Source organism: Ammodytes marinus (genome assembly GCF_949987685.1).
Source record: "Ammodytes marinus genome assembly, chromosome: 13".
NCBI lineage: Eukaryota > Metazoa > Chordata > Actinopteri > Uranoscopiformes > Ammodytidae > Ammodytes > Ammodytes marinus.
The window spans coordinates 11203558-11264505 of NC_137217.1; the positions used below are offsets into that span (position 1 = coordinate 11203558).

At 40.8% G+C, this 60948-nt stretch overlaps 2 protein-coding genes across 2 annotated transcripts in view; one reads left to right on the plus strand and one right to left on the minus strand.

Moving 5' to 3' along the window:
• The window catches only part of washc5 (WASH complex subunit 5), a 13957-nt gene extending 13900 nt beyond the window's left edge, over positions 1–57 (minus strand). The window contains exon 1 of the mRNA XM_080040007.1: positions 26–57. The gene's annotated coding sequence lies outside the window, so the exon portion shown is untranslated. The remainder of the gene's footprint in view (positions 1–25) is intronic.
• Positions 58–8077: 8020 nt separating this feature from the next.
• LOC307260130 (exostosin-1b-like) lies at positions 8078–60568 on the plus strand. The gene is made up of 11 exons (XM_080040273.1): positions 8078–9923; positions 48042–48135; positions 51052–51159; positions 51681–51800; positions 53988–54120; positions 54728–54846; positions 55341–55436; positions 56315–56404; positions 56514–56674; positions 56838–57009; positions 57980–60568. Exons 1-11 carry the CDS (start codon positions 8971–8973, stop codon positions 58163–58165), a joined length of 2232 nt encoding a protein of 743 aa, XP_079896399.1. The 5' UTR covers positions 8078–8970; the 3' UTR covers positions 58166–60568.
• The last annotated feature ends 380 nt before the right edge of the window (positions 60569–60948 follow it).

The window sequence follows — 60948 nt, forward strand, 5'->3', positions numbered from 1 at the left end:
CAAGACAAGTAGAAGAAATGCTTGCCTCTTCGAGTCTTCTCTCCTGTTTACTTCCTCATGACCAATCACATGACTTTACCGCTGCTGGGTATGTTTGATTCTGTTCATTCGGGTCGCCGGAGAAGAGGAGCGGTGTGATGACTGGTGCTTTTCCCCACAACCACCACAAAATTTAAATTGCGAGCCTGTATACAAGACAAGGCAGTATTCTTATTTCATTAAAATATATATAGGCCTATGTGTATATTAATACCGTATTTTACAATAGCTACAAGGCTAATTTGAAATAATAATGATTAGATTTAGATAAAGCAATCACATCTTCTAGAGAAATTGTGCACATGGACAAATGTATTGACTTCATGTGGAAATAATATCGTACATATTTTGAAATAGCAAAAATAGTCCCACATTAGGCAATATTAGCCTATTGAGTAGCCTAACCACAAGGGTCAGCTGCGTGTACACCTTCACGGTGCATTCTCGTCCTGTAACTCAGTTAGGCCTATGTGAGCATGTGTCTCTAGATGGCGACAGAGATCCACTAGTATACCCACTATGTATCTGTCTCTCTCACTGCTGCTCTGTCGGAGGCAATGCGAGTGAATGCAGATTTCTGGCTCCACGGGGATGCAGTGATTTGCAGGGATCGAGTAGCGTGAATAAGCCTGAACTGAAATTAAACCAACCAATTCTGGCAAAACTTCAACGATAATTCCTCAGGGGAGAGATGTAGTCTAACCGAGTCTAACATCCTATAGATAAAGCCTAGTCAACGAATGTCCTTCAAGCATACATATATTGTCTTGGAGACCATTGAAGGGACTTCTGTCACTTTGAACAGCAGACTACTCAATAGCCCATCCATCCTCTAAAAAGAAAACTTAAAAAGAGAAATAATGAGCCCTGCTTTGAAATAGTGGAGTCTACCGCCCACTGTGCATGACATGGCTGAAAAAGAAGCTGACAAGCTGCATGACCAACATGTGGTCAACATGGGTGAATAAGCATAAGCCCTCATGCTTCCTTCAAGTTCTGATTGAATAGGACTTTTACTGCCAATAAGTCTAACAGGCTGGCAGGCACTTCCTCTAGGCAGTGTGAGCCGGAGGTTAATAACAGTCATACGGGGAAGACTGTTTGTTTGACCTGTCACCTCTCTGTGTGTGCCGCAGTGAGGCCTCATCTCAATCCTAAACCGGTTGTAGTAGATTGTCTGTCCACATCATTCAACGTGTCATGGTGGAACTAGAGTAAATCCTTTGACGCAAGACTGCTGCATTGTTTTAATTGCCTTTTATCTTCACTGTAGGCCTATGCAAAGGATTCTCACTCTGCCCCAGGGCATTCATTAGTGCTAAGTGGTGATTGACAGGGAACCATGGGAGACATAGGGCCTGACATATGGCAAGGTGAATGCCGTTTAACGCTCTCTGAATAAAGCACCAGGTCACTGGAGCACCATTACTTCACTGCATTTTATAGTGGGGGAGACAAGGGAAAAAGACAGACAGGTGCAATTTAGATTCATAGCTCGCCTCCTCATTGACCCGGCTGTCCGCAAAAACTACAAACCTTGTCCCCGCGGCCGCTGGATTTATTACCCGTTTACCATCACACCAAGGTCACATTCTCTGCAGCACCTGAGGTCGACTGTATGGGCTTCCTGGGAAGCATCATGAAAGGCTTTCACTAATGAGGTCTGTTACTACACACCCGCTTTATTAACCTTCTGCCGCCTTAAGGGTGCTCTCTTCTTGTTATTGTTAATTGGTCTTTGTAGGATCTCATTTGAGATTAGCTTTTTATTGTTAAATACTAGATTGTCTGTTATGAATCAAATGCATGCTGTGCAGATAAAGGACACCATATTATAGACACAGGACAGCATCCCAATGTAATCCCGCCGAGCACCATTCCAAACACTTCTTGTGTACTCATTTAGCCGTGGACTGGAGAGTGACCAAATGACCCTGCTGTCTCTGTCCACTAAGAGCATTGACAGATTCTCACTTCTCATTCCAGGAGTTGGCAGGCCGCCGTTGACTGTTGGGTCAGGTAATTATCATTTGTCAGTGGAACCCTTGAGTTAGATGACAAATGATGATTGCCTCTTACTCTCTGAGCTACTATATGTGCTAACGAACACTGTAAATCAAGGAATTTGGGCAAAGTTTTTAAGAAAGAATGACTCAGGCTTTGCAAAAGTTGGTCTGCAAGGGCGTCCATGTGTATGTATGAGTATGTTTGTGTGTGTGTGTGTGTGTGTGTGTGTGTGTGTGTGTGTGTGTGTGTGTGTGTGTGTGTGTGTGTGTGTGTGTGTGTGTGTGTGTGTGTGTGTGTGTGTGTGTGTGTGTTTGTGTGTGTGTGTGTGTGTGTGTGTGTGTGTGTGTGTGTGTGTGTGTGTGTGTCTTGGTTGGCTGAAGGCACTGATGTGTGCGTCTGTCCCCCTAGGCCCCGAGTGCCCTTTATTAGCAGCGAGTTGACTCTATCCAGCTTGGATAGTGATTAAACCTTTTCATGGCGGGAACTTTCACACCGCTGTGAACTGTGTGAGGTGATTAAAGGCTGCTCAATTTGTAGTCCAGTCCCACTGCTATTCTCCCTCATTGATCTTTTGCAGGCCCTTGAAGTGAGAGCTCCACGCAGCAGGCTTCTCTCATTTGAAAGAGACAGGATACTGCTCTTTCTGTTTCCCCTCTCTCATGCCAGCAAATATGTCACCGAAATGCATCAAATCTAGTTACAGTTGACCATGTACGGCTGCTTTTTAATCACCTTTAGGTCATAACTATGTTGTGTTTCTTTTGATATGGGAACTTACAGTGTCCATGTCCACATATCAAGCAAAATTATATTCAATTTGATCGATTCAACTTTATTTCAGACACACTGGTCCATATCAGTATAATTATATAAAAAATATAACAACCATATTGCTTCCAATTTGCCATCTTTTTTTAAAGGTAATCGTTCGGCATTTTCTATCCTTGTATTGACAGTGTGGAGAGACATAGATGAAATGGGGCAGAGAGGGGGGTGACATGCATGTTTGAATTGAACCGGGTCTGCTGCGACAAGGACTCAGCCTCTACACCACAAGCGTGAATTTATACTAGAGTTGCCTAGAAATTTCACTCAGCATGGCTAAAAGAACGCATCGAAAGGAACTAAGTGAATTGATCAGTGCTATTTGATTCAATTTAAAGGGCTTTGAGGGTTTCCAAAAAAATGTATGTTGCCAAGGCATCCAAACTGAACAGTACACAATAATAGTGATATCAGGTTGTGGATCTGCCCTGTGGGTATTTATAAGTTTGAATCTTTGTCAAATCACAGAGTTTAATCAGTGTGTTTTACTTCATTGGTTGAATTACATTTTAGGAGAACGTGCACCTCTGTCTCAACCACACCTGACGAACAATGACCACAATTTCTGTTCTCTTCGGGTTGCCTTGATTTTCTACGTCTTCCTGATGTATGGCCAGTTTATGGTCACTGAGACTTGAATGCAGCTTGCCCCTGAGCACTATCATTACTTCTGTTTGCGATGTGTACACATTGAGCTTATTGCATCTCTGACCATCCTGGGGGAGGGATTGATCCTGCAACCTTTTAAAGTGTTTCTGGGGATATAACTTTCCCCAATACAAATTGAGAGTTTGAGGATGAAATGTGTTGTACGGTAGTCAAGTCGATTTTATTTATATTGCCCAGTATCATAAATTAAAATTAGCCTCAGGGGGCTTATGAGTATAATGTTCAGATTTTAAAACCCACGTGATTTGTGATTTGGCTCTGTATACATTAGACTGACTTGACTTGACTCCAAGAATGTTTCCACTTATAATTTCCCCTCAGATTTCACAGCTAAAACATAAATGGAACACTTTCAAAGAGACAAGAAAAGGCCAGGAGAAGGGTTCGTACATCATCTAGCAAGATGCCAAAATACTCCCCTAAAAGGAGTTTTGAGGCTGCCAAGAGGGTTCAGGAAAAATAGCGCCGGCTGACTGTGGTAGTGCTCTAATAGCACATATGATCAAGGAGCAGATGTTTCCTTTATTGCAAGTCATCACTGCTGTCATACGTATTAGCATACAAATGGCTTCTAGGTCTATGGAGACCTTAAAGTTATTGCATGTGTAATGGAACCTGATCTCTGCTCTGTGATTGAGATATTCCAACACACACACTCACACACACACGCAGACACACACACACACACACACACACACACACACACACACACACACACACACACACACACACTGCTTTGCACTTAAGGGGGTGAGTGTTTTGTGTGCAAGAAGCTGCCTACACATACACACAGTGTTTTTTTCTCCGTTAACATTCAGTCACAGTCATTTTATCGAGTGAATAACATCAGCATAACGGAAATAAATAGTAAATACGAAAATAGTGGTTATTGTCGCATTTATTATGGTGATTATGCATGAGACTTTCTGACACTATGAATAACAAAATAGTAGTTTTTCTCTCCATGTAACAACAATATCAAATTGATGTCTCTGTCCCTTCCAGGTGGGATCCTTAAACTCCACTATTACAAGGATGAGTATAAATGCAAACGCAAATATTCAACATTTTAACAAAACTACTGGGTGCCATATGCAAAAGGAATGAATGATTATTCCCCTTGACTTTCTAGCCAAAGAGTTATTTGCACCCTGTTCATTGCGAAGAAAGAATTCTAGTCTTTTAAAGAACATGGTATTTCACTTTGAATTCTAACAGAGTCTTGGGAGCATTTTTGCTGCTGTCACTCAGATATATGCAGGTCCTTATGACTGTACCACTTCACAGAAATGATTGCTGGGAACAGGAGGAGATTGACAAAATCCAATGGCATCATCCTTTCCATTCTTCGACTCTCGTTCAAAATGCAGGGCTTATTTTAAAACAATAGGTTTAGTGGAAAAAACACTTTTCGAGTGTCTGATGATATTTGGTACTACTCTGTAAAAAACATGTTTTTACTGTTTTAAGCTGGTTAGCTTGGTACAGAAACTGGAAAAGGTGGGAAACAACTAGCCTGGCGCTGTTCCTAAATAACCAAATGTGCTCACCAGCACCTCAAAAGCTCCCCAATTAACACATTAGATATAGTTAGTTTAATCCAAACTAAAACCGAGTGTTAAAACAACAAGTTACAGTTTTACACGGACTAAGCTCATCAGCTAAGCTAAGCTTCGCAGCTGCTGGCTGTAGATTCACATTTAATGGACAGGCATGCGCATGTTATTAATCTTCTCATCTAACTTTCAGCAAGGCAGCAAAATAAGAATATCTCCCAAAATATGAAAATATGCCTTTATTAAAAACTATTTGGGGGGATAATAGACATGTGACTGGAAAAACTAGACAAATATACAACTTGTTCCCACAATAGAGGAGGCACCAGATATACACAGTATATCATGTAGCCCTTCACTTTAATCTTTGAGGCTGATCCTGCTGGCCCTCTCTGCATCAAGGCATTGTCACTTCCATTTGTCACATGAACCCTTCATTTCAATGTTCATCCTGTTATGCTCAGATGTGATTTGTGTATTTCAGCATCGACACAGATGGATGAGGGGCCTCACCAAGGCTGTCAGTCTCAGTCAGGGGGGGGACATTAAATTACCACATCCAAGGCTGTGCTCTACATGAAAGAGTCACATGCATTACTACACAGCGTTTACACACACACAAAAAACTGCCCTCGTGTGCGCCTACATGTGCGTAGTCATCACGTAGATTGTATGTTAGTCAAGCATATGTCTGCATGGCTCTTGTGCACACATTCAGATGTTTATGCTAATATGTGAGCGGACTTTTTAATAAGAAATCTGCATTGCATTGCAGTTGTTCACGAGTGAATTCATGACCTAGAACTGTTCTCAGAAGGAAATAATAAATCTCCATTTGACTGTTTAGTTGCTTGGCCGGCTGGCTGGCTGGCTGGGAAAACTATGCTGACCTGGGTGCATCCAAATTAGATATTGGCATGGTTGCATGTATTACACAGTGGGAGTGCTGCTCAGGCTCAGTCACCCCGCTGCTCTTAATCTGGCCAGTGCCTACTCCAGCAAACACAATGCAACAGCAGGGAGACAGCATCTCCACATTCTCATTAAGCAGCAGATAATGGCTGGACAAAAGCAGAACCCCATGTTTTTTTCCCTCTGGAATCAAATTGTCTGCATTCTTTATTGATTCGTCCTTACTCTGTCATCAAATGAGCACAGCAATTAAAAATGCCGGACTGTAAAGTGTTGGCTGTCACCATTACACATGGGTAGACCACTTTAAAGAGCTGGAAATAAAATTGAGCGGCATATGAACAAGGCACATCTGATTTTTGTAGTGGCAAAAGCTGAGGAACATCCATCCATCCATTCACATCAGTCACCGGCACGCCCCCCCCCCCATTCCCCTCTACCCCCTCATAAATTTGAAGGGATGAAAGAGAGAAGAGATGGAAAGAATGCTGGCAGATGGGATGATAGAGAGAGTACGGGAGGGAGAAGGCAGGAGAGGGATGGGATGAGACAGAGAGAGAGGAGAGGAGAGACAAAGAGAGAGGGAGGAGGTAGAGAATGAGGAGGTGGCCATCATATCCCTCCCTGTCTTTGATCAGTGGTCCATGGGGAACCGAGGCATTGCAGATAGCTGGTCCACGGCTCCTGAGGAACGCAGCTTCACATTCCTCCTTGCCTTTTTTCCCCGCTTCTGCAAAATCACTTCTAGTCTTTCAGAGCACAGCAGCTGTGAAAACACATCCTGGCTTACTACTACAGTACATGCCAGAAAAGACCTGGCTAATGTACTGTAGTGCCATTGTCCCGCTGGTGCTTTTCCTGACCGGGCCAACTCTATTCTATTACTATTACCCAATGTTTGCTGTTGGTCTATCTATGCTTATAGGCTGAGAATGATTAATTTCTCTTGTTATGTAACCCTCCAAATGAAAGGGTCAGAGGTCATGTTTGCCTACAGTGCAGCACTAGTATGATGGCTCAGGGATCCAGCGTTTTGCTCAAGGGCACTTCTGTAGCAGGACAAATGCATTCATCCAAGGCAGATCAATGAAGCATCAGAAGGTCTTAAAATCCAACGCCAGATCTTGCAGAAATCCACCTCTTTGGTCTTTCAATAGTCAGACATTGACAAACTTTCACCTGCAGAACCACATGTTAATTCAGGGACGGGACGGAAAAATTATCTTTGAAGGATGTTCTCCATCCAACATACATTTCATCATCTTGTGAAAAGGACTACCGTGGAAAATTAGCATGCTGGCTAACACTGGTACGTTTACAGAAATGATAATTAATGTGCAATGTCCTTTAAATAAATAAATAAATGAAAATATGAGCTATACAAATTGTGTTCATGCAGAATCATTATGCATACCACTTTTGTCTGTAGACTCTGACTATAAACCCGTATAGGCCTACCTATACTCTATGAAAAACAGTCTAATATTAATAAGAAGTGTAGCCTACTAGTCTGTCTGTCCTACTGAACAGCATATCCTGAAATTACTTTATTATTCATTGTTCGATTTTTATATAGGCTATGTCAGAGTTTACCCTTGACCTTTAGGCTGAACAACAGTTAAGTAGCCTAAAGTTAACTTATAAGCAAACATGCACAAGAAGTTAACATTTGACATCTCCAAACTCCATCTGCTCTGATCTGAAGATCCAGAACAGCTACAGAAGTGTTATTATGTATTTTAGTGAACTAACATGTTACACTTTCAAAGCTTAGTTTATAGCCTACATCTAATATGATGGCTCCCCACTGAGACTGAAAAAATAAATAAAAAATAATTTCCTTTTACAACCTAATTTAATTCAATAGGCAAACAAATCTCAGCTCGTTATCATACATGGTAAATCAGTGCAGGGAGTGTTTTTGCTTCTTCACTGGAGGCGAATAGGTGCATTGGAAGCCCCGCCCGCCTCGGATGTGACGCGGACCAATCGTAACGCACCGTACGCCGTGGAACAGCGTCACATCATCATTAGCAGCCGTGGCGGTGGGACTGCCGTGCCGTGCCGCTCTGCTTGGCTCGCAGTCTCCACAGCACCTCTTCTTGTTCTGTGTGAGAGCCACCTGAACACTTCACACGACTGGAGACCCTTTACGAAGAAATAAGCCAGTCGGTGTTGTTGGAAGAGCAAAAGATAAGTTTGGCGAATGAATGGACCTGTTTTGAAGAGGGAGGAGAGAGGCTGCCCGTCTGTCTTTACTTCCAACCAGCGGTAAAGCTACTTTGATGCAGCCGCTTAGCTAACAAGCTAACTGGGAATGTTTTCAGAAACTAGCCACTCTTTTAGCTCGCTAGCTAGCTAAATTGGAAACAGAGATTCGCTATACATGTTTAGTAAACGGTTATAATGCTCCTTTTATCTGTCGACACAATAAGTGAACAAACTGTGGCAACGTCTTAAATTGTAGTATGTTGAATGTTGTAGGGCTACACTAGTGCTCGCCTGGGTGCTAAAGTGGGGACAATAGTTAACTGTCCAGGCAACAAGTCTAGCAAACTGCTGCCTTAATGTTACGCTCAAGTTTCTTCTGCTAAGTTGTTTATCGTGGCCGTCTGGTTCTTACAGCAAAGTAAATGTAATGTACAAAGGAAAGTGGGATGACACTTTAACATTAGAGCCCCATTTTTTAAGTGAGCACTCCGTTGTGTAGGGGAAGCTGATGTCAGTTAGTCGATACTATTGACGAGGAGGCGAGGTGGATGAACATTATAAGTCGCCCACATGCTTTGGCTCAGTTCCCGGACTTGTGAAAGGCATCTGAAGCAGAAGGTGGGAGACGTGAGCGCACAGCCCTTGCAGCCCGGGGGAAGATGGCGGAGGGTTCCCGCAGGAGGTGGTGAGACCAAAACTTGGAGACTTGTTGGATTTATCGCCAGACATCTTATCCCAGATCGTAGGACACATGCAGGCCAAAAAACGGTACTTAACTCTGTTCTCCGCCGGCGCGTGTCTCATTCTGCTGTTTTGTTTTGGGGGGATACAAGTCCCGCTATCCAGGCGGTCCCCCAGCCGGCGTGATGACCGCAGCCTCACAGGTTATCACCCCGGGGCGCGGTGGCGTCGCTTCCCGGGGTCCCTGCAGCCTTTCAGCTCATGGGAGCAAGGCCACAGCGAAGATCACAATGAACACATATCTCCTAGGCAGAAGAGGGACGCCAACACCGGCGTTTACAATGGAAAACGCTGCAGAATGGACTCCTGCTTTGATTTCTCCCTTTGTGAGAGGAATGGATTTAAAGTGTATGTCTACCCCCAACAGAAAGGGGAGAAGATGTCGGAGAGCTATCAGAACATCTTGTCCTCCATTGAAGCGTCCAGGTTCTACACACCTGACCCAGGACAGGCGTGTCTGTTTGTCCTGAGTTTGGACACGCTGGACCGGGACCAGCTTTCACCCCAGTATGTGCACAACTTGAGGGCTAAAATCCAGGGCCTTCCTCTGTGGAATGGGGGCAAAAACCACATCATCTTCAACTTATACTCTGGCACGTGGCCGGACTACACAGAAGACCTCGCCTTTGACATCGGCCACGCCATGTTGGCCAAGGCCAGCATCAGCACAGAGAACTTCAGGCCCCACTTTGATGTTTCCATCCCTCTTTTCTCTAAAGAACACCCACGGACAGGAGGGGAAAGGGGCTACCTGAAACATAACACTATTCCCCCTTACAGGAAGTATATGCTTGTCTTTAAGGGGAAGAGGTACCTAACTGGAATAGGTTCAGACACTAGGAACGCTTTATATCATGTTCATAACTCGGAGGACGTGGTCCTCCTCACCACCTGTAAGCATGGGAAGGACTGGCAGAAGCACAAGGATGCGCGCTGTGACAAAGACAATGCAGAGTATGACAAGTAAGTGCTAGTCCATCATGTATTCACTTTACAGTAAGAGGCTGTCTAGGTCCTTTCAATTCACAACCCCACAGTTATTACAGTTTCCTCTCTTGTCTTTTCTTCTTGTCCCAGTGTTTATCAATCATTCTGAACGGATATAGATGACGAGTTTGGTAATGAACGTTTTGAACGCACATTTTCTTCTTAGTTTGAACATTAGATTTTCAAAATGAGCCCTGACTGGAACCATGGTACATTCAATTTGTAGGGCTCTGTTGAGGTACTTCAGGTTTCATAACCTGCATTGTTGCCATGCTCTTGGTAAATTGTTTCCTTACTGTTTTTGATCAGGCACTGACGTATATAAAGAAAAACAATGACACATTTCATGCATGAGATCTTGCCAGTGCCATGACCGTGAAGATGTCATATATGTCATGCACGCAATTTCTTATTTTACTTACCAGAAAGGAAAGCAATATGATGAGCGTCTCTCTCAATGCTGCCTCAATCCTATTTTTTCCTGATTTAATCTCTTTTCATTTCTAACTATGGCACTGGACTGCCTTTTGAAATTGTTCTGATATCCTATGACCTTATTTACCAACCAACATCACGAGGCATGGATAAGTAGATTTGCTTCAATGTCAGCCACAAGAGTCACTGTATTATTGTAAATTCAATTGATATCCCCATCTGTCTACACAGCCTGCTATTCAGCAGTGGATAAAGCTTGCTCGAGACATTTCCACCTTTCTGCCTTTCATTGCTTTATGAATCCTGATCCTCTCGGACTGAAATTGTCAATACAATACAAAAAATGGGCACACTTAGTTAGCTTCCAGTTATAACGTTGCACACAGTTAACAATTATACAAGCAAATGTGTGCCTCAACTCTAGCCAGCTGAAAAGTTATAACATATGCAGTAATACCATCTCTTATAGTCTGCGTCACTGCAGATATTATACAGTTCCATTGCAAAATATAGCTCTCTGGGATTATCATCACCCAGTTGTAGAGCCATAATGTTTTCTGTGCCCAAATCTGATGAGCAAACTGGCGTCTGTCTCCCTGGGATTCATTTGGTGTGTCCCCAGACTGTGCTGTGTTGTTACTGGTGACTGTATGGCTCTGGGTGTTTGACTGTGGCTCTTTGGAGTGGATTAGTGGGGACAAAGCGCTGGTGCCAGTAAGGGGAAGCCACTCTGGCCCCTGTTTGCTCAGTCATTTCCCAGACAAACCCAACTGCATCAGCCAGGAATGCCCCGGCCCCAACCTGCTGTCCTGCGTGACCCCTACAGTGTTTGGGCCTTGTTTTGATTGACCCCCAGGTCAACTCTTATCCTTGTTGTTCACTTTGGATAACCGAGGATTTCATAGTAACGGCTCTGCTATTAAAACGTTGAAAAAGGGATTACAGCGAGAATGAGCAAGAGGTGTTTTTCTTTCCATCCTCCAATCACAAACTGGTTCTGTTTTCATATCCTGATGTGTAATTTGTTTGCTTAGCATTTATCCCTGGAGGATTCTGCTTGTGTCTGCCTGTGTAGGTAGGTATCGGCTTATGAGCTTCTTTCGTTGGCTCAGCAGAATAACATTCTCCGTATCACTCTTAAGAAGACATGAGCTATCTGCTCTCTCTCTCTCTCTCTCTCTCTCTCTCTCTGTCCCTTTCTGCCAGCTCACTGCTTACTGCCAAGTGCTGCCAGGGAGTGATTTCACACAGTGAGATGGGTGGTATCCCAGCCATAACCCAAAGGAAAAATTAATCCTCCTGTCATTAAGTAGCACTGGGGGAGAAACAGGCTTTGGGTATATCTCTGTAGCTCTCGCCAGCTTAGCTTCATTGCATGGATACAGTATGTTTAGTGGTTCTCCGTCAATACATCCTCAGTAAGCCACATCACTATCAGTCAACAGGCTTTGCCTTGATCCCCAGTCCACTGCAGAATGCCTGTTCAGTTGAAATACAATTAATTTACTTATCCCAACCTTACCTTTTCCTTGTTCTGCTAAAGCCCTAACATTTGACAAAGGTCATGTCAATTAAACTAAATTATAGTTTCATAGTTATTGTTTGATAGGATACAATTGTTCCTCTACCTTACTGTCCTCCTTTCTTTTTAATGTGACTTTATCATATGAACTACCGACCAGTCGGATCACAATACAAACTCTAAAGTCATTATCGACTTGTGATCTGTTGAATCTAAATACCAGCAGTCTTGACTTTTAAATGCATTTCGACCTTCACCATTTTACCTGATAGTTTCATACAGATAGGACAAAGCCTATTGTTGTAGTAAACAAAAACTAAACTAGTGTTTACGTTTACGTCAAAGCCTGAATTTATATCTCACAACAGACACATTTTCCAGGGTTTGTGTACACGAGTCTAAATGAAAAGTGCATATCTGAGCCAGTTATGCATTTTTCATGAGAAGTCTGTTTGGACTGGAACTGGTAAAATATCTTGCAGTGTGTACAGTGATGTTACAGAACACAGTTTGATGCTATTGGGACTATTGCAGTGTACTGTCTTTTTAATGTGCATGTGTTTGTGCAGTTATAGCCACACAACTTTGTTTTCATGTCTGTTGTTACAGGCTGAAACAAATGCTCTCCAGCAAAGCAGAAGGATATTATGCATTGAATCTGGCATTTTAATATATCCCCTGGCACAACTGCCTAAGTGCAATAGTGATGGCAATGATACGTGGATTATTAATAAAATGTTATCCCTTCAGATACTTTTTTTATGTTATGAAAGATAAAATGGTTAAAATATCTGACAGGACCGTATCCAGACTTTCTCTATACCAAGCCTGGCACCCAGCTGTAGGGGGCTCTCCAAGGGGGCAAAGATGTGGGTGGGACAGTTGTCAAGGAAACCAATTGCCATTGACATCAATTTTACATTTTCTAAGTGAAGTCTCTCCGACTGTGCTATAAACAACACAAGCTGCTTGTAGCATACTAAAAATTTGGAAAATGTTTAAAGGCAAGCTATTTAAAATGTGTACCTACTAGATTGATCATTGGTTTGGCAGACGGATGGACTTATATTAGACCTGGGTTGAGATATTAGCCAAGTGGAGTTAGCCTAGCCAAAGGGACTTGCCAATTTTTGGTAAACTATTTTAACAGCTTAACTTTCATGCTTATTCCAACCCATATAGTAACATTTCACTTACTGTACAAGCAGAGATCGTAAATAGTCTTCAGATTTTGACATGTATGATTGTGGAAGATTTGCGATGTTCTGTAGCCCTATGGGTCACTCGGACAGTACAGTCTGTGGTCTAACTGGGTGGAAGTAATAGTCTCTGTGCCTGGCTGTGGCCTTTTGTGAAACAAATCCCCCTTATCCTCTCCCACTGACAACAAGGAAGTTGTGACAGACTGAACGCAGCCTCTCACCATAATTACCATGTAAAAGCCATGTCATTTCTGTGTACAGGTTTAGCCTTCATCCTCCAGATGTTGGCTTGGAATGTTTATGGGCTTTTTGATGTAATGATGTGCACTGTGTGGCCTGTTTTGAAAGCAAAGTTCTGTGAAATCTGGAGGATGCATTGCATGACACGCATCTGTCTGATTATATTGCTTTGGTTGCTAAATAAATTCATTTGAGCTAGTACACTGTTGCTTTTGTAGTTTTTATATAACTCAGTAAATCTAAAATAAACATAACTAGTATCTACTATTTGTTACTTTACAACAGTAAAAAAAAGGATTGCTATATTTTCTGATTTGATAAATTGATTGGACACATATTGTAGACTCCCACATATATCTGCACATTACATAGATCAAGCAAGGGGGTATTAATGGATTATTGCATTATTTAAAGATTTTGCCTCCTTAAAGGTATTGGCAATGATGCCTCAATTACTCTTAGCTACAACAGTGAACTTTTTGCTTTCATTTTCACCACTTCTGTCCTTCAGACATTTGAACCAACCTGTAATACAGCCAAAGGAGAGAAGAAAAGATACAGCAGAGGCAGGTCAGATGAAATTTTAACCTCAAACTGAAAGCCCTCTCACAGCTTGTTTCCAATTAAGGGGCGCTGCCAAGCGAGAGAGTACAAGAGGGATGGAGAGAGAGATGAGGGGAGCGCTAGAGAAGCAGGAGAGTGAGTTGGAGGGAAATATAGGAAGAGAGAAAGTCCAGTGAGAGTCTGAAAAACTGAAAGGCAGAGGGAGAAAGTAAAACCATAAAAGAGGAGAAACGCATGCCAGCCTTCCAGCAGTGAGAGGTGTGTGCAGTATCTGTCTGTGTGTGCTGACGTTAGTTTGCTAGGTGTATTTATAGACTTGAAGGGTTTTAATCCTCAGTATTGGCCAAAGCCCCTGGCATAGGGCTGCTAGCCAACTTGATGCAGGCTTTACAGATAATCGTTGGGGGAGGATGATGGTCGATCTCTGAGTTCCTGCACATTAACTTAATATGCCTGTTTCACAGTCTACTTTTTAAAGACATTGGATCAGCAGTTAGGTTTTTCCCTAGTCTTTTTTGTTTGTTCAGAGTGCTTCTAAAGTACATATAAATGCTGTGAAAGGTGTTAGACTGAAAGACCTTGACGCTACTAAAACAGAGAAAATGAATAAGCCTTTTTTTTAAACTCTCAATTTTGTCACTAGCATTACACTCTCTACCAGCATCAGAAACTCATCACATTAATTGCAGTTCTTGTTCTCCATGTGTAACCCCATAGCCCTGGTGTGCATACTTTGGTAGCAGTATATTTCACTTTCAATGCTATCTCAAGTAGTGGTACAGAATACATAAATTATGCACATAGCCTCTGAAACATCCAGGCACTTAAGTATGAATCACCAAAGGTCGCACTTGAATACAACTGACAACTGTACATGTACGATTCGTTTTGCTCACGAAACATATAGCAAAAGATATAGGCCATGTTTGGCCACAGACGCGTAATGCCAGCCTAGTTGACCCTGGAGGTCAACAGTTGGCTTGGTTTGTCAAGGCCGGCACTTTAGCTTCCCCAGGCTAAATTGAAAAATTGTTATCTTGTTAGAGATGTTAGTGGATAACTGCGTGTCACTATTGCACTATAATGACTTGCTTAGTTTGATTATGGTTGGGATAATACTCAGTTTTTATTTTTTGTGTCATTGTTCATTCCCCTCTACTTAGTTTTGTACCAGGTTAATAAAATATGCCAGTAGATCAGGCAGTTTTATGTAATAAAGGTATTTGCAGTATTTTTATGTTTAATTATGGATGGCTTTTGGAATTTAAGGTGTATCTAATGATGGTGCTTCCTGTATTAAGATGGTTTGATTGTTTACAGTTGTCCTTATTGTTAACAGGTCAGTCTGCAGTCTCTGTTTCTATAATGCTGTGGTTGTGGCTGACTTTGCCAGTAAACCACTGACAGTAGGCCCTGCTGGAAACAGGCTCTGAAGGAGCCTGGTGAACCACAAAACTACAGCTTGCAGATTATATGTTTGGTTTATATCCACACAGGCCTAGAAATGACACTTAAATGGCCAAACACCAATTGTGAAATGGTCAGGGTTTTGAATACAGTGTTGGCCAGTTTGTGTTTTGAAGGTGAAAGCACAGTGGACAGTGGAGGAAGTCAAACGTCCTCAGACATCAGCAGTGATCAATTCTGTTTACAAGAAGGCCCAGAAGCAACAGTTTTTTGCTGAGTAAACTCTTGTCCCTCATGCTGTTTCATATTCCCTGAAGTTGCTTTAGTCTCTCAGCTTGTTCTTGGTCTCTGGAGTCTCGACTGGTGCTTAATGCCGGTGCTTAATGGTGCTCCTCTCTTACATTCAACTAACAAAATCAGCTATGCAAAGGCATTGATTGCCAAAGTGCTGCTTCTCAAGAGAATAATGTACAGTAGCCTGCTCTAGCTTTTGAGCTACACCTTGCAATATATTTATGTATCTGTAATACACTGTTTTGTCTTGTGTTTTTACTGGCTGTTTGTCTCTAGGGCTGTAAAGAAAAATACCGGCACATTCCGCAACTCACAACAATATATCTTTGTTTGCTAATGTTCATCTTTTCTAATAATAATTGACACTAGAAGACGGAACAAATATCAGTATGATGCACTGAGCTTCATATACTTACTTTTATCTTCACCTCTATATATTCCACATGTTTGCCTTTCACTTTCAAAGTAAAGGCATACAGCTGAACAATACTGTCAGATGGCCTATAGATCTAATGGCCCATAGACTTGTGCTAAAGGGATTAAAGGGCTAAACTAGATGGATGAAGTGCCGTTTAATATAGTGTCTGAGGGATTACAATCTACTCCCATTAAGAGAACTCACTCTAAGTGATAGATATGGAAAGAAATGCAGAAAAGCGGATGAGTGAGCCCCCAGGCTAGTACATGGCCAGCATTGTTATTCGCCATTTTTGTGTCATGTCATGCAAAAAGGACTAAACTGATTGTGAAATGAAGCCTGAGGCCCGTGGGGCTGACCTATTGAGTTTAAGCTCATCCTGTTTACACACAACATCATTGCTTTTAGTCAAGCTGATGACCGGTGCAGATATCCCGTCACTTTCTACTGTACTTATAGTGAGGAAGAGACACAATAGATCAGTGGTATTCACTATTTTTTTCAGGAGAGCCGCACTGACAGGACAAAGTCAGCAGGAGAGCCATTTTTGCCGCAAAGTATCAAAAGCTATAAATCCAGTCATACATAAGCATGCCTGCTTATTAATATGTAATTCTTGAACCAGTGTTTCCCACAGTATTTTGTGAAACTGAGGGAACCCAGTCCTTAGGGGGGTCCGGGGGCATGCTCCCCCGGAAGAAAATTTGGTACCTTTTAACCCAGAATGCATCAATCTGGTGCACTTTTGGAGGAAAATTAAGAGTTGTGTGACTGTGTACTATTATCTGGAATAATTTGGAGACACTGGGTCACATAACATCAAAGCTATTGAATAATAAATTATTATCCTACTTTTATTCAAATATTTGTTAAAAAAAAATTATGAATGACATATTATCAATCAAAATAGGTGTGTTCATATAATACCCCCCTGGAATAAATTTGTTTTACCTTTCAAAAGGTAAATGCATCAATCAGGTGCACTATGAGAGGAAAATTAAGAGGCTAATTCAACTGTGTCCTATGTGAGCTGTTTAGCAGACTATTATTTTTCTGGAATAATTCAGAGACATTGGGAACCCTGCCTGATCAAAGTGAACATACAATATGCAGTTTAGCCAAAACACTTAATTTTCCTCGTTTGTGGAGCTTTTCATCTGTCCACCTGGTGCCCAACTGGTTCTGAATAGACATCTAGTAACCAGCATGAAATGTTGAAATCGCATCCAAGCTAGCATTGTTGCGGTACCGTGCGTGTGGTTGCCAGGTTGTTAAGTGTTCTCCAATTTAAATGTCCAATTTAGCGATATGAAACGAGATCTATTTTTTTGCAAATGATTTAATATATTCCATGTTCGTGAGCATGCCTGTGATAGACGGTATGCATAACATATTTTTATTGACCGTGAGTTAGTTTTTTCCCCCACAGCCCAATCTATCCAAGAGCACATTCTCCCTTGTAATGCATGAAAACCGCAAATCTGGCAACCCCGCTGTCAGTCAGCGTACGGCTGAGCAAGTTTAAATATATTATTTTCTAGTCTGTATTTCCACCTTGTAATGCCGTTGTTGACTTATTCTTTTATTACTTATTTGTATGAGAGCAGCCACGTTAGTTTAACAGGTTTGATGTTATAGATCTGCTTGTTTTTAATGGTTTTATGAAATATCTGTAACTGCATGATCATATCACAGTATTTTTTTATTGCCATGCGAGCCGCACATAGAAGCTTGGCGAGCCGCATGCGGCTCGCGAGCCGCGCTATGAGTAACGCTGCAATAGATGAATGAATGTCATCAGGACATGCTGTAAAGATCTGATGGTCTCCAACTGAAAAGCCAGAGACTATGATAATTTATTATTCACTTTTAGGTAAAGTCTTTGACAACTTGAGAACATTTTACATGACCATTTACAGATATCCGCTATACAACATTAACTTAATTGTTTTCTAAAGCATGTTATGTGCTGTACGTGTGTAGGTAATCTGCATAATCCAGGAATGTGCAGAAAGGGAACTGTTTCCCAGGAGGATTCAGTCTACTGACCTCTTAATTGATTGCCATCTCATTTTTCACTGCCAGGATTTGTAGAAAGGGAGGTCGAGGGTGAACAGAGGGTATTACCATCAATGTTCACGTCTCATCCTTCATTAATTATTTACCAGTGCCGGTGACGTAGCAAGCGCTACATAACCTCAACTTCAGCTCTTGGCCAATGGACAGTGACTAGTATGACCTGGTGCAGTCTAATTTAGGATGCCTTTAAATCTCATTTTTGGTAGTCAATTTAATCGTGTGAGTTTGTGCTTGAGTGTTTGCATTGGTTTCCTGTTCTCTCTCTCTCTCTCTCTCTGTATCTCTCTCTGTCTTTCACAGTTCGCTCTATGATTCAAATTCAAATTTGTTTAGCTTGAATGGGTTTTAGCCATACTCTCACTCTCTTTGGAGGCTGTTTTCAGGACAGAGGGCAGTGCTATTAGTTTGACATGCTTCCTCTCACTCCTGTCCTGACAGAATGATCTATGTCTTGTCCTTGACAGTGCTGCACAGGTGATGTATTCCACTTGAAATGCTGGGAGGGTGCAATAAGCAAAGGGATGACCATGTGCCAGGCACACAGTGTGGTCCATTCCAGGAAGAGCTTTTCTGTCATCGTGTGGAGGCACCTATCACCATTTCCTTGCTCATTGATACATTTGATTAAGTTGGGCTGCATGAGACGGAAAGGCAGAAAGTAGGGGGTGCTGCTTAGTTGAATCTGGGAGGTTTAGGGTGTGGAAAAAGTGAACCATGAATTGTTGAAACATAAGCAGCATTTCATGGTGATGGATATGAACATGGTTTCCTTCCTGAATAGATTATAAGAATTGAATTGAAAACTCAATTGTATATCAATCAATACTGTTGGTTATATACTTGTATTGGTTAATACTTGTTAGCATGTGGAAAACTTGCTCTGTTATCCACCAAACCATTGGTCTGTGTAAAGTTTAATGCTAGCTCTGGTGCCATCGGCTGAAATTAATAACGTGATTGGATGATTGTGTATGAAAAGATTTATACCCAATTTTAAAGTGTCATCAAATGCAAATAAGCTAACAAATGAATAGGTAGATTTAATATAAATATTTAACAGGTTGCTCTACCAAAGTCAGTTTAGCAAGCCAGTTTTTGCGTGACCCATGAGGTAAATTTCCAGTCCCCTCAAACAGAATACAAGTTGCTTGCTCGGCATGACGAGAGCTTTTTCGATTATCCCTCATGTACAATGAAATATGTTGTGAGAGCTACATGCAGAATTAAGCGGCACTCTAAAACCAAGGCCAGCCAAATCCTATGGGCTTTTAATCTTTCAGTTAGCGTTGAGAGTAGACCTGCCAAGCCCATGGACATATACTCTCTAAATCTGACTCTTGAGTCCGTGCCAGAAAATATCTATTTTTAATAATTAAAGCTCTACTTTTTAGCTTTGCTTTTTATTGCACAAAAGTAAAGGGTAGCGACTCAAAATAGGATTTAGAACTGAGGTCATCAAACACATTTAAGTGGAATGGTTACTGTGGACAAAAGGCCATTGGAACATAATATAAATACAACTTCTTTTAATTGAAGTTCTTACAAGTTAAAGCATTCATTTGTATATTTTTAAGAATGGTGGCGGGAATAATGGTACACTTATAAATTAGTATTTTATTATTTTTTAAAGTTTTGGCTGAAGGAAGAGTTGGGCCACATGAGTGTGATTGGCCTAATATCTTCTCCACAGTGTTGGACAATGTTGTGCTGTGCCATGTAACCACACGTTGGCATGGCTCCTTGGCTGGGGTAGTGATTTGGATCATCAGATAAAACCGACCCCCACACACACACAGATATGCTATCTCGCGCTGTCCTCTTTGGACTCAACTTTTTCAGATACGGGCTTCAACTGGCACTGTAAAGAGGAAGTGAAGCTCCAGCAAATATGATATCCCTGGTTGTATGATGGTCTTAACTCTTCCGTGAAATGGTGGCCTTCCTCATCCTTTTTCTTGTTGCAGTTCTCAACAGATTAACATGAGAGCAACAGAATGAGGAAAATGGTGGCAAAAAAGTTAATATATTGACCCACAACAGCTTTGTTTGGAAACCGCCTTGTGTTTAATCAAAGGGGCATGTTGCTGTGATTCAATCTGAAATGACTTGGGCTGTGATTTTGTGCCTGTTGGCCGAGCTTCATACGGTTCCTTTCCTTCTCTCACGCGGTGAAATCTGTAACTTCCACATGTGAGGTCACAACCAGAGGGCAAGACAGGAAGTGTTGTCTCTGATCTCTCCCGCTGTGCAAACTAATTACCTGCCCGCAGCAGCAAGCACTGCTGGCCGTGGAATGCATTAACAGATGGGAAAGCTTTGTTCTGGGCCAGTGTGTCTGCAAATATACGAAGGAATTCAGTTGCCCCTGTGGGTACTAGTTTTGCAGTCTCTGATTTTTCTCTGAGATCAAGTTAACATATCCTTAGGTGTTACATTGACAGGCCAGTGATGAGAAAAGGTAAACTTGTCCTTGGGATTACATCAAAAAGCCAGGCCAGCGATGTTGTGTACCAACATTTCCCAGTCCATTTAAAAATAATTGTATTGATCTAAATGTTGTGGCTTTAAAAAAAATTAAATACATTATCTTTAAAACTCCTTCAGATGCTTTTGGCAGCTTGGTAAAAGATGATGTGAGCGCATGGTATAGGGTATTGTATGTCAATTATAAAAATGGTCAATAGTAGGAGTGTTCATGGTTAACATTTAACAGATAAGGCTTTTAACTGATTAATACTATCAGTCAAACAGTTAAAACATTTGTCAATTAACTCAATGTGTGTGTCGACACTTACAAGCAACTATAGTGCCGGTTGAAGAGGTGAATTGATAAAGTTTTGGCTTTAACATTGCTCCTGTCAACTTGGGTAACGTTAATCTTCAGTTTATCTTTCACTGCACCTCTCTGCCGTGTGTGTGTGTGTGTGGGGGGGGGGGGGGTAGGTAGAACAAGACTGTACAAAATAAGTTAGAACTAATTATACAAATAGTGCTAATATGTTGGACTTGGTGTATGTCCAGTTGAATAATATAACTAGTGTGTCACATTGCTTTAAGTGACTCAGTAATTACAACCCTTGTCAACCGCTGCCCATCCTCCCTTTGACCTCAAGGCTGACACTGTCACCCATATTACTTACATCCTGAGTTGGGCAAAAGTTTTGGTGGATTATTATTATTTTTTTCAGAAGAATGCAACTATAAATATTCTCATATATAATTAACCATTTTTGGCATTTTCAATGCCATAAAATAATTTAAATTCTGGACGGTAGCATTAATCTTAAGTGGTTCACTGTCTCCTTACTTTCATATATTTTACCTTTCTGTAATCAGTGTATGATATCTATTTTTTTTTGTACTTCAGCTTTTGCAATCACTAGAGTCTTATTTGTTTTCAGCAAAAGCCAGTAGATGTGTCTGTGTGTGGTGCATCATGGTATCAGTGTGGGATTAGGTAACCCTCCCCCACAGTCATCACATTAGTGAGTGAGGATTTATTAGATGGGTTGAAACCCGAGGGGTGGAAGGCAGTAGTGTTAAACCAAGCTGCCCCCTCCATCCAGTTTAAGCCTTAAAGGGACACTGTGTAACATTTTAAGTAATTTATTAGCTAAAATCAATATCCTCATTCATAAATATGTCCTCATTGGTGTAAAATCACCTCTGCCAATAATCTGAATTATCCTCCTGAGCGGAGAATTACAAATATTAATATTACATTTTGTACATTGAGCAGGCAAGTTTTATGAAGGCATCCATGTTTTGGGAATGTCATCAGGTGCATCGTTTAAAATTTAGAATTGTTCTTGTCCTTGAAGGCCACTGTAGCTTCTGTTATTATTCAAAAGGGGTGGGGTTACCCAGGGAGCGTTGCATTCTAGAACTTTCTTGATGATGTCATATTACACACTGCACCTTTAATGAGAATAACCATATAGTACAGAGATGTTGGTGCAGATTGCAAACACCTTATTATACAAGCCCAAAGTTTGTTTTTAGCCAACTACAATTGTTATCATATTTGTTGTGATGATCAACTTTGTTGTTTATTAAATCATTTTATAGGCATAGTATTTACTGCCAGGAAGCATAAATATTAATCCGAAATGTGCAACATAATGACGCTTTACTGAAATAAAAACCTGTCAAATGTCTCTGTGTATGCTGTTGCTTAGAGAAAGGGATTGTTTAACCCAGTGGCAGACATAAGACATTCCGTCCTTATCTTATATTGATAAGAGCATTGCCAAACCATTATCAAAGTGCCACAAATGTATGCTTGTTGCTGCAATTTTGTATACCCTCTGGGATAAACTGCTGTGTTTTTTTGCCCTTTCCCCACCATCATTAGTACCACCGCCACCCTGTAATCTCTCTTTCTGTCACTGAGGCAATGGGGCTTCTCCCTGCTCTCCTCTGCGGTCTCGTAATTGTGAGGTAATCATCTTTTCCCACTTGAGAGCTAAAATACTGTGTTTACACTTAGGTTTTGGCCGCTCAACTTGGCGAGACTCTAATTTACTCTCTCAGCAGCATAAAGCCGCTCCTCTCATTACTTCACACGAGCTTCGCACTTATATTCATTTTGTTCCCAGTGCATTCGAGGCTGGTTGACATCAGCAGGTTGGATAAACTCCATCTAAAGGGTTGTTTTACCCAAATTACAAAATCTCTAGTGGAATGTATTTATCCATTTTTCATTCAAATGAAAATCTATTCACCTTCATTGTACTGAGGTAGAGACCAAACGCATATAGAAATATGTCTCTAAGGCTACATTCACACCAAGTCAGGCAGGACAGGTTTTCTGTTAAATTTGAATGAGGCCCTTCCGCCGAAGTGACTTCCCGAAAGAAAACGCAGCAGGCTGGGGCGAAAGAAGTAGAAACCTGCTCAAGTTAGTGGTTGGATCATTTTAGCTAACTTCCTGTCAGTGTCTGCACTTAGCAGTCCCTACGTCACCACATCAAAGCGCAGCGGTCTTCATGTGGAGGTGGTTTACGCAGGCCGCCAGGGTTGTGCCTTCTCCCTGAATCCAGCAGTGCTCAGCGGCCAAGACTGGTATTCAAGTTGTTTTGGCTGGCTGTGGACGGGTCAGTAAAACAAAATGGAAATCATACGAGCCGGAAGCAGATATCCCTGTTCACTCCAATACAGGCGTCAAACAGGAATGTGTCGCCTCAATTTTTTTTCTGGATATCAATCAAATACTTTTCTGTAGACCATGTGCTAATAGAATGGAAGTTTTCTCTTTTCAAAACGCCACCGCAAGCGTTTAATAGCCGTTTTATTTTCAATTTTAGCCGTCAGCCCAAGGAGGAGTGGGACCTACGACTTCTGACTCACTTCTACATGCGGAACGTTGTGAAACGTGCACTGCGCTTCATGCTTTAGGGGCGTGTTAGGCACCCATGAAAGCAGGAAGTAATGGGAAGAATTCTTCCTGGATGTTGCCCTGCGCCAATGTCCACATTAGGGGCCGCCCCCTGCCTAAGTGGAAGTACGTTGAAAATATATCACTGGTGGCTGCAGCCAACGTCCATGAAGGCTTTAGTGTGAGCGCAGTTAGAAGTATTGCAAATGACAAGCGTTTTGTCGTCTGTTTTAACTGCGTAAGGGCGCACTCACACTAAGTTTGCCTGTTCCGTGCTGCAGGAAGATCCCCGCCCACTCCCCCGCTGGCCCGTGGTCACTGGAATACGGATGCCGTGGTCACACTAGCCAAACGTTCTAGACATTAGTATACAAATGAGCTCGGGCACAGAACAGCGGCCCTAGTGTGAGTGAGACCTAAATATGATAACACGGAAGTTGCTGCTTTTGACTGGTGCCCTGCGGGGCTGTGAAGCGCTAACTTCCTGTTCTTATCTGCCTCAAAATAAAAGTCAACTCGCGGTTGGTTAGTAACAGGCTTTTAATGTGAAGGCGCACAGGAAATGTTCTGTTTACACATGCAGTAACTTAACTGCGTTAATCTAGAAAGCTGTGTGCCGGTGGAGACTAGGGATGGGAATTGATAAGAATTTAACGATTCTGATTCCGATTCCGATTATCAATCCGATTCTCTTATAGATTCTCATTGTGTGAGAAAATAAGTACAAATTTGTTTATTTGTATTAACCTGCTTAAATATCTGATCAGAAGTGTGTCTAGTGTGTGCAAAGATTATCAAGAGTACTTAAGGATTAAGAAATTGTCAATTTTCACATTAATTGGTCCGGACAAAAAAAATAGGTTTGCCTTTTTAAGCCCAAATGCCATTATCTTCCCAAAAAACTAAAAACACAGACAAACAGTCAACAAAGAGCTGTGCTCATTTGCATTCAACTTGAAACAAAATTCAACTGACATAAAAAATACAAAGAAATCTTCAGTGTCAAGTCATGACGCATTTGCAACGAGCGGAACTGATAAGCGGAATCGTTAAGCAGGCATGTTGACGATTCCAAGGAATTGGTTGACTCGACACCGGTTCTGAAGAGGAACCGGGTAGGGCTGGGCGATATGACGATATCATATCGTGGACGATATGAAAGTGTCTACCGGGAGAGATTTGGCCATACCGTTTATATCGCGGAGAAAAAAAGTTAATGTGGCGGGAGCATATATGGAGCGGGAGGCAGCTGTCCCTCCGAGTCCCTACAGTTGCACTGCAGTTACACCGCCGCGCCACACAGGGGCTCTGCAGCCGAGTTCTGGGCTGCAATACAGCTTCTCTACCCGCAACAGAAGAAGCCTCATCTGTTGCTCTAGCTGTCTAGCTCATGGTCTAGCTTCGGTGCGCCGTCACTAAAGTTAACAAATCAACTCTGTGTCACGGTGGCAGAGCAGCTGGTTTTAACGGTCAAAAATGTCATTGGGCAAAGGAAACTTGCTTGCTGCTTCAGCGTGCTGTTGCCTTCAGGGTTCGACATAACGTATAGCCCGATGGCCCGGGGCCAGTAAAATCATATGCAGGGCAAGTTGATTGGCCAGTTACTGTCCCGCCCGGGCCAGTGACTGGCCAATCACAGTTCAGTATCTTTTTGTAGACTACATCATGGTTCATTGAAATGCGCGTTCTGAGTCGTAATGAAAGCAGTGTTTATTTAAGACTCAATATAATAAACCTAATATAAAATATATTTTTTAATGAAAGGCCAGTGGACAACCGATGCGTGGGCGTTTTGACAGGCACCGTTGGCAGAGCTGCCTACCGTCCGCCTGCGAGTCGACAAATCAATCGACTTATTCTGCCCCCTTTCTTTCTTCCCACAGCAGAGGTTGAGGCGCAGAAAATGATAACTGCGCTTTTCCTTTATCTGCCGCCGTAATGTTACAATATTTGAATCCAAGCCCCAATGGTAATACAAATGAGAGGCGTTATTTAAACGCTGTGAATGCGTCTCCGGTGATTGTGTCGGTTGTAGACAGAAACGAACGGAGGGACTCCGCTCACTGTACAGTTCCTATAGTCGCGCAGTTTGGCACTGTGTTTTCAGGCTCGAGACATTCAATCAGATCACGGAAGTCTTTCCCATTGAAATCGCTAACGGGGAGAATATCCCCGGTTATTATTTTAGCCACAAACCACAGTTCATCTGCGCGGCGGCTCACTCGCTGGCGAGATCACACGGTGAAACGCTGCTGTGATCGGACGAAGGCATTGTGTGTTTCTAAGGTGATTTAACGTCATAGTCTTAGACGAGCGTTTAACTTATGCTGCATATTTTGCACTGCATTGTTTTTTATCAATAGTTTGAAAAAATGGTCCCACACCGGACTCTTATATGTGAAGCTGACACTTCATGGAGAAGTGACACTGCTGCAGCGCGCTCACGACCAGACGTGAACTCACATACACGGTGAAATCTCCCATTAAAAAAACGGCATAACCCACTGATTTTCGGATTTCTATTCTATTTTTAAAGTCAACTTGAGCAAAAGTGGAAAACCGGTCATTCGGTCGACACATTCACATCCCTAATGCATATAGAGAAAGTAATAAAAACAGCCTACCACACCACAAAAAATGATCAGACCTTCATCTCTTATTTATTTTTTATGTTTGAACATGACTTCTGCAGGTGAACTATTCATTAAACTGCCCAAATTCAAGAATAAAAACAACCTTCAAACTACTGGACTTTAAAATACTGGCCGACTCTTTCAACATACTTTCAGTTGTAGGCTTCTAATTCAATATGTTTGCCTGGTTTTATATTATGTGTATGAGCAATATCAACATTTCATATAATTAACTAAAAGAAAAATAACCAAATCTAAAGGGAATATCTATACTGTTACAGTATAGATATTCCCTTTAGATCTGGTTATCTTTCTTTATTTTTCTAATACAGGTATTATAATTATTGACACTAAATTATGAAGAAAAAAAAAGTGTGTGCAGGGCCAGTGAAAATATACAAGGGGCCAGTAAAACTCGGATCCACTGGCCCGGCGGGCCAGTAGGAAAAAAAAGTTATGTTGAACCCTGGCCTTGACGCAGAGTTGGCTTGTTTTAAGCCGCAAACTACATGGGTTAGCTCTCGTGAGCTAGCTGGCTAATAATGACATCTTTAGCCTACTCGGGGCTTCACCCCCGTGCTGTTATTGTTGTAATGGTTTTATGTAACTTTAAAATGTCAAACTTGAAAATATTATTTGTGTTGAAGCTGGAGTTAAAGTATTACCAGACATTTGCTCATTAGTTAATTTTGACAGCTTTTTTAAATGAAGATGAGCAAATACTGCAGGAAAATTCAAGTCTTTCATTATTTTGATATAGGCTACTATCAATTGGAAAATGTAGGCTCTTTGGTTGAAGCTGTCATTTTTATTTTGCGCTAACTGACTAAAGCCAGACTGGTGTGGTATTTTGCACCAGTTTCTCTTTTGGATGGAAATTTAAGTTCCAAGCAAAAATTTAAATAATCTAATGTGATTAAAGTTCAGTACGGTTATTGTAATCCATTGAATTTTAAGGAAAAATACTATATCGTGATATGTGGGTCAATGACGTGACGCCCATTTTTTTGTGTCCGTAAGGTTAAATTAAATTTGAAAATGTGGAAACAAAAAAAAAGCTTACACATTACTGTAACACATTCATTTCTAGAGACCCTATTAAAAAGTTTTTGGTTTTATTCAATTTTGAAAGAATATTTGGAGATAAAAGGCAAAAATGTCTAAGTGGTGTAACCGTCAAAACTTCGTACCACAAAATGTAACTTGCTTAAATACAGTGAATTTCTCAATATAACATCCTATAAACTATTTTGGCATTATCCTAAAATGGAGGTCATTGTGAGTATATAAATTATATTTAAATACAACTTTCATATTTGTTCTAATAATTTGGGGAGCGAGCGAATGTCCTGAATTGTCAAGTGGTGTAACCATCATTCAAGGTGCCATTTTGTTCAAATCTTTAAGAACAGTAAAGGACCCCTGATGAACATGACTGCTGCATTCCAAAGTTAAGAGCTCTCCAAGAAATATAAGATATTTGCACTTTTAGGGTATGTCAAGTATCATTTGGGTTACATGTCAAATGGTGTAACCCAAATAAAACGTTGAAAAAATATTTTTTACATAAATAGTATTATTTGTTTTAAGAATTATATTTGATTTATTCACACCAAGACCATGTCCTCAGATATGAGTCCATGATAATGCCTGTCAAAATAGATTTTTAGTCGAAATGTCAAATGGTGTAACCGGTTACACCATTTGACTAATTTGACAAACATCTCGGTTTTTGTAAAAAAAAATTCAAAATTCACTAGTTTATGATACTGGTTTAAAATGAAATATGAGCTCAATTACTTTTTTAAACCAGTTTTAGGTTATTATTGTTTGTATCTTCTAAAATAGTTGGTATTTCCACAACTTTATCACCAAAGCTAGGTACGGCTAGGATAAAATCATTAAGTGGCATGATTTTGTGATTTTTTAATTCATGCTTAGCTTCAATGCATATTTTTATATCATTCCTTTTCATTTTAATGTCACATAATTTCATAATACATGAATAAATTATATAAATGAAGCATATGAACAGTGACACCTAATGTGGAAGGATGAACAGCAGCTTTAAATACCTAGAACTCCAACAATTTGTGAATAGTAGAAAATGTTTATCAAATTTAGGCTGCAGAATTGAGCAACTTTCTCTACAATAGATGACACATTCAAAAGAGGAAACAAGCCAATTACCTTGCAAAAAGAGGACAGGAAAGGTAGTTTTCATGAACAGAAACAAGCGTGCACTCACACTCACATGTGCTGCTGCAAGCTTTTTTCTTAAATGTAATCAGATCACAAGGCATAACGTCAACCAAATAATACCTTGCTTTCAGATTGATATAACTAGATATGAATTCACTGTTTAAAAGGGAATGCAGGAGCAGGACCCTTAACATACATGAATCTCCTAGTCTCTTCTACCCATCCACCTAGCTCTTTCTCACAAACAAACATAGACACACTTAAACGCACAAATACACAATTTGTTAAGACTTTTTGTTGTTGATTGAATTTTTTCCATAAATACAATCAAATGAGTTTGACCCTAGAACATTTTTGTCATCCATGGAGATCTTTATTTAAGAGTGTTTTTTCTTTAGGTTTAAGAGCATATAATTACAAAATCTGAATGTGAAAACAATACGGCATGCTCTTGAACCAGAAGACCACGCTCGTTAATAAAGATAGATAATTACTCCATAGTCACCTTAATGGTATTTGTTGACCAATGTTTTAAGTACATGAAAACAAAATCCAATGGCAAGTCCAAACACAGTAACTATCTTGACTGTAGTGCCTGATTTCATTGTTGTTTATTACACTTTTTGGCTGTAGAAGCAACACCGTCAAGTGGTGTAACTGGTTTGTGTCAAATGGTGTAACCAGTATTTTTCCTAAAAAAATCAAAATGTACATGTAAATTAATGTAGGCCAGAATTGATTACTCTTCTTAAATGTATTAAATAATTTTTAACACTTTTAAAACGATTGGTCAACAATTATTTAGAAAACAAGATGTTTCCAGCTAACGTCCTGCTCAAAATTGCAAAAACGCATACAATTTAGATATAGGGGTTATCCAAATAAAATCTTTTTTCATGTGATATTTTGAAATGGAAGTTATTATTCTTATGAGTTACACTCATATTACACTATGGTGGACAAAATAATGAATATTTCTTATTCTTTTGTGGTTACACCATTTGACATTGTCAGGTCCATTTGGGCCTACTTTTAGTAGAAAATTGTGTAAATCCCATTTCCCATGAAATAAAACTAACAGAAACACAAAATGTATATTTTAAATTGATTCAAGGATGCTTTTAAAATATATTTTTGAAAGATTTTCAAAAAACCATCATGACAACCCTTATTCGTCATTGACCCATATATATCCATATCGTGATATAAAATTACCTATATCGTGATATAAGATTTGGTCCATATCGCCCAGCCCTAGAACCGGGTCTCGATTCCCATCCCTAGTGGAGACAAGAGTTTATCAGATGTTAGAATAGCAGCCTGTGCACACATCTTTCACCAGCCAAAGTGGTAACTTACTCGCCTAAGACTACATTTACCCGCATTTGGCGAATGTAGAGCCCTCTAAGCAGTGTTGTGCATCACTCCTCTGTGTCTAAATGAGACAGTATCTCGTCGACCTGTCGCACAAGTGTGATTAGCCCTGTATTTATCTTCGCATTAGGGATGGCCATTTAGATTTATTTCTTTAACCGGTTAACCCCCAGAATTAACGGTTATTAACCGGTTAACCGTTAAGATTTAATGTAGCCTATTTATAGTGAAATACATGAAGTATTATAGCAGGGTTCCTGATCTTTTTTTGTTCCAAGGACCGGCATAATAATTTTAAAACAATTCAGGGACCAGTAGCCAATTTAAATGCCTACATTTTGACATTCACACGGCACCTTTGTCTGTTGTGAGAAGAGGTCTAATATGCAAATGTAGGAGCAGAAAGTGCAATAAGTGACTGAAAAGGGACATTTACACACACACACACACACAAACAGGCTTAGGGGATGGGTAGCCTACCGAAACCCGGTGCTAAGTAGTGCTGAGCACGGGGCAACATTTTGAAAGACCGTAATATTGATAAGCTCCAATGTTATCAGTACTGCATAATTATACTTAACACTTTTGTTTATGACGGATTTTCACTATTGATCAATCATGGCAGACCTGTGTCTGTGCATGGGGCGGGTACTCACTGCCTGGCTGTCTGTCACTCCCTCACACACTCACTGAGACGGTGATAGATGCAGAACAGCATCCACCTCAAGAAGGCTAATGCTAGCGCTATGTTAAGCTAGCGGGAGCCCACGCTGTTAATTAAATTATACAAACATATGACACGGGAGTGTTGTGACCATAAGTTGTGACTGGGAGCGTACCATGGACCTATTATAAAGTTGAGCGTAGCCTATACTACTCGTTTTATTTAGTGCTGTCAGACGATTAAAATATTTAATCGCATTAATGTCATAGTTAACTTGCGATTAATCGCATTCTTATCTATTCTAGCCTTAATGTCCCTTGATTTCTTTTTTCCCATTATTTTTTTCCCATTTTAAGTTTAGAGTCTACACCCTTGTAATTCAGTGTATTTCTTCTAACATATCATACTTTCCAATTCAGTGCAAATAGCCCACAATATAGGCTACCCCCGCACCCCCACCCCTAGAACAGCATACACAAATATAATTGGAACTTCCTTTTTTATTTAAAAACCAAACCATAAAACAACATCGGCTATATAAAACAAATAAGTATTAAGGCTAAATCAAACTGGTTGTTGTAGGCCTAAATGTTTTGGGAGTCATTCATCCACGGCTTATTTCAGACTGTGTGTGGAGTGGACACACTATACGCATACAGTTGGTTGCTATGGCGCTGCTGCGGGCGAGGCTCGAGTCGCCCTGAAAATTAATGACTGGCGGCTGCCACTAACATTCATGGAGGTTTTGGTGTGCGCGCAGAGTTATAAGTAAGACTTTTGCAAATGACAAGCTTTCTTTTCTGTTCTTTTTCCGCGTAGTCCCATGTCCCAGACTCACACACGGAAGAAGCTAAGCCTACTAGTGAAGGTCGCGCAGCTGAGCTAGGAAGTGCTAGGTTCTGGTTTCGGCTTCAAATTAAAAGTCAAAATTTACTTGACGTTTAGCCGTTTTGCCAGTTAAATGATTTTAATATGAAATTACGCTGTAGGACATGTTCCGTTTGAATTGACAGTAACTTAAATGCGAGCCATATGAATAGTTTGTGGTGTTTCAGTTGTTCTAACATTACTAGTTGATACAACAGCATGTGAAAAAACTACAACGTTTGCTAAGCCATAAAGAGCGTTAATCGCGTGATTAAAAAAATGTACGCCGTTAAAATGGGTTTGCGTTAACGCCGGTAATAACGCGTTAAACTGACAGCACTAGTTTTATTCTTTACTGACAGTAGGCATTCTTACATCTGGTTTAGCGATATCAAAATAAGAGTCCGGATTTCAGAGACATTAAGATTATTTAATTTTTTTTAACCGTTTAGTATTAACCGGTTAAAGATCTTCGTAACGGTTGACAAGTTAACCATGGACATCCCTACTTCGCATGTAATACATTTTAATAGGGCTGGGCGATTAATTGAAATTCAATTACGATTTTGGCTTCCCTCGATCATGAAACCAAGATAATCGTAATAAAATTATCATTGTGTCGCACGCCGTGTCTTGTGTGGTAAATGCAGCGAACCCTTCTGTGTGCGCTCCGCTCTGTCCCGCCCCCGCCCGAACACTTTTGCTTTCAGCGATTGTAGTGCAATGGTTTATTCAGCATGAAGTTAAAGTATTCGCCCAAGACTGATGTTAAATCGAAACACAAAAGCCTTGCGCGAGCGAAATAGCGAGTTGCCAGTTGAAACTCTGTGACGGTGGGTAATGGTGTCATTCACAGTGACACCTCGCCAGTGTGAGCCGCCGCACAGAAAAGCCCTGTGGCTTTACGGCTAAAATTAACCGGGGATATCCTGCCCGTTAACGTTGTTGATGTGGTAGGCTTCCGCGATCGGATTGCATTTCTTGAGCCTGGATACACAGAGCCACGTCGCCAAACTGACAGCGCGACTAGAAAAAATATATAGTGAGCCGCCTCCCTCCGTTAGTTTCAGTCTACAGCCGAACAAATTACAATAACCACCATGGACATCGTTTAAATAAAGCCTCTTGTTTTTATGATCATTAGGGCTTTAATGCAAATTCTGAAGTCCGAATATTACGTTGGCAGCTGCTGTGCAGTATTTTTTCAGCCACTCAACCTGCACTGTAAAAAAAAAAAGGCAATAAGTTGATCTTTTTGTAGATTCATACCTTCTCAACGTGCAAATAAATGAGTTGTTCACAATCACATCCCTAGTAAAATATTAATTGTACTCTTAGATTGGAAGGTTTCACTGTTTATTTATTTAGGGTGGCTTTTTAGTTGTAGGCTATGTTTGAGGAGCGCATTTGGGAGTTTAATTCATGCAATGTTGAAATAATTTACAGAATTTTCATTTTGGGGAATCCCTACAGTGAATAATCGTCTTTAATAATCGTGATTACAATATCAATCAAAAAAATAATCGTGATTATCATTTTTGCCATAATCGAGCAGCCCTACATTTTAATAGCAAATGTGAGTAAAACTGTTGCACTGTACAGCCCTGTATGTTTACTTGTTTAAACCCCACCGGTTAAAAACGCAAATGGAAATGATGTACGTGTTGATTTACATACAGATCGGGAAATGGAATCAGATCACAAATAGACACAGAAGACACATGTGTACTGCCAGGTGTGAACACATGGACTGAGAGCTCTCCATTGGTGTTCAGGGGCCGTATTCACAAAACATTTTATCTTAGCGCTAAGAGTACTCCTAAGGAGCACTAAAAGTTCTTAGTAAGGAGTAATTTCTTAAAACCTATTCACAAAGCTGATAAGACCAACTTTTACTAAGGAATGGGAGGGACTACTAAACTAAGATAAGGGGGCGGGGTTGACCCTGTTGCTATGGATGACGTCATGTTCATACCTTCTATGCCCACAGTGATTGGCTGAAAGGGAATGAGAGCTAAGAGTGAATTTATGATAGAAACACTGTGGGAGATATCCATATCGTGTCGCTGTATTAAAGTTAAGAGTTTTTAATACAATTAATGACAAGTGACACTGATTTAACATGAAACCAAGATACTGCAGGGTTTCCCACACATTCGTTCACTATTAACCTATTGGCTACAATAGCGCCACATAGGTCTATTCATTTTACATTTTACAATGATTTGAATCGGGACAAATATCCTCATTGAACAGCTGCACGCCATGCACTCTCACTGTATTTCTCTCAACGGCGACTATGCAGCAATAGTCAGACAGCGACAAACCAGGAAATTCACAATTTGGAAACAACAGCCGGCGAAATCGTAAAGTGCATGCGGAAGGAAAAAGGCGAGACGCGCAACTATACAGACAGCGGACCTGTGGAACGGAGGAGATGCTGCGAAGCGCCACATAGGCTATAGGCCTACTCTAGTACAAAATTAAACCCAAACGTGACACCAACAGTAACTTTCAGCGCATCGTAAACCCAAAGCAACTGCAGGAAAAGGAACTTAATAAATATATATATGAATTATATGAATATAATACATATAAATGTGTCTATACTTTCTAAATATAACTTCACTAAGATCATTAAACCCTCACAGTTATTAAAGGTACCTTTTGTTAAGCTCACTATCATTACATCTCTCCAAAATGCCATCAAATGCTTGTTTGTGAATTACTCTTAGTGACTTAGGAGTCCTCTCGAGGACTCTTAGCTTTTCATAGATTTAGGAGCTAGTTTTAGCGCTAAAATGCTTTGTGAATTACACTTATCTTAAAAAGTTAGGAGTCCTAAAATTAGGAGTGAAACGCCCCTTATTTTTGAGAGTTACTCCTAAATCAGCACGTTAGGACCTACTCTTAGCCTTAAAATGTTTTGTGAATACGGCCCCAGATCACTGACACCACATCTTAATCCCAGGTGGACACAGGGTTTGAGAGATCTGTGTTATGAACCGTGCACACTCCATAAGTGATTGCTGTACGAATAGAAATAACCTTTTCCAAAAAAAAATCTTCTTTTTATTGAACAACACTGAAAATTTCAGTGACTAAAACTTGAACTATGGGAGGAAAAAATTACATTTTGATTTGCTTCTCAGGGTGGCGTGACATTTGCCGGGGACAATAATAATAATCCAAGCTGGTTTAGCTGTGCCATCACCTTCAATAACCTCTGCTGACCCCCTTTGCATATTCAGCTTTTGCATTATCCCTCACTGTGTCCTCGGCCATAATTGTAACATGAAGGCACACAAGGTGGCACTCACACTTATGGTTCAAACGTGCAAACTCCCCTGCTGATGTGTAAACATTCATTACATTTAATCAACAAACAATCCCTTTTCCTTCCTCTGACTTCTCACTCTCTATCCCTCTCGCTCCCCTGAAACACTTGCATAAGGCCATGTCTGTACACATTCACACATGCACACACTCGCATTGGTCCTGCGGTTCGGCTGACGCATTACCCCTCCAATGTTGTCCCAAATCACACCCACACACAAATGCATAATGCTTAAAAACAGACTTCTCAGTCCAGCAGTCAGGCTTTATCTAAATCCCTTTCTCGGTATGATGGATCGGATCGGATCAGACACAGCCCACAAGTCCATTTGATGGCGCACTGATAGCAAATTCAGTTGATAAGATCCGATATTCTGAAATAAGAAAGACGTTACAAAGCTCCTTCTCCCTGTCATGGCTGTTGTCACGGTTGCTTCAATATTAAAGGGGGGAGGCTGTCTGCGAGCTGTCAGGCCTTTTCACTCTGATAAAGAACAAATAGATGTGTGGAAACCTTGTCCACATGATGAAAGTTGCTCAGGACCCAGGTATCCAAATACCACAAGGATGTATGCACATAACCATTCATTTTATTTCATACATTTTTGTTCCTAATTGCTGATAACATTCCAAAATGTATTTGGCTTTCTTTGTTGTCTCTGTCTTCTTTGCCTCTGTTATTCTGTTGTTTCCACAAATCCCACCCTCCCCTTCTATCTCTTTCTCCATCCGTCCTTGCTTGGCCCTGGAACAGAGACATTCCTGACCTGGTCTTATCTTTTGTGCAACACAGCCATTGCAATTGCAGCACTAAGTTAAGCTCTATCTCTTGCAGAAGTTGGCTACTGGCTTTTCAACAGCATTCCTGTCAAGCTCAAGGACCGCTCAGATTAATCTCTTCAACTTCCACCTTCGTTCATGAAAGATACACACTTACTTAGGCCATACAGAGACTAGTTTGTGTATTCATTCATGCCTTCATTCATTTAGTGAATGACCTGTCATAGGGCTGGGCGATATGACGATATCATATCGTGGACGATATAAAAGTGTCTACCGGGAGAGATTTGGCCATACCGTTTATATCGCGGAGATACAAAGTTGATGTGGCGGGAGCATATATGGAGCGGGAGGCAGCTGTCCCTCTGAGTCCCTATAATTACACTGCAGTTACACCGCCGCGCCACACGGGGGCTCTGCTGCAGAGTTCTGGGCTGCAATACAGCTTCTCTACCCGCAACAGAAGAAGCCTCATCTGTTGCTCTAGCTGTCTAGCTCATGGTCTAGCTTCGGTGCGCCGTCACTAAAGTTAACAAACCAACTCCGTGTCACGGTGGCAGAGCAGCTGGCTTTAACGGTCAAAAATGTCATTGGGCAAAGGAAACTTGCTTGCTGCTTCAGCGTGCTGTTGCCGTGACGCAGAGTTGGCTTGTTTTAAGCCGCAAACTACATGGGTTAGCTCTCGTGAGCTAGCTGGCTAATAATTACATCTTTAGCCTACTCGGGGCTTCACCCCCGTGCTGTTATTCTTGGAGACAGCCAGCAAGGCTGGTTTTATGTAACTTTAAAACATGTCAAACTTGAAAATATTATTTGTGTTGAAGCTGGAGTTAAAATATTACCAGGCATTTGCTCATTAGTTAATTTTGACAGCTTCTTTAAATGAAGATGAGCAAATACTGCAGTAAAATTCAAGTCTTTCATTATTTTGATATAGGCTACTATCAATTGGAAAATGTAGGCTCTTTGGTTGATGCTGTCATTTTTATTTTGCACTGACTGACTAAAGCCAGACTGGTGTGGTATTTTGCACCAGTTTCTCTTTTGTATGGAAATTTAAGTTCCAAGCAAAAGATGAAAATAATCTTACGTGATTAAAGTTCAGTACGGTTATTGTAATCCATTGAATTTTAAGGAAAAATACTATATCGTGATATATCGTGATATAAGATTTGGTCCATATCGCCCAGCCCTAACCTGCCATGTTGTTTGTTGGACCAAAAAGAGCTGACCAAGACTTTATCAGGGCAATAGGCCTTTCACACCAAAATGAACCAAGAGTCAGTTCCAGGCTGGTGTTGGGGTCAGTTCAAAACTGGTTACAGCCTTATCCCAGTTATGAACCGGTTGGTTTCACATCGACCGGAGACAGCCATGGAGCCGGCAAGAGAGCAACGTCATGACGTCAATGTAAACGTGTGTGTACGTCACCCGGCGCCGCTGCTCTTGTGGCTAACGCTAAAGCTACCGCTAGCTTTAAGCACAACAACAGCGGCGAATACGTCTTATTTTTACACGTGTTGGCTCTCGCTTTGCTTTCTTAACCAAACAGGACCCATACAGCGTATTCTCGCCGGTCAATTTGATCGCTACGTTCGGTAATTATGTTATGTTTACGTCTCGTAGTAGCGGTGTTTTTAAATATGGCGGGCATGAGGTTTGAGTTGCTCTGGTTGGTCAGGATAATCCCTCCCCCGGCCGCTGGCGCAAGCAGTTCTTCCCAAACCCTGCTCAATCCTGGGGTATGAGTTCCCCCGGTTTTTACGGCCCGGAGCCTGCTCTCTGGCGGTGTGAAACCAAAACACTGGCTCTAACTCCGAACAAGCCCAGAACTAGCGCCAATTTTGCGGCGGTGTGAAAGGCCTACAAGACTCTCCTGTTTTGGTGTCGGATGAGCACTTCAAAGGCATACTCGTCAAGCTGATGGATGGCTGATTGCAGATGTGGGCAAAGCTTCCTCCAAACTCCTAAAGGATTCAGTGAAATTCAGCAGCCCTTTGACGACAAACATATTTTTGGATTGACGTTGTGTTTTGGTCAGTGTGTCTTGGCGTTCTCTACCTAACTCTAAGGCGTGTATGACTCAATTCTGAGGAGGGATATTTGAAGAGATGAAAGCTTTTTTGCTTTTGGGTTCTACTGGTTAGAGAGGGCTTAAGATGTGTGCAGGCAGAGAAGGGGAACAAGAAGAAAAAGAGTGATGGAAGATTCAAAGCAAAGTAATTAGGTGAATTAACCTGGGGTCATGTAGAACTGGCAGAGCTTGAGACCCCCTTCTGTGTCTCTGTAAATGTTTTATAAAGCTGTCTTTGAACTCATTAACCAGGAGGAGGAGTGAGAACAAAGTGCCCTGAGCAAATGAGTAAAGGCTTTGTTTTTCAAAAAGCCATATTGGTGTCAACATCATCTTACCTCAAGTCAGGGTAGAGCAGGTTGCCCTCCTTAAACCCCATTAGGCAGCAATGTTCCTACACCATTAGAAAAGTATCCAAAGTACACTAATAATCCCTGCTTTCAACTGCCTCAGATTGTATTAGCCAATCTATTCAATCAACCTATTTTTACCCATAATGTTAGTCTGGAAATCCAGACCCATATCTGCAACGATAGAGAGTCTGGCCTTGATCAATAGACCTTCCCAACTCAAGGGGCAGCACCTACGCATGCATTTCAAATACCACTGCACGTATTAGATTGCACTACAACCAATCAGAGCAATGAACAAAGTGACGTATTAAGCCCCGTTCGTTTAGCGAACAGCGGGTTAACCGTTAAGCTAAACTTTTGCCGTGGTCGGTCGGCAAAACAGAACATTCCTCTTACTTGGTAATGAAACATTTGAGTGCCGTCTTCCAACTCTTAAAGTATCAAGGCCGAAGCCGTCTCAAACTCAAAGAACATATCTGCATCCATCTTTGTTTACTATCGCGGCTTCGACGGGGCATGCACAGCACTGTCGTCATCCAATTACGTCCGCCCCAGAGCCCCATCAGGGCTGTACAGTGCGACAGTTTTGATCGCATTTGCTACTGAAATTGATCACGTGCGATGATGAATACAAGTCCATTCGCACTAGTGCTAGTTGATAATGAGGAGAGGCTGTCTTTGAAACACAGAGGAGAGATGCACAACACTGCTTAGAGGGCTCTACATTAACACTCCAAATGGGGGTAAATGTAGTCTTAGGTAAGTAAGTTATTGAGTCCACCCTTCACTTTGGCTGGTGAAAGATATGTTTCCTCGGGATCTGTGCTCGTGCAGCTATTCTACCTATAAAAACTTCACCAACGGTAATAACCGGAAGGAGATTACCGCAGTTAAGTTAGCGCGTGTGCAAACAGAACATTTCCTCTGCGCCTTCACGTTAAAAGCCTGTTACTAGCCAAACGTCAGTTGACTTTTATTTTGAAGCCGGTAAGAACAGGAAGTTAGCGCTTCACAGCCCTGCAGTGCTCTAGCTAGAAAGGCAACTCATTCAGCTGCAGAGAAAAGTCAACAGTAGTCTAAAAACAAAGTTTGAAATAAGCCACTGAAGAACAACTTTCAACACATTCACAACAACCTATTTAATTTATCCTAAATTGTACCAATATGTATACTTATTTATTTAATAGGCTATGTTTAATGTTTTAAAGTTTGGTTTTAATTAACAGAAGGACATTTTCTAAAAAAAAATATTATTATTAATATAATAATTATATACAGTATATACAAAACATACATAGATATAGATATTATTTTTATATTTGGGGGAAAATAATTCTGAATCAGCAAAAAATTGCAATTGGCAGGTTAGATTATTTTGTCTAAATTGCAATCAGTGCACCCCTATTCATTCTTCTACAATTATTACTGCACACACTAGGACAGGGGTGGCCAACCAGTCAGAGACAAAGAGCCACATTTTTTACTGTGTTACTGCAAAGAGCCACATCGTACACATGGGTACACACAGTGGCGATTCCAGGAAATTTTGACTGGGGGTGGCCAAGGTGGGCCACAGAGTTAGAGTGGGGTGGCCATCGCACCCCTGAATGAATAGCATGTGATATGCTGTACAACCAATTCAAAGATGATTTATAATCCCAAATGCCCAAATCATGTTAGTATCCATTGTAATGTTTGCCAGAAAACTAAACCCCTGAAGGGGGTCTGGGGGCATACCCTCCAGAAGATTTTTTTGTGTTTTTAACATGTAATCTAAGCATTCTGGTGCATTCTGGCGAAGATAATAAAGGAAAAAGTCAATATTTATTTCAGCTCAGATGAATAGTAAAATTAGCAAGACAACATAACTTGCTAGCAGCCAGATGCCTAACAACTGCACAGAGGGACGGATGACCACTAGCTTTTGACCAAATATCTTGCTAAAAAAATAAACCTTTATTTATGAAAGTCTGCCCTTGTTAAGAACATGTTACACTCGCTAACTACAAACTTTAATTTTTTTATTCAGATTTCAAAAATCTGCTGGGACACGTGCCTATACACATGCATGGGTGGCACGCATGTCACAAGCACACTTATGCTGTTTTCAAGACCTTTGCTGACCAGAGACCAGTTCTAGTGGCCACAGTCCTACCATTAATTTAGTAATTGAAAATTGCAAACTGATCTCATATCAGTGGATTGGAGTGTTTGTGTGATGAACTTGGCAACTACCTATCAAAAAAAGTTAAGAAAGAAAACAAAATACATATCATCTCTGATCTAGGATACATATCAGGAAAAAAATGTAATTAAAAAAATAAAATGAAAATAAAAAATAACATTTGAACTGGGGGGGGGGGCACTGGGGTGGCCAGTAAGATTTTAGGGGGGGAGGGCGTTTTTATTTTCGCGGGGAGCTTGCACATGCATGCACAAGCATTATTTATTAAAAAAAAAAAAAAAAAAAAAAAAAGGGGGCCCCACACTAGGACTTGAAACGGGCCCCCAGATCGTTAAGGCCGCCCCTGTGATAATGACAGGACTGGACTCCTACAGTACCAAAGACGACAGGGCAGTCATTTTCAACAATGAACATTGTGTGCACTGCCTCACACACAAACTCTCAGTTCAACCAAGTCCACAAACAAAAATATAACAATTTAAAATAGCGTTTTTCTCTCACTATGCATGTTGCTTTGTGGGACTTACTTTTAGCATGGAGAGAGCTGAAGTGGCGCCGAAGATTTGAAGCCTTGAAATGCGCAAATGACACCTGGCATATAAGGCAGAATGGCCTGCCATAACGTTCAACAAAAAATATGAACTCTCCCACTCTGTTTCGGAGCGAACTTGACACAAATAGTTTACTCACGGAAAACCTCCCTCCAAGCTGAGCGGGCAGTTTTATGTTGCGTCCGCACCAAACGTTTGCGAACGTTATGTTGCGTCCTCAATTAAACATTTGCGAACAGGCATACACATAGGGCCTACACATTAATAAAATAAAAAATGAAATAATAGACAACATGTAAAACGAACGTAAGAGCCGCATGAAACGTTTGCGAACATGCACACACATAGGCCCACACAAAAAAAAAAGTATATAAAAAAAAAATTATAATCACATAATTTGATATGACCTGAAGAGCCGCACGAAGCTGGGCAAAGAGCCGCATGCGGCTCGCGAGCCGCGGGTTGGCCACCCCTGCACTAGGATATAATATTAATTGAGAATCTCAAAGGAGACCAAGATGAGATGCTCAAAGGTAATTATTACAGTGAAATGCAAGGGTTAAGGTTATGCAAGTTTTTGATCATACTTTGTGTGCTACCAAATTTATTTTTGTGCTACTGAATTTTTTTGCTTGCTAGCACCAGTGCTACCACCTAAAAAAATAAGCATACAGCCCTGCCCATACATGGGCTCTGGCCCGCCCATATCAGAAAGAACAATTTGATTGGTAGCTCAGGATTTCTTGACATATTTAATGAGCTTCAATGGAGAGTGTCCAGACCAACAGGCGCAACAAACTTAATTTGCCACCGCCTAGCGGCAGGTCTGGATTTCCAGGCTACCATAATGTAGTATTGTTCAACATTTTATTGGAGCTTTTCTTTGATTTACACACAGAAAGAGGGCAAAGTTAAAGAAAAGGGTGGAATCATTAATTATGCATATTCAGCCTTCAGGTTTTCAATTAAGTTCTTATTTTCCCTGACGCTCTGCCACCCCCACTTTTATTTGTACCAGTATTAAGTCCCTGTCCCTGCTCCAGGCAACAAGCCAGCTCCGCTGCCTTAAAAAAAGTTGCTAATCTATCATGGTTGCAGGTAAAACATTCAAGACAAACTATGCTGTTAAGTACAAGATAGTGCAGTAAATCCCATTCATAATAATGTTGGCCATCAATCTCTAATGCTTATATCCTGAGGTCACCAGAGTATTTTAAGCAAGATAACTTAAGGCAAGTTAGAGTCAGACTCTTCACTTACTTTCACCACCTAATTGTTTATCGTCTATTAAAGTTACTACATGGCATTGCTGGAATGGGTATCATAGTGATAGAGGAATGGGTATCATAGTGAAGAGACAAATCCAACATTCTGTGTAGTTTATTGCATTGGACTGGTGTACTAGCTCCCTACAAGTGTAATAAAACCTCTGCTAAGGTCTCATGTTTCCACATTCCTCAAGGATCACTCTCCACAGAGGTCTAACATACTCTTTCTAGGGCAGTCCATTCTCCAGTATTTATCTTGATGGCTAATTAACCCCATGTATATTATGAGTTTGAGGGGTTCTCATTAACCCCACGTTACGAGCGGCCGTTTGATCACCTTGTGGAGATCAGAGCAGTCATTTAACGATTGCCCTCATTCCTGAAAACACAGTGTATTTGGGTTTATTATTACATGGCAGGTCTGATGCAAGTCTCTAGAAAGACAGTATTGGTTTTAGTGTGAAGTCAGTGTTTTTTTTGTGTGCATAAGTTAATCCTGCTAGTTTTTTTTCCTCTCACTAAGCGTTGTACAAATCTTCCTCATATGGCTCAGGGGCCGTATTCACAAAACATTTTAAGGCTAAGAGTAGGTCCTAACGTGCTGATTTAGGAGTAACTCTCAAAAATAAGGGGCGTTTCACTCCTAATTTTAGGACTCCTAACTTTTTAAGATAAGTTTAATTCACAAAGCATTTTAGCGCTAAAACTAGCTCCTAAATCTATGAAAAGCTAAGAGTCCTCGAGAGGACTCCTAAGTCACTAAGAGTAATTCACAGACAACCATTTGATGGCATTTTGGAGAGATTTAATGATAGTGAGCTTAACAAAAGGTACCTTTAATAACTGTGAGGGTTTAATGATCTTAGTGAAGTTATATTTAGAAAGTATAGACACATTTATATGTATTATATTCATATAATTCATATATATATTTATTAAGTTCCTTTTCCTGCAGTTGCTTTGGGTTTACGATGCGCTGAAAGTTACTGTTGGTGTCACGTTTGGGTTTAATTTCGTACTAGAGTAGGCCTATAGCCTATGTGGCGCTTCGCAGCATCTCCTCCGTTCCACAGGTCCGCTGTCTGTATAGGTGCGCGTCTCGCCTTTTTCCTTCCGCATGCACTTTACGATTTCGCCGGCTGTTGTTTCCAAATTGTGAATTTCCTGGTTTGTCGCTGTCTGACTATTGCTGCATAGTCGCCGTTGAGAGAAATACAGTGAGTGCATGGCGTGCAGCTGTTCAATGAGGATATTTGTCCCGATTCAAATCATTGTAAAATGTAAAATGAATAGACCTATGTGGCGCTATTGTAGCCTATAGGTTAATAGTGAACGAAAGTGTGGGAAACCCTGCAGTATCTTGGTTTCATGTTAAATCAGTGTCACTTGTCATTAATTGTATTAAAAACTCTTAACTTTAATACAGCGACACGATATGGATATCTCCCACAGTGTTTCTATCATAAATTCACTCTTAGCTCTCATTCTCTTTCAGCCAATCACTGTGGGCATAGAAGGTATGAACATGACGTCATCCATAGCAACAGGGTCAACCCCGCCCCCTTATCTTAGCTTAGTAGTCCCTCCCATTCCTTAGTAAAAGTTGGTCTTATCAGCTTTGTGAATAGGTTTTAAGAAATGACTCCTTACTAAGAACTTTTAGTGCTCCTTAGGAGTACTCTTAGCGCTAAGATAAAATGTTTTGTGAATACGGCCCCAGATCTCTCAGGGGAAACAAAGAAGATGGGTCTACGAGGGTCTGGCAGTGTCTTAAAATATTGGAAGTTGCTGTTGTTTGTGTGGGGACCAAAATGTGTCTTTTGTGCGTGTTTGCGTGTGTGTTGGTACAATTCTTGCAATGGGTGGCTCTGTCTGTGTAGGGCCCTGATACAGCATGCTGTTGTCAATGGCTGTTTTTTTCCCCCCTTTGCCTTTCTCAACGGATGACACTCACTTTCACTGTGTGCCTCTCAGGCTGGAATTCCTCTGGCTCATAGTCCTGGCAACAGCCTACTACTGCCCATCAACTTGGCTTAACTGTGACAAAAAAAGAGAAAGCAGAAAATTGGATATGAATTCAGTTCGAGATGGGAGAGAGCGGGATGGTATTGGAGCTGCCGTCATTTTCTCCTCCGCAGTTCATTCTCAAATTTGAGGATTCCCTTCATGACCAAAATGAGTGATGACTACCTAATAAACTGAAGGTGGTGCTTTTATAAAGAACTGTTCTGTTGAACATTCAGGTGAACACATTTAGAAAGCATTGTTTAACTCAATCACATTACTTGGAGCCCCTCTGCAGACTTCCATTTTGTTGATTGTAAATGGTCCCGAAGTATCAAGGCACGAGCAATAAATGAGGCCACAGCTGAGCTTTCTAAGCGGTTAATCTCCGACGATGATTGAAAGCATGGGATTCTTTTCCAATGAATCAATGCTCTTTTTATGTATTTTTGTTTAACAACATAATAAACTAAGAATTATATTGCCCTCTCACCTGTTATTGTTGGAAAATAATACAAAAAGGGGACGAAAGGTTGACGATTGCTAAATCTGTTCCCTTTGACTGGAGCAGTCCTCCTGCATCCAGCAGCAAAAAAATACCACCATTTATTTAACCAGTTAAATAAATGGCTCAGTTAAGTGCAACCCCGTTGCACTTAACTGAGCCATTTTGAAAAATGAACTTCGCAGCTAAGAGATGCACCATTTTCTCAAGATTCATAAAAGTAGTGAATAAACAAACACATGTCAAAGGTGGGTCCATTACTAGGTTGTTTTGTTGTTCCCAAAATTCAGTTTTGGGTAACCCACATGAGCATTTTGACTTGCCATAGCGCAGCTGAAGCGATGCCTCCTTTGATCGAGGTCTTTTTCTATGAGTTGTTATGTTGTAAATGTGTGTGGTCTCGCTCACAGATTATAGGAGACAAACACTTTGGCTGTTCTTCTGAGTCTCCTCAGGCACTTGACAGAGTGAGCCATGCATTTCTTTTTAACACCATCCATTCTTGTTGCTAGGAGACTGGTTGATCTTTTTTCTTTGCCAAGCTCACTTCCTGTTTTTCTTTATTCTTTCAGTGAATCACACTGCGTTCCTAGCCTACAATATTAATACGTGACATTTAAATGTATCCATGACACTTATGTTTCATAACAAAGAAGAACAGTAGATGTCCCGCAACATTAACTTTAAAGGTGGTAGTTTTAGCATTTGGCTGTCTAGCCCTTTTTTCTTTTCCCCAAATGTTGGATCTAGAAAATGAATACGTGTACCAGGACTGTTTCATTATCGATCTGTGTGATGATGTTGTTTTAATGGTGTTGCATTATTAAATACACTTTTTTATAATTCACTCACCTTTCCTGCTTTTGAAGGAGGGCATTGTTTGCATCTCAATAAATATTCGGTCACTATGTACTTTACCAATGTCGGTTAAAAAAACTATGTTGCAATTTATGACAGACGGGTCAAAATGAGTCATCTTCCATGCCCATATTTAATAATGCAGGGAGAAAAATAGAAGTTAGGGGTGAGTAAATGTGTTTGCCCGAACGTTCTAAATGTGTTTGCCCGAACGACTTCAAATGTCCATTATTATTTGATGTATGTTTCAACTGACAGTGCTATGCCCCTGCTTCCACTTTATACCCTTTACTTATAGAGGTTGCTTGGAAAGAGTTTATAGTTAAGGTTTCTATTGCCCGCTATAGAGATATTCAGGAGTAAGAGTCGAGCAATAACCGTTGATGAATCTATCATCTTTATAATTGTGTTTTTTCACTAATAGCCCATAATAGCTTTATGCAAATGGTTATATTGGCAGTTTAGTTGGACGATTTTCATGATCTCCATTTATTCTTTTGAAGGTTAGGATGATCAAGATAACACACATTTAATAATGCTTGGCAGTCCTGTGCTATAAATTCCCTATTGGTCTAATACCAGCATTGTATTGCATTATAATGTGTGGGTGATATTCATGACTGTGTGTGAAGTGGAATGATAATATTTCAGTATGATGATGGTGCTGTGCCATTTTCTGAAGCCTGTTTTTAGACGGTAGTTTATTGCCATGTAAATCTGCTTTCAATATATGCCGTAGTAGTAATTGTAATCTTTGTTACATCATATATTCTTGTATTTTGCCTTATATCGTTATAACGAGGTGGCAAAAATGACAAACTGAAGCTCATTACTTAAACAGTGTGATTATTCAGTGATGAGCAAATGTTAGCGCACCTACAGGGGTGAGACAGGGTTGAATTCATATTATGTAGACGCTTTTTTTCTTTTTCTACTACCTAAGTGCATACTTTAATAATCCGTGAAAAATAAAACACAACATACACACCAAGAGTTGGCTAATGAGGACGATATTTATAAACACTCATCCTTATCGTCTCCACTGACATGCGGTGGCACACTGTGACACTGCTCCTCCCCACAGACAGCCATCTGGATGAGTAGAGAAGAATGGAGGTATGCAGGGAGAGGAACATCTGGTCTTTTCGGAGTTTGCAATGGCAAGAAATGTAATGGATGGGAGATTTGAACCCAGCGAGGCCCACATATGGACCTATACTTTAGTTTTTTATAAGCCTACAAAACGGTCGGTTATTATGTGCCTCTGTCTGGCTGGATTATTTGTTTGCTTGATGATAGCCCATCATATCTGTGATGGAGTCACACTTTGACTCAGAGTGTTGTTTCATAATAGATGACCAGATCAGAGCATTTACTATAGCTTGCATATATGGGTTGCATTGACTATGGATTTTCCATGCACATTATAGTGTATTATAGATGGCATCAAGCCTAGCCGTAGCTTTTATGCTTTTTGCAGCTGTCATTCACAGCAGTGGCAGTCAAATGGAAATGGTGTGTGTGTTTAGTCTAACGTGGGCTTATCTGTATAGATATTACCTAATCACCAATTTTCCATATTACATTGCACTCATTTGTATTTTCCATTTGATAGTACGAAAGACATCTGGTGATTTGTGTGTAGTTTTTTGCAGTGGGTTGAACTTGTGCATAATCCATCATGTGCCCTTCAGGCCAAGCAGAGAATATATATGTTGTATGTATTTTTAAAACAACAGACTCTGATGGGTCAAAACTAGATCTATCTTTCAAAGGTATTTGTTAACACTTGATATTGTAAAATCTAATAAGAACCAGATTCCTAGCCGTCCTGGCATCCTGTCCTCTTTGCTATATACAAGGAGGAAAAGGTGGAACCACATGTTTGCATATGTTTGTTCAAAACTCCTCTGCTTGACATTTGGCAAACACTCAATCCTAGCAGATTGCTGTGAGATATCTCACTCACATAAGATTTCATCTGAAGTGGTGGCAGCTCTGTAGTTTGCGCAAGCTTTCTTTTTAGCAACATTACTTTGAACATATTGCCAATTTTAAGATGGCCCAGAAATAATGACTTGGAAATGAGCTGTTTTCTAATGTTTTTATGCATTTCCTCACCATGGCATTGTTTCCTTTGCTGCCTTGCGTGTCTGCTGTACCTTTCGTTCATTGCTCCATAAATGATATAAACCCAGACAGAGATTTACTGCTGAGACACCTTTTTGAGGAACATTTCACTTGGCTTAGAATGTGTTTCAGATTGATGCCCATAAGGCATAGCAAGGAAATATGTCATACTTGACATCCTCATATACTAAGGGGCAATACTTTAAAAAAAAGTGCACAACACGCAACCAAGTCCCAATGCATGGAAACCAGGCAATGCACATTCTCACAGGCGCACATATATTATCTACACTGAAGGAATTCCAAGCAGCTCCTTAATCCGAGCAAGTGCTGACTGAGGCTTAGATTGGATGGAGGGAGTGAGGAAGAAATGAGAGAGATGTTGAGATGTGCATGTGAGAGGGCAAGGAGTTTAAAGATGGGATGGGGGAGAGGGGAAGAGAGATGAGAGGGGATCAAAGCATGGGATTTCCCCCGAAAGTACTTGCGCTTTCCAGGTATTCCATTGTTGAAAAGAGACGACTTTTCGGTTCCGCTGCCTGGAACTTAGGGCCTTGTGTGTTGTGTTCCTAAAGTCAGTAGTATTATATTATGTGTCATTAGTAGTAGGCTTTGTAGGGTAAAACCATATAAAATACTGCACTGGTGGTACGTGAAGGCCTGTGGTATTTGACTGCTCACATTCCCTGTGATCCTCTGTTAGCATCTTGTTTTGTGTGCAAATTAATATGTTAAATTAATCATTTTTCTCTTGTTTGCTTTCACCCTACAGGTATGACTACAGAGAGATGCTGTACAACTCAACGTTCTGTCTTGTACCTCGAGGACGGCGGCTGGGTTCCTTTCGCTTCTTGGAAGCTTTGCAGGTCAGTGACACACATGTTGCTCATTGTTGCTAGGCTCGGTTAATGCTAATCAGTTACTGTATGTGACTCAGAAGATGCATACCATGTGGCCGCAACATTGTGAGTTTGACTGTGTCCTTAGGTTTTTGTCACATCAAATCTTTCTCTCTCCCATCTTTCCTCTTACCCGGCATGAACTAATAAAGTAAAATAAAAAACAAAGTGAAAACCCCAAAAAATAAACTGTTTTGGGAATTACCTTAGTTGCATTGCTCCCTATGGTATGTCTGTACTGATTCTCTCTCACACATATTTTTTGAAGGAATTACTCCAACGTTTGGACCCGATTAAACCCCAATCAAAGACTGGCCCACATAGATTCTTGTGGTACGACTGGGTGTGTTTAGTTCTTCAGGTTTCTTGAGTGTTCTATCAATAAGGTCTATTTTGCCAACTGGACTTGATGTTAACTACTTCAAGACTTTGTGTAGTGTGCGTCAGCCTCAAAGCTCTGGTGACCAAACAATAAAGCTTTTGATCAGCATTTCAGAATGGAAAAAGTGATGTGCTGCTGACTTAATCCCAGTAGCTCTCTGACCCAGTGCCAGTCGTGTGTTACTGTGCAGACAGTGTTGCTACAGCTGCGACTGACTCACTGTATTCACTGCTGTCCCTGCCGTCTTTTCTCTCGCAGTTTTCTTCTTTTTAAATTCTGTCTTCACCCACCACCTCCTCAGGCCATTCTCTCCTCTCCTCAAACTTTACACTCACTCTTTTGAATGCTGGAACATTCTTTAATGAGTGTCCCTGCTTTCCAAATCACTTAAAGATGTTGAGGTTTCTGTAGTGACAATGGCTTTAGGCTCAGACCGTAGTCAGAGGTTCTTAATTTTTTTTTTTTTAATAAACGGTTTCACTTAAGGCTGTTGTGCTTTTTAAAAGAAAAGCTTTCATGGTTTTTGTTCACTGTTTGATATAATCAAATTTATGTTGAATAACAATTGGCTATGATGAGACGCAAAAGCATTTTTAAATATATTACGATCTAATTGGCATTAAGGAATTAAAAAGAAATGGTGCAATACATCTTGAATAAACATGTGCTTCCAGGGTGAGATAATAAATACTGCCCGAATATGTTGTACAATGTGTGTTAGCTTCCTCTGTTTTGATTTGGTTTTTGTTTCAGGTCCTGTAAGCGCAGGTCCTGGAGAAAGGGCAGTGAAATGGGGATGAAAGAAATGTTTGAGGAAGTACAATACGAATGATGTCTTTTGAGTTCACAATAGAAGACACCGGGCAGTGACTCTTTATTGACAGGAATGGGAATATAATTGAACCACTGGGGAGCCAGGAGGAGTGAGGCCAGACACAGCAGTGGACTGATGACCAGTTCAACACAGGAAGAGAAAGATGTGTGTGTGTGTGTAAGAGAAAGATGTGTGTGTGTGTGTGTGTGTGTGTGTGTGTGTGTGTGTGTGTGTGTGTGTGTGTGTGTGTGTGTGTGTGTGTGTGTGTGTGTGTGTGTGTGTGTGTGTGTGTGTGTGTGTGTGTGTGTGTGTGTGTGTGTGTGTGTGTGTGTGTGTGTGTGTGTGTGTGTGTGTGTGTGTGTGTGTGTGTGTGTGTGTGTGGGGGGGGGGGGGGTTGGTTGGAGTCTAGGGCTGCACCAAGGCCTGGAGGTGTTATTGCATCTTTCCCCCCTCACTACAACAGCACGGTCTGAAGTTGAGAAGGGCAGGCAGACACCGGAGACTTTGGGGAAGTTGAAGGCAAGACAGACATCGCGTGATGTATTAGTTACAGTGGCACAAGGGGCCAGAGATAGATAGCAGTGCTGGAGTGGAGATGTCCACATGATTTAACTAGATGCCGGGTCTGTGAGGAGTGCTTGACTGATTTTGGCAGACGATGTGGAGAAACATTAACTTGCAGGATCAGGATGTGCATACAGGTGTCATGACAAGCACTTAGGCTGGAGGCACACTGAGATCCTATGTTACACCAGTGTGTTTGGAAAATGGAGCCACAAGTTTTATTAATGAATGCTGTGGTGTGTTTGCGTGTTTGTGTGCGTGTGTCGTGATGAGATGGAAAAGGATAGGATTGAGCTACAGGAGTCTTAAGTTGATTGCTCAGAGCAGATAGGTAGGGGAAGCATGGCAGCGTTTTAGCAGATTGCTGCCTTTGCTAATGACACCGAGGAGATTAGACGAGCACTGCAGCACTCTGATGCAGCATTCAGTGTCTCTGTGTGGACGTGTGTGCATGTGTGCTGACCAAGGCCAATCAGTGAATGGTACCCCGCTTAACAGATTAATACGACCGGTCACTGCAGGCAGGCACGCTGCATGTACTGTCCACATTCTTACAAAACAGGTTCAGATTGTGCACGCACACACACACACACACACACACACACACACACACACACACACACACACACACACACACACACACACACACACACAATTGGGAGAATGGATTCATGGGGGGACATTCTCACACAGAAACATAGATAGATAGATAGATACACACCTAATGCAATTTCATTTATCTCTCAGACACAGGGGTTTAATATTCAAGTATGTATTGAAGTGTATCTTGCTTCTCACCGTATTTAATGATAATTTTTATGAAGTGCCGGCACTGCCTCGTCGCTTTGAGAGTTAGTCATGGAGATACTGCAGTATTTCTCTAGTTAATGGAAATGTGTTGGAAGATGAGTCGCCCCTGTTGGTTAAATTGCCCTGATACGATTGCTTGGGAAATGGTCCTTGTACAGAGATGGCATGGGTTTGCAGAGAATAAGCCATTGAGTCAAATACTGTTTCAGTTTTCTCTCCTCTCCAGTCTGTCTTTATTGTATTGCCTGTTGAAATGCAAAGTCAGACAATTCCTCTCATTAACCAACAGTGTGTGTCTGTGTTATGCTTACAGGCAGCTTGTGTGCCAGTGATGCTGAGTAACGGCTGGGAGCTTCCCTTCTCAGAGATCATCGACTGGAACACGGCAGCTGTCATTGGGGATGAAAGGCTGCTATTACAGGTACAAGCTTCATACACTTTTAAAGTTGGATTTACCCAGGAGTTTTGTCAGCAATGGCAAAGAAAAAAGACTCATCCACACACAACTGTCACATCGCCAATGCCTTTGCATGATGACTTTTTTGACCACACAAGGTTTTCCTCAGGCCTGATCTCTTGAAGGGTTTCTAACACAGCAGCAGAGTGCCACTGCATGTGCAGAGACTTTTTTAAATGTGTTTGACCTGTTTGGAACATTGCCACATGGCATTGTATTTAAGGACATATTTTCTTTGGCTCTCCTGTCTAGTTAAGTCACAATTTGTGAATATGTGGGCCAGAAAAACTGCTGCATAGCTGTATTAGATTGATTATATATGACAGCTGAGACTCACTGAGTGGATTTATTGAGGCAGTTTTTCTTCCAGCAGCGTGCTGTCAATTGCAACTTTTAATGACAGTATCCAGTGTAGACTATAGGTTTCTGTTTTTGTCTTGTCGGGGCCAATTTAAATTTGCTAACATGTGTTCACTTCTGTCTAGATCCCCTCAACAGTGCACTCCATCCACCAGGATAAGATCCTCTCCCTGAGACAGCAGACCCAGTTCTTATGGGAGGCTTACTTCAACTCTGTGGAGAAGATAGTACTGACCACACTGGAGGTACACACACACACACACACACAGCAATGCACTTTCATGGGCATACATTCAAAACAAGCCACATTTATGGATATCTATATATAGCCCCTATATTAATATATTTAATTACAAATAAAAGATCTACCTGCAATTTTAAATGTAGTGTAATTAAATTGTATTGCGATTTAATGTGTACTCTTATAGTAGTACCACCTGATGTTTTCTTAAAAATTCTTTATCTTATTAGAAAATTGAAAATGTTACTACTGTGGTTCCAGTATTTATTTTTTCGCTCGTCTAAAAACACCAATGCATGTTTGCACATTAGCATAAAAATACATATATGGGGGAAATCCATTCATTCACATTTTGTCACATCATTTTAAAGTCCCACTATTATGTTCATCCCATCCAGTTGTTGGCCTTGTAGTGACAGGCTTACATGTGCACACTGTGTAGTTGCATACATAACACCCACAGTGAAAGCGGTTCACCACACTACCTTTTTAAAAAGCAGGAGGGCTGTGGCTTGGCTATCAATCACATCAGTATTTTGTTCCTGTCAGAGTCCATTTATCTGTATTCTACCCGGCGAGAAGCAGCAGGCTTTCAAACTGCTCTGGGGCTAGAATTACAAACGAGCAAAGCTGAGAGCAGGGAGGAATGATAAGGAAGCACGAAAACAGACAGGAGGTGTAAGGCTGAGCTTGTAAGTAAGGCAGTGTTTTTCAGTGCATTCCAAGTCATAGTCCTCAAATGGCAGCCATAATTGTGTACATTTCAACCTTATATTGACTACAGTTACCACCATTAGTTGCTGTCCACACACATAACATTACAGAGGCTGCGTCCCAAGAGGTAGGAAGTCCGGGCGCTAGACGACAGAGCTGGGGTTTCTATGTCAGCAGGCTAAAGTTACAGACCCAAGAAGATGATCTTCAATCTTGTTACACCCTCCGCATCTTTCTCCTGTTACAACCCATACTATAGTATAAGACTGGTAAGACGTATTAGTGAGCTACCATTAGAACAGGATTCTAGAATTAGTTTATTGACAGATAATCCTACAATAAGTATACAGGGTTGACTTTCCTCTGTAGTTTGTCACCCAATAGCGCCTGAGAATGCTTAATATTTTATTAAAGTCTCTTCTCACTGTGTAAGAGTCCTCTTGGTGCTTCGGTATATTGGTAAGCAGTTAATGCTGTGCGCCTGTGAAGCCTGCTGACATGTTTCATGTGATTGGGCTTGTGAATTCAAGTTAGGATAATGGAACTGCTAGTGCCAGCCCACTTTATTTCATTATATTCTGACTGTTTGATTAGCCATAAAACTTAAAGTGCTGATGAGTATTAGTGCCTCAAAACATGCAGACATTTTTGTCTGTAAGATGTCAGCTAAGGGAGCAGATCAAACCCCTTTTCATAGCTACTTGTGTTTTCATGTAGTTTCCCCCAAGTATTACCCTTGAGAGAAAGAGAGGATGAGATGATTTTTATTAAGCCAAGCCAGAGTAATTCTATATAAGGCATACTTGTCTATTCCAAATACTTGTTTCTTCATATTGACATATTTTATCTAGGTCCAAAACAGAATTAGAGCTAATTGATTTGTATGCTTCTTAGTTACCAACGTTTGTCAAGTCTTGCAAAACAGTTCAGTCTGTATCCAGACTTGCTTTGCTTTTTGGGATGGGTGGACTTGAACAACACATTACACCTGCCGCTGTCTAGGATAAAATGCTTATTTGATGAATAGTCATTTCATGTGTGTGAATTGTGAAAACTACAAAAGGAGAATTAAATAATAGAATATGGATTTGATATTTATGAGGAAACCACAGCATAATGAAAACCACTCATTTTTAGTCTGCAGGGTTTTTACTTCTGAAGTGATTTGTTTTTCCAGTTGTTAATTTGAGATGTGCCAGAGGACATTTGTCTCCACTCAGTTACCAAGTAGCGTATACTGTAAGACTGGCATAATTACGGCTTGATTTGAAAGTTAAATGGTCGTGGAAGATTTCGGCTCCCAGCTAATTTCCTTCTGACATATTACTGACAATACACAGTACCTGCACAAATCCTGTATCATAGCCATGGGATCTTTGTTAATTTGTTTTAATTGGTCACACAGGAACATATACTATTATGGGCATTTGATGGGTATTAACACATTGTAATCAATTGTAATGTCCTGTTTATGCAGATCATCCAGGACCGCGTGCTGCACCAAGCCTCAAGGAGTAACCTCATGTGGAACAGCCTGCCCGGAGGCCTCTTCACCTTGCCTCAGTACTCTACATACCTGCGAGAATTCCCCTTCTACTACGCTAAGCTGGGTCAGTTTATTGTTAATTTGCATGCTGCTGTATTCTATGAACCTTGTTAATGGCACACCGTGTGGTTTTGATGGACTGAGTTTTTTATGTGCGACACAGCACGGGAACAGCTGGCGAGCGGCAGCTGTTGAGTACTCGTAAACATGTGAATCAGTCACATCGCCATAAGTTCTGCAGTATATCTTTATTAATTCATAGTTTGTCACAGAGAAGCTCACCAATTAAGACCTGCCGTGTTGCTATGTTGTATTTCTGCTCGGTTAATTGGCCAGGTATGCGCCTGGTTTATGACATTGGGATTTGGTGAACTGGCACCTTTTTTCTTTTCCATGTCTAATTAGACCTTTTCAGTTCACTGTATGTCAGGTAAACACAGCTTGAAGTAAACAAGTGCAAACTAAGAGCGCTCAAAGCTGTATAAAAAATTCTGCATTGTGCAATTCCGTTTTTATATTTTTGGGTGATTTTAATTTTAATTTAAGACGAAACAAAACCGTTTGCAAAAAGACCAGTTGGAGTTTAGAAAAACAAATGACTTGAATGGCAATTTATTGTTTCTTTTTATTATTATTTATTTTTCCCTTTGATGTGTCCCGGCTCCTTTCAGGTGTCAAGCCATACCCCAAGTTTACAGCGATCATTCACGTGGTAACCCCACTGGTCTCCCAGTCCCAGCCGGTCATGAAGCTGATTGTGTCTGTGGCCAAATCCCAGTACTGTGCTCAGGTAATTTAAAACACACTATATAACACTGACCTACACTGCTGTGGTCAGATAGACGGGTTTGTGGTGGTTATTTATTTAACCACCAGGACTCTGTTATGGTGCTGAGCAGTGCTTTTCATATGTTCTGTGGATCCTGTCTTTTGTAATGAATATTGCTGTACGTTACCTAAAAAATGTGAACTCAGCTTTCCTGAATTTAAAACTGTATGCGTAGCATGAATGTGTCAGCACTTTTTATCTGAACATATAGTAATGGTGTGTTGCTCTCCGTAATGTAGGTAGTGGTGACAGGTCTGAAAATAGAATTGCAGTAGCACGAGGAAGTTGATGTCCTCCACATAAATGTGGAGTAAATAAAACTAATAGCTTTGAATTGAAAAAAAGGCCTGTGGGTTGATTTATTGCCAAGTCAGACTTCTTGTTTAACACATTTTTCATTGCATATTGATATGAACATGTTGTATTAAGAAAACTGATTACTTTCCCTTTTGCAGGTGATAGTTCTGTGGAACTGTGACAAGCCTCTTCCTGCCAAGCAACGCTGGCCTGCCACCTCAGTCCCTGTCATTGTCATAGAGGGCGAAAGCAAGGTAAAAAAAAATCCCTTTACTTATATAACTCTCATCCCTAGGTGGCTTGAACAACCATTATGTGTGTTGTTTTATTTCTAGATTGATTTTGGACTCAAAAAAGCACATGCATCGAATGCTGCCATGCATAAGCTTCATGTCCATATTATTATTATTATTATTATTATTATTATTATTATTATTATTATTATTATTATTATTATTATTATTATTATTATTATATTATTATTGGACATAGGGAAGGAGAGATTGAGAGAATGTGAGACAGCTTGTTTCGGATAAAATGCTCCATTATTCAATGTCAGGCATGCTGTACAGGTTGGCAGGGTTTGTAATCCTGACTATGTTTCATCAAAGTGTCCTTTTTCCTCAAGTGTTTGTTATCTAGCCAAAGTCCTGTGCATTGAATGGCAATGTGGCTAACAAGCAATAGAATCCCTTGCACTATATATAAAAGCAAAACAAAACTTGCATTTACATCCGTGTGTAATTATTTCTAAAATTGGAAAGCATGTTGTAAGCACTTGTCATTTGCCTAGATACATGCCAAAAAGCAGAGGCTGCAGGACTCATCAGGGAGGGAAACACACTGCACTAACTGTAGATTTCTATCTAGCACATCAGTGAAATTATGTACTTCTGCTGTGATTAGCGTTATGTCAGCTCCTATGTTTGTTTGACCATCTACTGTTAACGCAGCAAGATGAAACAACTCTGTAGCACAAGCAGACATGGTAGCTCTGCTCGTCAGGCGGATGTACGTCGCTTGTGCTCACGTGGGCCCTGTTTATACATTGATGTTAGGTTTTCAGCTTACTTATTGTTGGCAACCACTCACATTTTGCCCGTTTGTCTTGTGTTTTTGCAAATCCTGCCAGGTGATAAGCAGTCGTTTTCTGCCCTACGACACCATCCCCACTGATGCTGTGCTCAGTCTGGATGAGGACACCGTGCTCTCCACCACAGAGGTCAGACAAACTTCAGCAAACATCTAGAATAACTGTTAACCAAGAGCACATGCCTTTTGAAGTTAATCATTTGTTCTTCCCTTTCTGTTCCCCTCTCATCTGTCTCCAGGTGGACTTTGCCTTCACAGTGTGGCAGAGTTTCCCAGACCGCATCGTTGGCTACCCGGCCCGCAGCCACTTCTGGGACGGCAGCAAGGAGCGCTGGGGCTACACTTCCAAATGGACCAACGACTACTCCATGGTGCTGACCGGGGCCGCCATCTATCACAAGTACTGGCCTAAACCATCACTTACTTTTACTGCTTCTTTATTATATATTTTTTTCTCTGCAATAAAATTCCATTTGAGTTCAGCTCTAACACGTACCCTCTCTCTCTCTCTCTCTCTCTCTCTCTCTCTCTCTCTCTCTCTCTCACTCACTGTCTCCCTTTAGATACTACCACTACTTGTACACCAGCTACCTTCCAGCCAGTCTGAAGGCCATGGTTGACCAGATGTCAAACTGCGAGGACATTCTGATGAACTTCCTGGTGTCTTCGGTCTCTAAGCTACCGCCCATCAAGGTCACCCAGAAGAAACAATACAAAGAGACCATGATGGGACAGGTGAGGCCGAGTATTCATCCAGTAAAACTGGTTCATTTGAGTTTATGGCTGGAGTCAGAACAGGTTGTGTGTTAGGGATATTTGTTTTAAATATTAATTTAGATTACATAGATGGCTCTATTCCCAAGTTAAAGGTGGAGTCAGCAATTCTGGAGAACACTTGTTGTAGAAATCACACACCGTAGCTAGCAACATGCCCGTTTACAGAGTCTAGGCTGTGTATTAATACTGGATTATTTCAGTTCACACACAGCACAGTATGTACAGGTAGCGGATTGTGAGGAGATATTCACTGATTTTGACAAAGTCATTTTGACAAAAATCACTGACTCCACCTTTATGCAAAACATGTTACTCATCTCTTTCATGGCAATCAGCAGTCAGTATCTGCAGTACTTTTTTTAGTTGTAATTTATGTGATTATGGTGTTTGAATAATCAGATAACAAGGCATCTTGATATAGGAAGTTCTTGTAGTGGCAATGTCTATTAGTAGAAAGTACATTTTGATTTGACACCTAGACTCAAATGTTGAAGTATGAGGAAGCTATTTAAAAACATAAAGGAAATGATATGTGAAACATTTCTCTTTTAGAAATATGCAGGAAGGTGTTCCTTTTGCATTTCACAAATTTTGGTAGCATTTTTTAAACACGCCAACACCTGCCTCTGACTGTTAAAGTCCACATAATAATTGATGTTTCACTCTGATGCTCAGTATTAACCAGACCGAGACCCGTGTTTATGCGGATTGCCTTGACACACACAGAGAGCACTCAAACCCTAATATAATTAGCTGTTAAAACATAAACATCACTCATTTGGGAATTTCAATAGAATTTTTTTTCTTGTGAATAATTACGACAGGCTCTGAAAGGTCAAAGTAATTTGTGATGCATTATTCATTTTCTCTCTGTCTCTCTCTCTCACTCTCCCCTCTACTACTATCTCCACCTCTCTCGCCCCTTCAGAGCTCGCGGGCGACTCGCTGGGCCGACCCGGACCACTTTGCCCAGCGTCAGACCTGCATGAACAAGTTTGCCAGCTGGTTTGGCACCATGCCCCTGGTCCACTCTCAGATGAGACTGGACCCGGTCCTGTTCAAAGACCAGGTGTCCATACTGCGCAAGAAGTACAGGGACATCGAGAGGCTATAACCCTCCAGAGCCCCCCCCCAGCTCTCTGGACTCTACAAAGACTGAGTGGAGGGAGGGGGAGGGCGGACACGTGATTGCATGGATGAAACTGTGGAGAAGCAACTGGCATTAGTTACAGGGAGGAGAGGAGGACTAGAAAACTGGAACAGATGTGGAAGACACTACATTCACTGTGTCTCCATGTCTCCTCTCTACCCTTTCTCTGTGTGTTTTGGGGGATAGCGGAGCGCACAGGTCCCACTTTATACATGACTCCAAACCAACTGGAAGACACCGGAGGACTGGGGGGAAAAAACGTCTCGACTTTGAACTGAAGTGGTCAAAGTCATGCAGTTGGAAATCCCAGAGCTTGCTGCTTAAACAGTGGCAAACCACTCCCCCAACTCCAACCCCCTAAACTGGAAAAGACAGTCTGTTCTTATCTGTACACTCTGCAAAAGGTTCCTGATAGTTTTTGTTTGCTGACAGAATATTATTGATAATAATGATGCTGAAGAGGATAACACTATTTTGGATTGTTGATTTAGCTTTTTTTTTATATACAGTGAATGAATGGCCAGCACTACTCTCTCTGCATTGTCTTAATCAAAACCAATAGCAGGGTGGGTGAAGAGAGCTCTGGACCACTAGAACTGAGTTATGATCATTGATCTGATATTCACAGTGCCTCAAGTTTATCTAATGGCGTTGGGATCTGGGGAGTCTTAGAGAAAGACAGTGCAGAACGAGCACCTTCATCTTGCTGCTTTCTGTTTCTCCTTTTTCTTTCATGATTTGTGATTATCTTTATAATTGGTGGAGTAATGGATATTGTCATTGTTGAAGTATAATACAAATTAATTCAATTAACTGTCATAATGTGACACTGAACATATTTTCCTGGTAAAATTATAACAATCTTAAAGCAACTAGTTAGATTTCACAATATGAACAGTAAAGAAATGCAATCCAATTTGAATTGTATTCATTTCCGTGTAAGCAAATAGTCTAATTCACATGTTTTTCTCATTCATTAAGGCTTATTCGAAGCACTAAAATTGATAATGAATTTGTGCCAATTAGTATTTCTGATAATGTGGCTTACGCCATACTCAAGAGGCAAAATGTAAAACTGTGGTGTTCAAGTATGATCCATAATTCAGAATATCTCATAAATTACATATTGATCTATTTCTATATGAGACCCATTTGCCGAGTTTTAGTGGAACATGAAATTGGGTTTTAACAGTTGACCCAGGAGGGTAATTGACTTAAACAATTTCTAATGGTTTTCTTCCATAAAAGGTCATTCCTCATTTTAATGTCATATCCAGTTATCCGGAAAATGTTCAGATAATTTGATGGATATAGAATTTGCCCCTGTGTTTTTAAGTCACTGTACATCATCAGCTTCAACTGTCCATGAATAAACCCTGTAAAGGCAGCACATCTCTAGACATCTTACCAAACCTGGCTTTATTTTGGTGGAAGATAAATGATCATGGTGAGTAGGCTTCACCGTTCTGTACTCCTGACCCCAATATGTGCCAACAGATGATTTAAATTAGTTCTTATTTGTTTCCTCTGTTATGAGGAATTCCGTGCATTTATACTTTCATTTGGCTCAATAAAAGTATTTCCTCTAGGTATGAGAACGCTAAATGTGAGAAACCGAGGTAAGAAGGTAAGAGTGGACTGTATGAGACACTCTAGGAAACGGGCAGAATTGGTTGCTGCATTGTATTTTACACTTCTTAGAATGTGCTCTGAGTTTAACAGCAAATAAACAATCTTAGTATTTGCTAAACACAGTGCTATCAAGGCAACTGAGTACGATTTGTAAAGTGAAATACATTTCAGAGAATGAACTTGGTGCAATATTTAAGGTGACATTTTCTCTATCTCTTTATATTCTCCCTCAATTGTTGTTTTTAGAGGGCAGAGGGTTATGTATTGATGTGCCTTCAGAAGAAATACACTTATTAGTTTGTTTACCTCCCATCTGCCTTGTGCAAGAAACTGCTCCCGGTTTTCATTTCTAAGTAGTTTTTTTTTCTTTACCAATATCCAGTAACCCACAATGGCTCCCTAAATGATCTTGTTTAACACTGGAATGCTACTAAGTCTTATCAGCACACATCTGCCACTGACATTCCTGCCTTTTCTGTTGTAGGAACTTTTTTTTGTTGTTGCTTTAGACGTACTGCCTTGTATTACTATACTTGTGACGGCCCATTAGAGGGGCCCTCTTCCTGGTTGTCACAAGTATAGTAATACATGTAACACGCACACGTAATTCCCAAGTACACAGTATTTATCAAACAGGATTGTGTACCAACTGAATCTCTGCCTCATGCTTCCCTCACTCTTCCTTATGTGCAGACCTAATTTTATAGAGATTGAAGTTGAAAGATAGAGGAAAAAATCCCAATTTTGTAAAATTATTTTATAAAAACAAAAACATCAATAAAGAAAAATCTTTGATATAATCTGACTGTGCGTTTTCATTTGACCATACTTGTTTTCACTGTCAACTGTTACATCTTGTATTAAAAAAGAAACAATACTCGTTGCACCCATATTCACGTGGATACACATTTACAGTATTTACTCCTTCTTTTCATTTCATCATCACCTCTTACTTCTCTGACCGGCCCGTAACTCATTTACAAGTTTAGCCAAACATATTATGCATGTTGGCTTTATGCACTGTGCCCACTATGGGAGAGCCAAACTAAATAATACCTTTAGCTTACTCCTTGTGCGTGTGTGAACCTCATCCGATGCCAATAAACTGCTGTGTT

Coding starts and splice junctions, on each gene's coding strand:
- LOC307260130 (XM_080040273.1), top strand. CDS start 8,971: ATGCAGGCCAAAAAACGGTACTTAACTCTGTTCTCCGCCGGCGCGTGT. Junction 54,121..54,727: donor CTTCTACTACGCTAAGCTGG/GTCAGTTTATTG, acceptor GGCTCCTTTCAG/GTGTCAAGCCATACCCCAAG. Junction 54,847..55,340: donor AATCCCAGTACTGTGCTCAG/GTAATTTAAAAC, acceptor TCCCTTTTGCAG/GTGATAGTTCTGTGGAACTG.